General features: G+C 47.0%; 1 protein-coding gene across 2 annotated transcripts; it reads left to right on the top strand.

The window, feature by feature from the left end:
- The first annotated feature begins 29,864 nt into the window (after positions 1–29,864).
- Positions 29,865–40,317, top strand: TINAGL1 (tubulointerstitial nephritis antigen like 1). 2 transcript variants are annotated; one of them, XM_010353746.2, is made up of 12 exons: positions 29,865–29,971; positions 30,510–30,834; positions 31,969–32,032; positions 35,822–35,914; positions 36,133–36,247; positions 37,338–37,461; positions 37,546–37,696; positions 37,811–38,000; positions 38,100–38,145; positions 38,369–38,492; positions 39,332–39,377; positions 39,461–40,317. In XM_010353746.2, exons 2-12 carry the CDS (start codon positions 30,525–30,527, stop codon positions 39,599–39,601), a joined length of 1,404 nt encoding a protein of 467 aa, XP_010352048.1. In that variant the 5' UTR covers positions 29,865–29,971; positions 30,510–30,524; the 3' UTR covers positions 39,602–40,317. The 2 variants fall into 2 exon arrangements, with proteins under 2 accessions (XP_010352048.1, XP_010352066.1); XM_010353764.2 differs by lacking the exon at positions 30,510–30,834 and having other exon boundaries at positions 29,891–29,971.
- The last annotated feature ends 31,206 nt before the right edge of the window (positions 40,318–71,523 follow it).

The raw sequence follows: 71,523 nt of genomic DNA on the forward strand, positions 1-71,523 counted from the left end.
AAGTTAAGTTTGAGCAGCCTATTAGACCTCCAACTGGGGCCAGATAGAAGAATCTGGTTTCCAGAGAGAGGTCAGGATGACAGATACACACGTGGGAGTGATTGGCATTGGGTGGACTTTATATTCCCTAGGCCAGTGAGACAGCTGGAAAGTGACTAGGAATAGAGAAGAGGCAAAGTCACAGAAACTAAGAGAAGAAATGTTGCAAGAAGGAGGGAACACTCAACTCTCAAATGATACTGAGAAGTGAGCTGAGGGCTGAGAATGGAATTGGGAAGAACCGAGGTCACTGGTGATCTTAACCTGAGGGTTTCAGTGGCAAGGGCAGGTGGACTGCAGTGGGGCCCAGTGGGGATCGGGGGAGCACGGGCCCCTCTCTCAGAGAGTTGTGCTGTAAAAGAGGGCAGACACACGGGAGTGCAGCTAAAGGGAGGGAACATAGGGTCAAGGGAGAGTTTATTCTGAATGAGAGAGATCACCGTTTGTTTTTAGGCTGATGGGAATGATCCACAGAGGGGAAAGTAATTAAGATGCAGAAGAGAGGCCGGGTGTGGTGGCGCAAGCCTGTAATCCCAGCACTTTGGGAGGCTGAGGTGGGTGGATTATTTGAGGACAGGAGTTCGAGACCAGCCTGGCCAACATGGTGAAACCACGACTCTACTAAAAATAAAAATAAAAAAATCAGCCGGGTGTGGTGGCGGGCACCTGTAGCCCCAGCTACTCAGGAGGCTGAGGTAACAGAATCGCTTGAACCATGGAGGCGGAGGTTTCAGTAAGCTGAGATTGTGCCACTGCACTCCAGCCTAGACAACAAATTGAGTCTCCATCTAAAAAAAAAAGATGCAGACGAGAGAGGTGAGAATTGCCAGGGCAAAACCCAGGGTGGTGAGAGGGCTTGGCACCCTGTGCATGAGGGAGGGCATGCTCTCGGTGGGTGCCTCTATGGTACCTGAGTGATGCTGGCTGGTGGAAGATTTGGCATGGTGAGAATGCGGCATATTCGTCTGATTCTCTTTTCTCAGTGAGATAAGAACCAATCACAGCCAATAGCCACGGGGCAGGAGGGGGTCTTGGTGATGACTGGAGGAGAAGAGGGATGGGGGTGGGAGAGTTAACGGGCCGGTGAAGCCTGGTTGGGTTGCTGGAAGCACAGGGGCCCATTCCAGGTTTGCGGGGTCACCTTGGAGTGAGGCCAGTCATCTGATGTACATTGTCCTCAGCCACATGCAGCTGCGTGGGTGCAGGAGCAGAATGGGTGGAGGGCTTTGGGGAAGAGCCAACGGGGGCGCAGGGCGTGGCTTGGAGTATGAGGTGGCCGTGGGCTCCCTGCGGGCCCAGGCTCCACCTACGGCCAGCTGCCTGCTGTCCTCGGAGCGTCGCCTGCCCCGGCATGCTGAGCCTCGCCTGCCCCCGCATGCTGTCCTTCCATCTCCGTTACCCACTGCGCGCTCATAATGATCCCACTTTATAGAGGCCGTGTACCCTGGCCACCTAGCAGTCGGTGGCAGAGCTGCGATTTGAATCCAAATGGAGGTTCATTGTTCTCCATTCAGGGCAGCAGGGGCACGCGTGCTGTGTTTAAGAAAAAAGACTTGCATCCCTAGTGGTGGAAATAAACTTTGGTGGATTAAACTTTAGGTATTTTGCGTTCTGTTTGGGCCAGGCTTTGTCCCGGTTCGACCACAGTGACTTACTGCCACCTACTGGCCATTCCCAGTGTTGCACCCACGTTCTATTTGCTCACGGTCTGGGTCTAACCATGCCTGGTTCAAAGAGGAGGACGGGAGACAAATCAGACAAACCAGGAAATAGAGGTCCAGAGAGGCGACTTTAAGCTTTCATCTTTACTTGCTTACCCCATCTCTTCAGTTGTTCATTCATTCAACAAATATATCTTAGAAACTTACTATGTGCTAGGCGCTGGGGCTCTGCAGGGAATGAGGCAGCAGAGAGCATGGCTCTGTATAGCTGACATGCCCTGTGGGGGAGCCGGAGGGAGGGACACACCATTAACAAGTAAATCAGTGAGAGGATGAACGATGGCGATGGGTGCCGGGAAGGAACAAGGAGAGAGCGACTGGAGAGGGTGGTCAGGAGTTGCCAGTGGAGGGGAGACCTGAAGGGTGAGAGCGACGGGGAAAGACGCCCTAGGAAGAGGGAGCAGCGTCACAAAGGCCCTGAGAGGCTGAAAGGTTTGGGCGGGTTCCAGGAACACAGGCGGCCGGGGAGGCGGAGCCCACACCTCAACACACAACTACCCGTGAAGAACGTGGAGCGATCCCTGTAGATCCGTGTAGAACGTTCTCTCAGAGGGCCTTGCCACTGACCTGTCAGTCAGCCCACAGCCTCCTGCCAGTCCCCCGACAGCTGACCACTCCCTCCTTGAAATTCTCTCCTCTCTCAGCTTGGGCAACACCAATCTCCGGTGGCAGGAAAAACTATTATTATTATTATTATTATTATTTTTTTTTTTTTTTTTTTTTTTTTTTTTTTTGAGACGGAGTCTCGCTCTGCCGCCCAGGCTGGAGTGCAGTGGCCCGATCTCAGCTCACTGCAAGCTCCGCCTCCCAGGTTCACGCCATTCTCCTGCCTCAGCCTCCCAAGTAGCTGGGACTACAGGCGCCCGCCACGTCGCCCGGCTAGTTTCTTTTTTTTGTATTATTAGTAGACACGGGGTTTCACCATGTTAGCCAGGATGGTCTCGATCTCCTGACCTCGTGATCCGCCCGTCTCGGCCTCCCAAAGTGCTGGGATTACAGGCTTGAGCCACCGCGCCCGGCCGAAAAACTATTATTATTCTCTTCTGAAAATTAAAAACCATCAACATACAGCTGTTACTGATTTGACGGAAGCCATTGACACTGTGTCAAAGGCTAGAGCAGAAAACAGTGGCCTGTAGTGTTAAAGGTCAAAGTCAACATTTCTCAGACTGGGACAGGGAAGGTACGTCAGGACAGAGTCAGTCTTGCTTGCAGCTGTCGCCATGTTATAAACGTGTTGATGGCCCTGTCTGCTGCTAGTGGTGAGTCATTCTTGCACATAAAGTGACTATTTTTAAGTTTATAGATACGGTGTATATATATAGATATATAGATATGGTAGGAGTATGCTTTGTTCAAATCCTATGAGTAGTGTTCAAGAAATAAGTTGTGGAAGTAAAATAAGTCTATGATTCAGTAAGTCCATTGGCAATTCCCACATGTTACTCAAATGCTATGCAATTAGCTGGTATTTTCCAGTGTGTAAATATTTGCTATAGGCTATGGTTCTTTGTAATGCAAAATATTTTTATCTTTAAAAAGGAGAGAGTTAAGCCTCGACAACATAGTGAGACCCCATTTGTACAAAAAATAAGAAAAAATTAGCCCAGCATAGTCACACATGCCTGTAACCCCAGCTACTCAGGAGGCTGAGGCAGGAACATTGTGATCTTGAGAGTTCAGAGGTTGGGGGGAGCCATGATTGCTCCACTGCACTCCAGCCTGGGTAACAGAGCATGACCCTGTCTAAAAAAAAAAAAAAAAAAAAAAAAAAAAAAAAAAAAAAAAAAAGATAGAGAGAGAAAGTTATATGAAGCAACATGTACCCTCATACCCTGTCTGAAGTTGTAATTAGACAGTCTTACGAATTCAACTAACATCAATGCAAAATGAAATAAAATTTCCTATGTTTGAATTATTTGTTGTAAAAACAAAGATCAAGACTATTGGATGGGGCAGTTAATACTTTGAGTGTTTTAAATTTTCATTGTAAGAATAATACTTTTTTCTGATAGGTGTTCACAAAAGAGTAACTTAAAAAAAAAAAAAAAAAGTGCCAGGTGCGGTGGCTCACGCCTGTAATCCCAGCACTTTGGGAGGCCAGGGCGGGTGGATCACCTGAGGTCAGGAGTTTGAGACCAGCCTGGATAACATGGTGAAATCCTGTCCCTACTAAAAATAGAAATATTAGCCGGGCGTGGCAGCAGGTGCCTGTAATCCCAGGTACTCGGGAGGCTGAGGCAGGAGAATCACTTGAACCCAGGAGGCAGAAGTTGCAGTGAGCCAAGATCGCGCCATTGCACTCCAGCCTGGGTGACAACAGCGAGACTCCGTCTCAAAAACAACAACAACAAAACTAAACATTTGTGATACTATTGTTCCATTTTTTAAAATAATTTTTATTTGGCATTTACTTCGAGTTAATGTCTCCTTCTTTTAATGTTTTCTATTATTAAATGTCTGCATAAAGTAGAGATCATTTCTACATGTTCTTGAAATACATCATGGAGTCATAGTATATTAAAACAAAATAATAAAATAAATGAAAACCATGCACCTTAGTACATAATAAAAACCATGCACTAAACAGAAAACTTCTGACAGTTTTAGTGTATCCCTGTCACAGAAAAATGTTCACTATTTGTTTTTATGGTCAGTCATTATCTTTTCAAAACAAATAAGCTGTTGGGAAAAATACAGAATAGTGTGTAATTTTTAGGAATTCTTGGAATTTCCTGGGATTCTGATTTCTTATACTCAATCCCAAAGATTGGTGTCTTTTAGGCTTTTTTTTTTTTTTTTTTCCTGTTCAGAAAGGATTTCACTCTGTTGTCCAGGCTGGAGTGCAGTGGCTCAATCACAGGTCACGGCAGCCTCGACCTCCTGGGGTACAGGTGATCCTCCCATCTCAGCCTCCCAAGTAGCTGGGACTACAGGTGCATGCCACCCCACCTGACTAATTTTTGTGGGTTTTGTAGAGACAGGATTTCACCAGGCTGGTCTGAAACTCCTGGGCTCAAGCAATCCTCCTGCCTCAGCCTCCCAAAGTGTTGGGATTACAGTCATGAGCCACTGGGCTTGGCTGTATTATTATTATTGTTATTTTTTGTATGGTTTTGTTTACATATGGCTTTGCTTTACCTGTTTTTTGTTTGTCTTGATGTGTCTTTAAATATTGTTTTATCTTTGGTTCCCTTTCCATCTTTTTCACTCTTATAATTCACTCATTAGTGAAACCAGATCAAAAATCAGCTCAGATTTCTTGGGGAAATACCTAGGAGTAGAATTGCTAGTTCCTAAGGCAGGTAAATGTTTAACTTACTAAGAATCTGTTAAACAGTTTTCTGAGTGGTGTACTTACTTACACTCCCACCAGCAATGCAGAAAAGTTCCAATTGCTCCAAGTCTTCACCAACATTTAGTATTGTCAATCTTTTTTTTTAGAAAAATTTTAGCCATTCTAGTGGCATGAAATGCTATTTCATTGTGCTTTTAATTTGAATTTAATTTGAAATTTCCTAATAACTAATGATGTTGAACACCTTTTCATGTGCTTATTGGCCGTTTGCATATCTTCTTTTGTGAAATGTTTTCCATATCTTATTTAAATTCTCTATTACTGTGTAACACACCACCACAAAAATTAGTGACGTAAGACAAAACCATTTATTTGCTCATTCTTCTATGATCTGGCTGGGCCATATCTGGGCAGGTCTTTTGCTCCACGTGATATTGACTGTGATCATCTGGAGGGTCCGTGGCTCCAGTGACTTAGCATCCAGGATGGCCTAACACACACGTCTGGTGCCTCTGCTGGGATGGCTGAAGCAGCTGGAGGCTGGCCAGGTATCTCTCTCCTTATGGTCTCCCATCAAGGTAGCCTGGTCACTTTACACGGTGGTGCAGGGTTCCAAAATAGAGCCTTCAAAGAGGACAATACCCAATGTGCAACGGTTTCTCTTCTTGCATCATGCAGGCTAATGCTCCACAGGCCAAGATAAACCACATGTCTGAGTCCAAAGGCAAGGTGGGAAGGGACCATACAGAAGCATGAATACTAGGAGGCATAGCTCATTGCGGACCACCCACATAAGCTAACCACAATCTTTTGTCCATTTCCAATTGCACTGTCTTTTCCAAATTGCTTTAGCTCTTCCTGTTTTTTTGTTTTTGTTTTTTTTTTTTTTTGAGACAAAAAGCCCAGTCTAGAGTGTAATGGCACGGTCTCGGCTCACTGCAACCTCCGCCTCCCAGGTTCAAGCAGTTTTCTTGGCTTGGCCTCCTGAGTAACTGGGATTACAGAAGCCCGCCTCCATGCCTGGCTAATTTTTGTATTTTTTAGTAGAGACAGTGTTTCACCACATTGGCCAGGATGGTCTTAAACTCCTGACCTCGGTTGATCCGCCCACCTCAGTCTCCCAAAATGTTGGGATTCCAGGCGTGAGCTACTGCACCCGGCCTTCCTTAGCTCTTTATGCTCTGAATACAAGTCTTTTGTTAGACACAAGTGTTGTGGAAATATTTTTTCCAAATCCATGTCTTGCCTATTTGTTTTCAAGTGTCTCTTGAGAGAAGAAATGCTTAATTTTGATGAAGTCCAGTATGTGTATTTTCTTCTTCTGTGGATAGTGCTTTTTGTGTTCTAAGGAACTTTTGCCAATCCCAAGGTTATAAAGATATTCTGTCATAAAGATATTCTATTTTCTCCTAGACTTCATGGTTCTAGTTTTCTTCATTTGGGTTTATCATCCATGACAAATTAATTTCTATTTATGGAAAAGGACAGGGATTGAGGTTCGTTTTTTTCCATATGGATACCCAGTGGTTTCAGCACCATGTATTAAAAGTCTTTTCTTCCTCCACTGAATTAACTTCGCATCTTAGAAAAAAAAATCGACTCTATATTTACTATTGTAAATAGTATTTTTATTTCATTTTCCAATTGATTGTGACTAATATACCAAAAATGAACTTTCACCTGTTAATTTTATAGCCTGCAACCTTGATAACTTCACTTTTAATTTTAGTAGGATTTTGGAGGGGATGGTGAAGTGGAGAAGGTAGATCCCATAGGGTTCACCATGTACACAATCATGTGGTATGGAACAATGACAATTTTACTCCCTCCACCCCCTCCACTCTTTGTGCCTTTTCTCGCTTTATGGAACTGGCTGGAACTTTCTAGTACAATGTTGGATAGAAGCGGTAAGAGCAAAATATTTGCTGTAGGGAATCTTAACAAAAACCTATTAAATGTTTCTCCATTAAGTATGATGTGAGCTGTAGGTTTTTTTTATAAATGCTTTTTATGAAGAAGTTATCTTCTGTTCTTAGATGACTAAGGTTGTATATGTGTGTGTGTGTGTGTGTGTGTGTGTGTGTGTGTTGTTTGGTTTTTGTTTTGAAATAAAGAATGGGTGTTAATTTTTGTAAAATTTTTTTTCTGGATTTGCTTGAGGTTGTTTTGTGATTTTTATAGTTCTCTTTGTTAACATAGTGAATCACAATAATTGATTTTGGAATGTTAAATCAGTCTTATATTTCTGGGATAAACCTCATTTTGTCATTAGGTTTTTATCTTTTTTATATGTTGCTACATCCATTTGCTAATATTTTGTTAAGAATTTCTGTGACTGTGTTAATTGGTCTGTGGTTTTTTGGTCTTTATCTGATCTTTATCTGATTTCAGTATTAAGTTTATGCTCGCCTTACAAAATATGTTGGGAAGTTTTTTTTCTTTCACTTCCTGAAACAGTTTGTGTAAGACTGTTGTTATTTTTTTCCTTAAATGTTAGTTAGTATTTACCAGTAAAGCCATTTGAGTTGAACTGGAATAATCTTTGTTTTAGAACTTTTTTTTTTTTACTTCATATTCTGGATTTGTTGTTGTTGTTGATACAGGGCTATTTAGATTTCCTATTTCTTTCTGCATTAGTTTTGCTAAATTGTTTATTTCAAGGAATTCGGTCATTTTATCTAGGTTGTTGAAACTGTTAACATAAAGTAGTTCATAATATTTCTTCTCTTTTCTTTTATCTTTTTTTTTTTTTTTTTTTTTTAGACAGAGTCTTGCTCTGTTGCCCAAGCTGGAGTGCAGTAGCACGATCTCAGCTCACTGCAACCTCTGCCTCCTGGGTTCAAGCGAGTCTCCTGCCTCAGTTTCCCAAGTAGCTGGGATTACAGGCATGTGCTACCACACCCGGCTAATTGTTGTGTTTTTAGTAGCAACAGGGTTTCACCATGTTGGCCAGACTGGTCTCAAACTCCTGGCCTCAAGTGATCCACCCACCTCAGCCTCCCAAAGTGATGGGATTACAGGCATGAGCTACCATGCCCGGCCCATAATATTTCTTTATTATCCTTTTTATGTGCAGAATCTGAAGTGATGTTCTCTTGTACCTCCGGATATTGATGATAGTTTTCTCTCTCTTCATTCTTGTTAGAGACGTATTTATTTTCTTAATCTTTTTAAAGAACCACCTTTAGACTTTTTATTAATCTCTACTGTTTGTTTTCTATTTTTATTACTTCCTTTTTACTACCTACGCTGGGTTTAATTTGTTCTTTGCTTTAGCCTTTTCATTAATTTTTAAAATATTTATTGTTTCCTAATATAATGTAAACCTAAACAATTCTCTACAAGTTCTGTTTTAGCTGTATTCATACATTTTAATACATTTTGTCTTATTCAATTCAATACATTTTCTAATTTCTCTTCTGACTTCATTGACTTGTGGATTATTTGGCAGCATGTTCCTTAATTTCCAAGCATTTAGTGATTTTTTAGTATCTCTGTTTTATTGTTTTCTGGTTTAATTGTGATCAGTAACATAGTCTGTATGATTTCAATCCTTTGGAATTTGTTGAAACTTGCTTTATGGCCCAGCATAGGGTCAATTTTTGTAAATCATTCATATGAACTTGAAAATTATGTGTATTCTCCATATATATTCTATATGTGTCAATTGAGTTAAATTGGCTAACCACTTTATTCAAATAATACATTTCCTCACTGATTTTTTGTTTGAGTTTCTTTAAAAAAGTGTGTTAAACCAGCCTGGCCAACATGATGAAACCCCGTCTCTACTAAAAATACAACAATTAGCTGGGCGTGGTGGCAGGCACCTGTAATCCCAGCTACTCAGGAGGCTGAGGCAGGAGAATCATTTGAACCCAGGAAACGGAGGTTGCAGTGAGCCAAGATCACACCACTGCCACTGCACTCCAGCCTGGGCGACAGGGCAAGACTCTGTCTCAAAAAAAAAAAAAAAAAAAAAGTGTGTTAAAATCTCCAGCGGTGGCTGCACATTTGTCTATTTTTTCCTTTCAGTCTCAATAATTCTTACTTTGGATGTTTTTAAGCTGTGTTATTTGGTGCACACAAGTTTAGAATTGTTATATTTTCCTGTTGGAAAGATCTGTTATCATTATTTAATGTCCGTCTTACCTCTAGTAATACTGTTTGTCTTACGCCTATTTTATTTGATATTAATGTAGTCATACCAACTTATTAAAAATTAGTATTTGAATGGCATATACTTTTTCATCTTTTTGTTTCACCTTTCTGTGTTTTTACATTAAAATTGTGTTGCTTAAAAATAAAATATAATTGGGGTTTAAAAAATCCATTCTAACAATATGTGTCGTTTAGTTTGTTTACATCATGTACATTTAATGCAATTACTGATATAGTTGGATTTAGAGCTACCATCTTGCTGTTTGTTTTTCTGTCTCATTTGTTCTTTGTTCATTTATTCCTTCATTATTTTCTTCTTTTCGATAATCAAGTTGTTTTCACTATTTCTATTCATACACTTTTACAAAAAGTTTTAACTCTAGATATTTAAATATGCATCTTTGACCTATTACAGATATATTGTCATATTAAATTAATGTTTCCCATGGTTTTAACAATGCAAGAACTGGCCGGGTGTGGTGCCTCACACCTGTAATCCCAGCACTTTGGACTTTGGGAGGCTGAGGTGGACATATCACTTGAGGTCAGGAGTTTGAGACCAGTCTGGCTGACAGTGAGACTTTGTCTAGGAAAGGAAGAAGAGGAAAGAAAGAGAGAAAGAGAGAAAGAGAGAGAGAGGAAGGAAGGAAGGAAGGAAGGAAGGAAGGAAGGAAGGAAGGAAGGAAGGAAGGAAGGAAGGAAGGAAGGAAGGAAGGAAAAGAAAGAAAGAACAATGCAAGAACTTTACAGCTGTTCAACTCCATTTACCTGCCTTCCACCCTATGTGCTATTATTGTGTATTTTACTTCTATACCTGTTATAAGCCCTACAAGGCACTCCTATTATTGTTTTATTGGTTAATTATTTCCTTTTTGTCTGTATGTTTGTCTTTTTTGGTGTCCTGTATTACTTCCAGAAGATTTGTGCTTTTAAAAAATAATTATTCCCCTCTTTTCTGACTTTTTTTTTTTTTTAAGCGACCGGGCTCTTGCTATGTTGCTTAGACTGGTCTTGAGTTCCTGGCCTCAAGCGATCCTCTGGCCTGAGCCCTACAAGTAGCTGGGATCACAGGCGTGAGCCACCACCCTGGCCAGGCTTTGTAAAGTTTGTGCTTTCATCTGAGATCATTTTACTTCAGCATGAAGAATTTCCTTTAATATTTCTTGTAACAATATTAAGGTTTGTTAGCAATGCACTTTCTCAGTCTTTTCTTTGTATAAAAATGTAAAAATGTCTTTGTTTTACCTTTATTCTTTTTTTTTTTTTTTTTTTTTTTTTTTTTGAGACAGAGTCTAGCTCTGTTGCCCAAGCTGGAGTGCAGTGGCTCAATCTCGGCTCACTGCAACCTCTATCTCCCGGGTTCAAGCGATTCTCTTGCCTCAGTCTCCCGAGTAGCTGGGACTACATGCTCGGCTAACTTTTTTTTTTTTTTTTTCAGCAAAGACAGGTTTTTACCATGTTAGCTGGGGTGGTCTCTATCTCCTGATCTCGTGATCCACCCACCTCCGCAGCCCAAAGTGCTGGGATTACAGGTGTGAGCCTCCGCACCCGGCCTGTTTTACCTTAATTCTTACGCTTTTTTTTTTTTTTTTTTTTTTTTTTTCCAGTATAGAATTCTAGGTTAGCAGGGTTTTTGGTTTTTTTCTTCTTTCTGAACTTAAAATACTACCTTTTGGATTCTAAAGTGTCCGTTGAAATATAGGCATCACGTAGCTTATCTAGCTACTTTTAAGGTTTTCTCTTTGTCTTTTTTTTTTTTTTTTTTTTGAGACGGAGTCTCGCTCTGTCGCCCAGGCTGGAGTGCAGTGGCCGGGTCTCAGCTCACTGCAAGCTCCGCCTCCCGGGTTTACGCCATTCTCCTGCCTCAGCCTCCCGAGTGGCTGGGACTACAGGCGCCTGCTACCTCGCCCGGCTAGTTTTTTGTATTTTTTAGTAGAGACGGGGTTTCACCATGTTAGCCAGGGTGGTCTCGATCTCCTGACCTTGTGATCCACCCGTCTCAGCCTCCCAAAGTGCTAGGATTACAGGCTTGAGCCACCGCGCCCGGCCTTCTCTTTGTCTTAGTTTTCAGCTGTTAACAATGATATGTTTGTGTGCTTTTCTTCGTTTTTATCCTGCCTGGATTTACTAAACTTCTTAAATTTAAGGGTTGATATATTTCAACAGTTTTGGGAAATTATCAGCCATATTACTTCAAATATTGCTTCTTCCCGAGTTTTTTCTTGCCTTCTGGAATTACAGTTACACAAATGTTAGATCTTCTGTGTCCCACATATCTTACGCTCTGTTCCTTCTTCGATTTTTTTTTCTGTGTTTCTGGCTTGGATATTTTTTGTTGACTTGTCTTCATTTGCTAACCCTGTCCTTTGTCCTTCTGCTAAACACATACAATAAATTCTTAATTTCAGATGTTGTATTTCTCAGTTCTAGAACATTTTATTTTTGAAATATGTGCCACTTCCTCTGCTGACAATTTTTGTCTACTCTGCCAGTCTTTTCATCTATTTTATTTAACATATTAATTGGTTATCTTAAATTTGTTGTCTGCTAACTCCAGTATGTGGGTCATTGTAGTTCTGATACTACTACCTATTTTTTCTCTTAACAGTCACATTTTTCTGTAGGTCTAGAAATTTCCAATGATACGGTTAAAACTAAATTATCCCAATATGGTAAGTGTGTAGTGATATCTTATTGTGGTCTTAAATTGTACTGTGATTACTAGTGAGGTTGAGCGCCTTTTCATATGTTTATTCATAATTTGGTTTTCCTTTTTGTTAAATGCCTGTTCAAGTATTTGTCCACCATTTGATGTGGTTATCTTTTTCTCATTGATTTTCAGGTGTATATAAATTGATATATCTTCCTGATGACTTGATCCATTTTGGAAACAGGGTCTCACTCTGTTGTCTTGGCTGGAGTGTAGTAATGCGATCCATGGTTCACTGCAGCCTCCACCTCCAGGGCTCCAGAGATCCTCCCACACTTCAGCCTCCCGAGTAGCTGGGGCTACAGGCATGCACCACCACACCCAGCTAATTTTTGTATTTTTTGTAGAGATGAGATTTAGCCATGTTGCCCAGGCTGGTCTCAAACTCTTGGGCTCAAGGGATCTGCTCACCTGTACCTCCCAAAGTGCTAGGATTTCAGGCATGAGCCACTGTGCTCAGCCCCATTTATATTATACAGTCATCTTCTCTATTCCTAACAGTACTTCTTGCCTTAAAGTCCATTTTGTCTGATATTAATTTTTGTTGTTGTTGTTGTTTTTAGTAGATCTCACCCAAAAAAGACTTCTGCTTTCTTCAACTAATTTGGAAATTACACTGTCTTATTCATTATCCAGTAACCTAGAAGTTATAATCTGAACATTTAACTTGTTGAAGTCTAGAGTTAATTAATACATTTACTCCAAGACAATGTAAGGAACTTACAACAGTTTAATTTCATTTTAATGACTATTATTAACATTTTATACAGTCAAAATTCATTTAGATTTGCCATTTGAATTTTCTTCATTCTTTCTAGCATTTTTGACCTTCCATTTGAGCTTTTCTTTCTTTCTACTCGAAGTCCATTGGTGACATACACTTACAGCTTTTGTTTGTCTGAAAATGTCTTTACTTCATATTAATTCTTAAAGGATGTTTTCACTGGGTATAGAATTCTTAGCCTGCAATTATTTTCTTTTAGCACATTGAAGATGATCCTTCTGCTATCCTCTGTCTTTTAATGTTGCTTTTGAGAAGTTAGGTCTCAGCTTACCTTATTCCGTTGAAGATAATTTGACATTTTTTCCTGGCAATTTTTAAGATTTTCTCTTTGTCTTTGGTATTCTGCTATTTCACCACATAGGTCTAGGTGCAAATCCTTTTTGAATTAGTAGACTTCATTTTTTATAGCAGTTTTAGGTTCACAGCAAAATCAAGTAGAAAGCAGAGTTGGCCAGACCCAGTGGTCCATGCCTGTAATTCCAGCCAAGGCAGGAGGGTCACTTGATCCCAGAATTTGAGACCAGCCTGGGTAACATGGCAAACCCCATCTCTACAAAAAAATACAAAAATTAGTAGCCAGGCGTGGTGGTGCATGTATGTAGTCCCAGCTACTAGGAAGGCTATTAGAAGGATAGTTTGAGCTTAGGAGGCTGAGGCTGCAGTGAGCTGTGATTGCATCATTACACTCCATCCTGGGTGACAGAGTGAGACCCTGTCTCAAAATTAGAAAAAAAAGAAAAAAGAAAAATTTAAAAAACCAAAGTACAGAGAGTTTCCACACGCACCTCCCTCCGTTTCCACACACAGCACCCCTCAACATCAACATCCTCCATGGGTGTTGTACATTTGTTACAATCAATAAACCAACATTATCATTATCAATCGAAGTCCATAGTTTACATTAGCGTTCACTCTTAGTATCGTAAATTCTGTGGGTTTTGACAAACTTATAATGAAATGTATATACTATTACAGCATCATACAAAATAGTTTCACTGTTCTAAAAATTTTCTGTTCTCACCTATTCATCCTCTCTCACCCCAAACCCCTGGCAGCCACTGATCTTTTTACTGTCTCCATGGCCTTGTCTTTTCCAGAATGTTACATAGTTGGAATCCTACACTATGTAAGCTTTTCTAGGTGTAAATTAATTTTTTTTTCTTTTCTTTTTTTTCTTTTTTTTTCGACAGAGTCTTGCCCTGTTGCCAGGCTGTAGTGCAGTGGCACGATCTCAGCTCACTGCAATCTTCACCTTCTGGGTTCAAGTGATTCTTCTGCCTCAGCCTCCCAAGTAGCTGGGTCTACAGGCATGCACCACCATGCTTGGCTAATTTTTGTATTTTTAGTAGAGACGGGGTTTTGCATGTTGGTCAGGCTGATCTCGATCTCCTGACCCCGTGATCTGTCAACCTTGGTCTCCCAAAGTGCTGGGATTACAGGCGTGAGCCACCGCACCCAGCAAATTAAAAAAATTTTTATCTGGCCAGGCATAGTGGCTCATGCCTGTAATCCCAGCACTTTGGGAGGCCAAGGCGGGCTGATTACCTGAGGTCAGGAGTTCAAGACCAGCCTGGCCAACATGGTGAAATCCCTTCTCTACAAAAATACAAAAATTAGCCGGGCATGATGGCAGGTGCCTATAATCCCAGCTACTCGGGAGGCTGAGGCAGGAGAATCGCTTGAACCCAGGAGGCGGAGGTTGTAGTGAGCTGAGATCATTCCACTGCACTCCAGCCTGCGCAACCGAGGGAGACTCTGTCTCAAAAAAAAAAAAAAAAAAAAAAAAATTATCTCACTTGGGATTTGTTGGGCTTTTTGAATCTGTAGATTAATGGCTTTGATCAGTTCTGGGAAATTTTCAGCCACTGACTTTTCAAATATCACATCTTCATTACTCTCTCTCTTCTCTCCTGAAATTCTAATTACATGAGTATTAGATCCATTTCTCGTGTATTCTTCGTGTCTTTTACTATTTATTGCTATTATTTTTAATCTTTATGTCTCCCCATGCTCATTTTGGATGATTTCTTCTGACCTTTCTTCCAATTCACCAGTTATCTTTTTTGCTATGTCCAAAATGCTTTAAATTTGCTATTGATTTTTAAATTTTAGTTAATAGTATTATTCATTTCTAGAAGTTCAGTTTGTCTCTTTTCAAACCTACTGTCACTCTCCATCCTGTTCCAGGCAAATATTTTCAAGCTACTCTATTGTTTATTTAAGTGTGGTTGTTTTATATTCTATGTAAAATAATTCCAGTGTTTAAATTATTTATGGATATGTTTCTATTGTTTCTTGTTTCTTCTGGTTCTTGCAGTGTAGTCTCATTTCCTTATGTGCCTGATTATCTTTTTTTTTTCTTTTTTTTTTTTTTGAGATGGAGTCTCACTGTCACCCAAGCTGTAGTGCAGTGGCGCGATCTTGGCTCACTGCAACCTCCACCTCCTGGGTTCAAGCAATTCTTCTGCCTCAGCCTCCTGAGTCGGAGTAGCTGGAACTACAGGTGCCTGTCACCACGCCCGGCTAATTTTTTTGGTATTTTTAGTAGAGACGGGGTTTCATCATGTTGGCCAGGCTGGTCTCGAACTCCTGACCTCAAGTGATCCATCCACCTCAGCCTCCCAAAGTGCTGGGATTACAGGTGTGAGCCACTGCACCCAGCCCTGATTATCTTTTACTATGTGCTGGCCATCATACTTAAAAATTTCTTTGTGTGACTAATTTGGAGCTTTGACTGAAGGAACTCCCTCCACAGAAGATTTTCATTTGCTTCTTCCAGAAGCCTTTGGCACAAATAGTGTGGGGTCACCTCAATCTAAGTTCAAGGCTTGAGGTTACCGATTACCCAGGAGATACAAATCAGAGCTGCAAGTCTGAAAGGAGTCCCAATCCAGACCCCAAAAGAGGGTTTTTAGATCTCATGCAAGAAAAAATTTAGGGCGAGTCCAGAGAATAAAGCGAAAGCAAGTTGTTAAGGAAAGTAAAGGAATGGAAGAGCGGCTGCTCCACAGGTAGAGCAGTAGCATGGCCTCTGGTTGTCCGTTTTTATGGTTATTTCTTGATTATACACTAAACAAGGCGTAGATTATTTATGAATTTCCAGGGAAAGGTGTGGACAATCCCAGGAGCTGAGGGTTCCTCCCCTTTTCAGACCCTGTAGGGTAACTTCCAGATGTTGCCATGGCATTTGTAAGCTGTCATGGTGCTGATGGGAGTGTCTTTTAGCCTCCTCCTCACCTTACAACCAGTAAGAAATAGAACCAGGCTAACGTATTATAATTATCATATAGTGAGCAGTGAGGATGACCAGAGGTCACTCTTATTGCCATGTTGGTTTTGGTGGGCTTTGGCCGGCTTTTTTACTGCAACCTGTTTTACCAGCAAGGGCTTTATGACCCATGTGTTGTGCTGGCCTCCTATCTCATACTGTGACCAAGAATGCCTAACCGCCCAGGAATGCAGCCCGGTAGGTCTCAGCCTTATCTTACCCAGCCCTTACTCAAGATGCAGTTGCTCTTCCTCTGATTCAAACTCCTCTGACAAGTCCATACTGGGGCTGGTTTACTTCTGAGAGTATGGCTCTTTGGGATCCCAACTAATTTGGGGGAGGGTTTTCTATTTGATCTTCCACCATGTGCTCTGGACTTTTATTTGTGTTCCTTGCCTAGAGGAGTTATCAAAACAGCAGTTCAAACTGGCCCAAATCAGGAAGTGCCCTCGGAGTAAATGTGAGTTTCCTGCATGGTTTACCTAAGTTTCTGTTTTCCCTTTAGCTTTGTTCTGGTAATGCCTTACCCTATGGTTGTACCAATATGTTAGTGTTTTTAGTCGTTTTCTTTCTCTTTCTTTCCTTCTTTCTTTCTTTTTTTTTCTTTTTTGAGACAAGTCTTACTCTGGCACCCAGGCTGGAGTGCAGTGACCTGATCTCTACTCACTGCAACCTCTGCCTCCCAGGTTCAAGCGATTCTTATGCCTTGGCCTCCTGAGTAGCTGGGATTATAGGCACGCGCCACCATGCCCAGCTAATTTTTGTATTTTTAGTAGAGACGGGCTTTCCCCATGTTGGACAGTCTGGTCTTGAACTCCTGACCTCAGGTGACCTGCCCACCTTGGTCTCACAAAGTGCTGGGATTACTGGCCTGAGTCACCGCGCCTGGCCTTTAGTTGTCTTCAATAGGAGAATTGATCTGAGGAACTTGGCATGGCATTCCCGGAAAAGAGAAGCCGGCCAGATGGCAGACTCCATTTGAAAGAGATGGAAACTATGGCTTAGAGACGTCAGGCCACTTGCCTAGGGCCTTGCAGCCAGTAAGAAATAGAGCCAGGCTGCAAGCCGAGGGCCGTTTTACACTAAATTCAGTGTTCTCTTCCCCACTCCCTGGCAGCACCCTCTTGATTTCTTCATATGTAATGAAAAAGTCAGACGGTCTCTGAGGGCCCTTTGGACTCAGATGTTCTCCGATCAGGATTTCATGGCTTTTCAAATCTGTAAGACTCACTCAGCCTCCTCCTCACCTTCAGTCTGGAATTTAGAGAGAATTCCTAGATCACCCATAAGGGGGCAGTGGTGTGCAGAGAGTGCCCAGATTCTAAAATTATGGGACAGCCAAGGGCTTATTTCTTCATGGAGGTCTTTGCTTCTCACTGTTAGAGTAAAAAGAAAATGATGCAGCCTAGTATTCTAAGTCCCCTGTCCCTTCTGCTTCATTTGTGCAACTCTGGTTGATGCCGCCTCTGGCACAGAGGATGGGGCACGGAGATAAGTCATGTCATGTCTCTACCATCGAGGACCCATGGTCCACTAAACCCTCTCCAGGCCAGGTTTCTGACCTCCTCCCTGGAGCCTCCCGTCTACCCCCATCAGCACCCTCCCTCCCTCCCCTGCACTCCCAGCCCAGGCTCTGAATCTCTCTCATGGCTTGAATTCAGGTCTGGCCATGTGCTTGTATCACCCTCCAGACTGGAAGCTTCTCAGGCAGCTAGGATCCCCATCAATCCTGGACCCCTGTGCCAGCCCAGAAGATCAAGAGTGCTGGAGAAAGGGAAGCTGGAAGAAGATCTGCTAGCTGGGATTCCTGGCAGGGCTGAAGGAGGTCAGAGCCTGCACTGAACAGACTCCATTGCGGCAGCTCCTTTCTCTACTATGGACTACAGTCCTTTTGGGATCCTGCTTTGCACTCACTGATGAGAAAATGACAAGGGAAGCCTCCAGCTCCAAGAAACTATGGATTTTAAAAAATGAAAGTATAAAAGCCCCAGAAGAAAACATAGGAGAATGGCCAGGCGTGGTGGCTCACGCCTATAATCCCAGCACTTTGGGAGGCTGAGGTGGATGGATCACTTGAGATCAGGAGTTTGAGTCCAGCCTGGTCAACATGGTGAAACCCTGTTTCTGCTAGAAATACAAAAACTAGCTGGGTTTGGTGGCGTGCACCTGTAATTCCAACTACTCTGGAGGCTGAGGCAGGAGAATCGCTTGAACCCGGGAGGCAGAAGTTGCAGCGAGCTGAGAAATGCAAATCAAAACCACAATGAGATACCATCTCACACCAGTTAGAATGGCAATCATTAAAAAGTCTGGAAATAACAGATGCTGAAGAGGACGTGGAAAAATAGGAACACTTTTACACTGTTGGTGGGAGTGTAAATTAGTTCAACCATTGTGGAAGACAATGTGACAACTCCTCAAGGATCTAGAACTAGAAATACCATTTGACCCAGCAATCCCATTACTGGGTATATACCCAAATGATTATAAATCATTCTACTATAAAGACACATGCATACATATGTTTACTGCAGCAGTATTTACAATAGCAAAGACCTGGAACCAATCCAAATGCCCATCAATGATAGACTGGATAAAGAAAATGTGGCACATATACACCATGGAATACTATGCAGCCATAAAAAAGAATGAGTTCATGTCCTTTGCAGGGACCCAGATGAAGCTGAAAACCATCATCCACAGCAAACTAACACAGGAGCAGAAAACCAAACACTGCATATTCTCACTCATAAGTGGGAGCTAAACAATGAGAACACATGGACACAGGGAGGGGAACATCACACATCGGGGCCTGTTGGGGGTGTGGGGAAAGAGGAGGGAGAGCATTAGAACAAATAGCTAATGCATGTGAAGCTTAAAACCTAGCTGACAGGTTGATAGGTGCAGCAAACCACCATGGCACATGTATACCTATGTAACAAACCTGCACGTTCGGCACATGTATCCCAGGACTTAAAGTAAAATTTTTAAAAAAAGAAAAGAGGCCAGGCGTGGTGGCTCACGCCTGCAATCCCAGCACATTGGGAAGCCAAGGCGGGTGGATCGCGAGGTCAGGAGATGGAGACCATTCTGGCTAACATGGTGAAACCCCGTCTCTACTAAAAATACAAAAAATTAGCCGGGTGTGGTGACGGGCGCCTGTTGTTCCAGCTACTTCGGAGGCTGGGGCAGGAGAATGGCCTGAAGCCGGGAGGCGGAGCTTGCAGTGAGCCGAGATCACGCCACTGCATTCCAGCCTGGGTGACAGAGCCAGATTCTGTCTCAAAAAAAAAGGAAAGAAAGAAAAAGAAAACATAGTTTCTGATTAACTTTAGAGCTAGAAAGATCTTTCTATGCCTCAAAACCAGAAGAAAGAAAAAAAATAAAGAAAAAATATATAAATGACTTGTATGCTTTTGAGGAAATGCTCGGCCTTATTCATAAGACAATAATTATAACTTTAAAATACAATTGAGATTCCATTTTTCACCTATCAGACTGGCAGAAATCCAAAGGTTTGATAACGTTCTCCAGGCAGCACCATGGAAAAGCAGGCACGTGTACTGTTGCTGGAGGAGGAGCGTTCCCTCTGCGCAATCCCTACCGGGGACAACATGGCAACATCTACCCAAATTACAAAACACCCATATTAAGCAGAATTCTAAGGTGACCCTCACTGGCCTTCACTCTTCTGTAGTCCCCTGCCCTTGTATGAGTGTGAGGCCTGTGAATAAGATGCGCATGTGAATGAAATGATTGTATTCCATTATATGGCAAAAGGGATTTTGCAGATTAACTCAGGTTCCAAGTCAGTTAACCTAATGATAGGGAGATCACTCTTGTTGGACGATCTGATTGGGTGAGCCCTTGGAAAGCAGCAAGCTTTCTCTGGCAAGAGAAATTCATCAGAGATTTGAAGCATGAGAAAGATCCGTTGGGCTATTCCTGGCTTGATGTCAGAGGCAGCTGCATGGTGAGGACTGTGGGTGTCCTCCCGGAGCCCAAGGAGGCCCCTCCTGGAAGCCTGCAAGAAACCAGAGACTCAGTTCTACAACCACAAGGAACCAAATTCTGCCAACAACAAGAATGGCCTTGGAAGTAGATTTCCCCCTCAGAGCTTCCAAAAAAGAACCAAGCCTGGCCGCCACCTTGGTTTCACCCTGAACTGAGCACCCAGTTCAGGTGAGACTGTGAGCTAATCAATGGCTGTTGTTTTAAACTGCTGAGTTTGTGATAATCTGCTATGCAGCAGTAGATAACTCATACGGTACTTTCAACCATTAAGGCACGGTGGCACAAGCCTGTGATCCCAGCACTTATGGGATACTGAGGTGGGAGGATTGCTTGAGCCCAGGAGTTCAAGACCAGCTTGGGCAACATGATGAAACTCTGTTATGTTGAAATATTAACCAGCCGTGGTGGCACATGCCTGTAGTCCCAGCTACTTGGAAGGCTGAGGTGGGAAGATCGCTTGAGCCCAGGAGGCTGAGGGTGCAGTGCGTCATGATCATGCCACTGCACTCTAGCCTGGGCAACATAGCAAGACCCTGTCTCAGAAAAAAAAAAAAGATACTCTTAAATCAGCAATTCATTTTTAGGAATTTATCCTGCAGGTATACCTGCACACATATGAAACAGTGCATATGCACAATTACTTATTTCAGCACTGTTTGTGATAAGAAAAAAATAGAAAAAACAAACAAACCAGAAACAAATGTCCACCAACAGGGAACTGGGAAATTGAATTATTCTAATCTATATAATAGAATATTATGCAGTGATATAAAAGATCCAGGAAGCTCTCTAATTACCAATGAAGATCTCTAAGATGTGTGATTAGTTAAAAAAAACAAACAAGGTCCAGGCGCAGTAGGTCACGCCTATAATCCCAGCACTTTGGGAGGCCGAGGTGGACGGATCACTTGAGGTCAGGAGTTCGAGACCAGCCTGGCCAACATGGTGAAACCCCATCTTTACTAAAAACACAAAAATTAGCCGGGCATGGTGTTGGGCGCCTGTAATTCCAGCTACTCGGGATGCTGAGGCAGGATAATCGCTTGAACCCGGGAGGCAGAGGTTGCAGTGAGCTGAGATTGCACCACTGCACTCCAGCCTGGCTGACAGAGCAAGACTCTGTCAAAAAAGCAAACAAACAAACAAAAACAAAACAAAACCAACCAAACAAAAAAACAAACAAGGTACAGCAAGGTATGGGTAGATTATTACCTTTTATGTGAAAATGGGCATTAAGAATACGTCACCACCTTTGGCCGGGCACAGTGGCTCACGCCTGTAATCCTGGCACTTTGGGAGACCGAGGCGGGTGGATCACTTGAGACTAGGAGTTGGAGACCAGTCTGGTCAACATAGCAAAACCCTGACTCTACTAAAAATACAAAAATTAGCCAAGCATCATGGTGCATGCCTGTAATTCCAACTACTCAGGAGGCGGAGGCAAAGAATCGCTTAAACCCGGGAGGCGGAGGTTGCAGTGAGCTGAGATCGCACCATTGTACTACAGCCTGGGCGACAGAGCGAGACCCTGTCTTAAAGAAGAAAAAGAAAGAAAGAAAGAAAACATCATTATTTTTATACCTGCAGAAAGAAACTATGAAAGAATACATGAGATACTAATAAAAAGTGGTGACTAATGAACTAAAAGTCGAGTAAAAATGGATGTTTTGAATAAGTCAACAGGACACTGTCCTCCCCACTTCTTCCCTGGCCTGAGCCCATTCCCTTGCCCTCTCTCCACAGGTTGGTTCTAGGGTACATTCCCCATGGAATCCTTGACCACTGGCTTCCCCGCACCTTGCTTCCTCTGCTGCCCTAGGGGAACTGAAACAAGCGTTCAGATAGCTGTGTCTGAGTGAGTCTTCTCTCTGGGATTCAGTTTTCCCACCTGTGAAATGGGGCTGATAATACCTCATGGGGTTGTTAGGGGGTTAAATGAGATAACCTATGTCAAGTGCTCAGCCCCGAGAAGGTGCCTGGCCTGTAGTAGATGCTCACAGCATTTGTGCTGCTGGATGTGGGAAAGCGCATTCCACCAAGAGGGAGTTTATCAAGCACAAGTAGCTGGATAATCCATGGTAGTGATAGCTCCTTTTGCTTCCCACTCGTCACTGTGGCCGATTCCTCCCCCTCGGTGTCTCCATTCCTTCAGTTGCAGAGAGTTGGACCAAATGAGCTCTCTCTCACTACATGATTTTAAACCTCCAGTGACCAGGGAGGATACCTTCTCATTCCGTATATGGGTTAGCGAAGGCCAGACGGGGTGGCGACTTGCTCAAGGTCACATGGCGTGTCAGAGGCAGAGCCAGGATTGGCACTGAGGGCGCCTGACTCCCTGCCAGGCCCTTGACCTGCATGCCTCTCTCTGCCTCCATGCAATTGTGTCAAAGGAGCCATGTGGTGACAGGGGAAGCTCTGTCTCTCCCCTGGGACTCTACTTATCTTCCCAGGTTCTGATTGTTACTACGGAGGGGCTGCTGCCCACCCAGCCAGGTGTCTTCTGGCCTCTCTGCAGGTCTGCTCCTGCCGGGAAGCATAGGCGGACACAAATGCATTACTGGTGTTCTGTGAAGCGGGCACCCCAGGGGACGGGGTGGAGCCTGGGAACAGCCTAGGACTTCCAAGTGCCCACAAGTTGGGGCTCTTGTGTCCACTGTTACAAGCTGCCCCACAGTAGTCTCTGACTTCCAGCCGGTCACCTGCAGCTCCCACCTCTCTACCAGCCTCCTGCTCACTGAGCTCCTGACCTTGAGAGAGTTAATTTCCCTCCCTGGGCCAGAGAGACGGGCCTTGAGCTCTGATAGCCTTCCAGACACTCACTGGCTCCAGCTGCACTTCCTACCCATGAGTTTCACGAGTGCCTCAGGATCCTGAACCACAGATCCCGTCTCTTGTTTAATTAGTGTGAGTGAAACTGGTTTCTGATATTTGAACTTTGACCTGTCGTAAAGAATTTGAGCGCGTTTCCCACAGGGAGATGTCTGTATGTCTTAGGTGTGGGCATCGGCGGCCCTCTGCCTGTCCATTATGCTCGTTCTTGGGAGATGTGGGACTGTTTGTTACTATTCCATCTGATGTACAGAGGGGGTGGAGAGAGACCCCTCAAATGTGCAGGCGTGCGTGTAGAGATTCCAGACTGACTATTCTAATCCTGTTTTGACTGATTTAATCTGGTTTTAGTACAGCTTGGCCCAAAAGGCTTGAGCCAGTTCACACTAGTCTCAGCTAGTTTTAACTGGTGGGCTCCATTTGAACATATTTGAGTCTACTTGACTATTCTGAATTCATCTGTGTCTGTTTTGATTTGGGTTAGCTTAATAATGGCAGACACTTATTTTGTACTTGTGATATGTCAGTATTGTCAATTCCAAGTGCCTTACATATATGGATTCATATCACCTTCACAACCACCTTGCAGGTAGGGACTGTTATTAGCGCCCTTATTTTACACATGGAGAAACTGAGGCACGGAGCGTTTAAGAAGCTTACCCCCATTTCCCCGGTTGCTGAGTGGCGGAGCCAGGTCTGGAACCTACTTTACCTGGCTACTGAGTGATAAACCTCCTTGAACCTGGCTCTTAACCCCAATCAATACCACTCACTGTCGTGCGTGAACCACTTCAAGATGATCTGCTATTGCCTGAGCCAGTTTGGTCTGCTTTTGCCAGCATGAGCTGCTTGTGCTGGCTTTACATGCACACAGCCTTGGTTTCGGTGATTCCAGTCCACAGATGGAGCTCAGGCCTCGTGGATCCTCCTTGAACTGGAAGCCCACTGTATTTCTTTCCCAGGGCTGCTATGATGAACTGCTACAAACTTGGCTGCTTAACAAAACAGAAGTTAATTTTCTCAATTCTGGAGGCCAGAAGATGCAGTTCCTGCTATTGTGGAGTTTGCAATCTAATGCCAAGAGAGGCCGGGCGTGGCGGCTCATGCCTGTAATCCCAGCAGTTTGGGAGGCTGAGGCGGGTGGATTGCTTCAGCTCAGGGGTTTGAGATCAGCCTGGGCAACATGATGTAACCCTGTCTCTACCAAAAATTCAAAAAATTACCTGGGCATGGTGGCATGCGCCTGTGGCCGCAGCTACTCAGGAGGCTGAGGTGGGAGGATCAAGGTGTCGGCTAGGCTGTTTTCCCTCTGGCATACCCAGAGGATCAGGGAGAATCTATTCCCTGCCTCCTCTAGCTTCTGGTGGCTCCAGGTGTTCCTTGAATCGTGGCCAGAGAGCTCTGATCTCAGCCTCTGGGGCCACATTGCCTCTTCCTCTTCTGTCTGTGTCCTCTGGGGTCTCTCATAAAGACATTGTCAACAGATTTAGGGTCCACCCAGATAACCCAGGACGATCTCCTTATCTCAAAATCCTTAACTTAATTACATCCGAAAGGACTCTTTTTCCAAATAAGGTCACATTCAGAAGTTCTGGGGATTAGAACATGGATATATCCTTTTTGAGGCCTCCATTCAACTCATTACAACCAAAAGGCCACACCACAGTATTTGACCCCAAGAACCCAGCTCTTAAAAGTGATTCTTCCTGTTGGATTCGTATTCGCCCAGCTATTGAGGTTTTAGCACTGTCTGCTTGGGGATCAAAAAAGGAAGAGTGTGAAATGTGCTCGGAGCCATGGAAGAGCTTCTTGCACTTTTCAAGACCTATATATTAATATTCCTGGCTGGAAGGATCAAGATTTGCTGGAAATGTCAAGTGAGATGTAAAAATGTTTCTGTAAACAGGCACTCAAGGATAGCATTAGTTTTCTAAGATGTTTGCGGGTGATAACACCAAGCTCTTCTCCTGGGAGAGCATTCTTTAACGAATGTGCAGCTGAAGTGAAGGAGGGCAGATAATTAAGAGATGAGGGGAAGCTGTTAACCCCCAAATATCACAAGGAAACAGCACTCAGGGACCTTTTGTGCTCAACTGGCTCCAAACACCAATGATACAGAAATATGACAGAAAAGGGGAAGCTGTGTTTCTGTTTTCTGCATTTCTCCACTTCCATCCATGGTGAATGACCACAGACACTACCAGGTGTGAGAGTCAACTTAGCTTTTGGACAGTTGTGGCCATTACAGAGGCAGTGTGTTGGGGCCTTCAGGGCTTGGGCACCAGGACACTGCTCTGCTCCTAACAGCTGTGTGAGCTTGGACAAGCCAGAGAGTCTTTCTGCATCTTGACTTGCTCATCTGTGAAATGGAGATAATAGGGCTACCTGTGAGTCTATTTGGTAGCATGCTATCTACCACACACGGCACGTACCCAGCCTCCATTAATCCACTTTTACCCTGCAATCATCTGGTCTCTCTAGAACAGCCAGAGTGGGCCTTTGCACATGTAAATCAGATGATTTCACCCTCATGTGTATATCCCCTCAGTGGTCAGAAGACAATTCAAGCCCCTTCATCCAGCCTGTCCTGCATAATCTGGCCCCAGCCTTCTCCCAGCGCCTTCCTGCTCCTCTGCGCACCTCGCTTGCTGCACTCCAGCTGCTCAGGGCTCTCTCCTGCTTTTCAAGCAGACCAACTTGTTCCAGGCCTCAGGGCTTCTGCTCATGCTGATCCAGCTTCCTAGGATACCTCCCTTGGGCCCTGGGAATGGCTGCCTTCTTCTCATCCCTCAGGTGTCAGCTCAAACGTCATCTCCTCTCTGAGACCACCTTGACCACCACATTACACCAGGTTCTTACGCTACGTGCATATCTTCAGAACGCTTCACATTTTGGAATGACTTCTTGATCTGTGGGTCGGGGGGGTGGTTTGCTTATGTATTTGTCTATCTTCCCATTATTGGTATTATTATTATTTGAGATGGAGTCTCACTTTGTCACCCAGGCTGGAGTGCAGTGGTGGCACAATCTCAGCTCACTGCCACCTCTGCCTCCTGGGCTCAAGCAGTCCTCCCACCTCAGCCTCCTGAGTAGCTGGGGCCACAGGCGCATGCCACCATGCCCAGATAATTTTTTGAATTTTTGGTAGAGACAGGGTTACATCATGTTGCCCAGGCTGATCTCAAACCCCTGAGCTGAAGCAATCCACCCGCCTCAGCCTCCCAAACTGCTGGGATTACAGGCATGAGCCGCCACGCCCGGCCTCTCTTCGCATTAGATTGCAAACTCCACAATAGCAGGAACTGCATCTGTTTGGTTCAACAAAGTACACTCGGCACCTAGCACAGAACCTGGCACATCGTAAATGCTTAATAAATATGTGTTGAATGAATGAGAAAATCAAACAGTAAAGCATGCCATTGTGTGGTACAACACACTTCCACATGGCCTGGAATTTTATCTGCTGCAAGTTCCAGCGTGCTATGACAGCACCACACTCTGACTGTCATGCGGCCCTCGATGCGGCACTTTCTACAAAACAGTCCAGCAGCCCTGGGAAGCCCCAACATATCACAACATGGCCCAATAGGCTACAGTATTAGGCCCAGACTGGATCTCAGACACAGTCCCAGGGAGCACTGACCTGAGCTCTGGACATGTCCCACTGACCACAAGGAGCCACAAGGAGCCCCAGCCTTGGCTGGGGTGCTGTTTGGGCTCCAAGCATCTGAACTTCTAGGCCTCAAGTATTGGGTCCTCAGGTAGGGACCTGAGGTGAGCAGACAACAGGTCTTTGTCTTCCCAGAAGGCCCTGCTCAGCTCGCAGAGGAGAATGGCTGATTCTGAGCACTTGGAGCAGTTGTGAAGGTTGTGGGGTGTGGGGAGCTCTGGAACTCCAGGGAAAGGAGAGGCCTGGGCCTCTGCTCTGCTGTGTGTCCTTAGGCATGTCACTGTCCCTTTCTTGCTTCACCTCCCTCTGTAAAAGTAAGAGAGCACAAGAGGGCCTCCAGGAGGCATCTAGGTACAGGCTGGTACCAACGCCCAGAGAGGGGCTGCGCTGCGGGGGTCCAGAGTAAGGGAGAACAGAACCACCACAGGGACCCAGGCTACCTACCTCTTGAAAAGCCAGAAGGGCTCAGAAGGGGAAGTCTTGCCGGTGTCTCCTTGCCTGTTGCTCTGTCCCAGGCCCTTGGATAAGGCCCCACTTTGCTCAAGAATAAGTCAATGAGTCGGCCAGGTGTGGTGGCTCACACCTGTAATCCCAGCACTTTGGGAGGCGGAGGCAGGTGGATCACAAGGTCAGGAGATCGAGACCATCCTGGCTAACACGGTGAAACCCCATCTCTACTAAAAAATATAAAAAATTAGCCGGGTGTGGTGGTGGATGCCTGTAGTCCCACCTACTCAGGAGGCTGAGGCAGGAGAATGGCTTGAACCCGGGAGGCAGAGCTTGCAGTGAGCTGAGATCACACCACTGCACTCCAGCCTGGGCAACAGAGCAAGATTCCGTCAAAAAAAAAAAAAAAAGGAATAAGTCAGTGAGTCACTAAGAGTCACTAGGAGGCAAAGGGTCAAAGGGTCATGGAAAAGGAAAGTGGGGGTGTCCATCAACCCTGGCCCTGCCCTTTTCCTCCTCGGCCAAGGAACCCAGTGAGTCACAAAATTCCACTCGGGCGGGCTCTGTGCCAAGCTGAGTGATGGTGGGAGGCTCTGGCTCTGCTCCCATCCCCTGCTCTGAGTCCTTGCCTCTTATGCACAGACAGACAGGCAGACAAGGGCAGGCAGATGGCCACAACCCCCACACAGATACACAGACACCTCACAGACAGGGAGGCACAGGCAGGACACACACACACAGACATACAAGCCAACAAGTGCACAAATGCAGGCAAACAACACACACTGGCAGACAGACAGATCCATAATGGACAAAGAGACAACATCCAGACAGATACACACACACAGATGCACAGGTATGTAGCAGATGGACAGGTAAATGGATAGACAAGCAGACAGTCAATCAGACAAGGACAGGCAGATAGCCAAAATATCCAGACTCACAGATACACAGGCACATAGCAGATAGACAGGTAAACATACTTCGGGAGGCCAAGGCAGGCGGATCGCTTGAGCTCAGGAGTTGGAGACGAGCGTGGGCAACATGGTGAAACCCCAACTCTACTACAAATACAAAAAAAATTTAGGCAGGCATGGCAGCGTGCACCTGTAGTCACAGCTACTCAGGAAGCTGACGGGGGAGGATTGCTTGAGCCCAGGAGGTCAAGGCGCAATGAGTTGAGATCATACCACTGTATTCCAGCCTGGGTGACCAACGTGAGACCTTGTCTAAAAAAAAAAAAAAAAAAAAACTCAGACGATCAGATGTGGACTGACAGACTCAAGCAGAAGCAGAAACACCCCACAAACACCACAACTCAGATAGACACATGCATACATGCACATAGAGATAGCACAGCCAGACTCACAAGGGTAGCCTACGGGGTGTGATTTTGGGCAAAAGATAGGCCAGATGTCTCTGAACCAGCCTCCAGCCCCAGAACCATGAAAAAGTAGGTACCACAAAAGTAGGAACCCTGGGCATGAGCTCTTTTGAAAGAAAGCAGCCTTCATCTCTTAACCTGAGGATATGACATTTACCAATACCGAGGGGCCCGTCTTGCAGTAAGACCAATGGAGGTTAGATAAGAAAAGGGACTTCCCAACCGGGAGCACGTTGAGACCTGTAGTGGGTGACTAAGGGTGACAAGGGGTAAAGGAGCAGGCTGGTGGCAAGCAGGGAGCCCGTGTTCTGGCTGCATGACCTCAGGCAGGTGAGTTCTTCTGAGCCTCAGTCTCCCACCTAGGCTTTGTCCTCCCAGGTCCCTGCAGGGAGCAGATGGGCAGCTCCTGGGTGTGCTAGTGCCAGTGATGGGGCCCCGGACATTATCCCTCCCCCACTCCCACCAGGGCAGGACCCCCTTGGTGACTCACCACCCAGTGGTCCATGGCAGGGGTAACCCAGTCACAGGTGCCAGTGATCCTCGGCTCTCTCCCTTCCCCCAGGGGCTGGCCAGCTGAGGATGCCCCTTGGTTTGGGGGAGGTTTGCAGGGAGGTCAGTGGGAGGGCAAAGGGAGTCCCTGATGCCTCCCCAGGGGCCAGCATGTGAGGCTCAGGCCTGGGCCTGGGAGGGTTTGTCCAGGTGCTGGTAGAGACCTCTGGCCTGGGCCTAACCTGTTGAAGAGAGGGCGTTGCTCAATAGGGAAGTAAAAGGTGACGGCAGACCTGGCGGGACAGAAGCCCCATTGTTTGGGTCCCAGGCCAGCCTGGGCAAAGAAAGGTTTATGCCTGGGGCAGGAAGGAGGGCCTCTGCAGGGGGTGCCAGCTGGTAGGGCCCTCGCCTTTGGGCCCTTGGAGGGGGACAGGTGCCAAGCAGGATGCCCTTGGGTTTGCTAGAGCGGGCAGTGCTCGGTGAGGGGCCCAAGAAGGCAAGGGAGGGCAGACTCAACAAGGAGTCAAAGGGTGCAGAGGCCTCCCCCACACCCTGCCACCTCCCAGGGATGAGCCACCAGGGCACCGAAGGATCATACTCCTGGAATTCCAATCACTCCTAGGAGCTGGGACGGCTAGGGAGGCGGCACCCAAGCCTAGGAGGCACAGAGGGGTGTGCATGGCTATTTGCATAACTAAGGGGTCAGGGGAGGCTTAGAGAATTTTGCCTCACATGCTCTCCCCATCATTTCCCAAACTTGTGTGCATAACCCAGAGCTCGGCTGCCCGTATCTCCCCTTCTCCACCAGAGCCCCTCAGCTCCACAGGCATGTCCACTGGGAAGTCCTTCCCAGTGTGAGACCACAATCCTTCCTGCTTGCGGTTCCCCTAAGGGAACAGCTTCCACCACCAGAGACCCAGCCAGGACAATCGTGTGCTTGTCGTTTCTCCACTCTGCAAGCCCTTGAGTTGTGGGGTAGTTACTCCAGGTACAAGCCAGGCGCCCCTCCCTTCCACCCCCGCTGGGGCGGTGCAGAGGGCGGGCGGTACAAAAAGCGCCCCGCCCCGCGCTCCTCTCTTGACTTTGAGCGTCCGGCGGTCGCAGAGCCAGGAGGCGGAGGCGCGCGGGGCAGCCTGGGCCCCAGCCCACTCCCTTACCAGGTAGGGACGCTCCCCTGATCGGAGGGTGGAAGGTGTAGAATGAGAAGAAACAGGAAGAGGGGGCAGGTAGAGGAACCAAGACAGATGGCAGACAGAGGGGCAGTGGAGGGGGACAGAGGGACACAGGAACAGAAGAGAGGGGGACCCAAAAGACGGGGGAGACAAGAAAGCACAAAGTCAATGACCCAGGTCAGGGATGGAGGCTGCTGGAGGGCAGAGGGGCCCAGGACAGGAGAGAAGAACTTGGGTCCACAGGATGAGTGCTGGGTGGGAGCACCAAGAATGCCACCACCCTCACTTCCTTATCCTTGAAGGTCTCTGCCTCGGTCAGGGAGGGGCTCCGTTTCTGCCCAGTCCCCATCCCCCTATAGCCAGGACCCACACACTGGGGCTCCTCTGCCCGTGTCCTTCCTGTGGACTCAGGAATCGGGATCTCCCTCCCTGCTGGGCCCTCTTGAACTCACAGCTCCAGGAAGCTGGGAGACCCATCCCTGGTGTGCCAGGGAGTCTCTGCTGCCCGCCATCTCTGCCCCCCCAGGGCCCAGGAGCCACCATGTGGCGATGTCCACTGGGGCTACTGCTGTTGCTGTCGCTGGCTGGCCACGTGGCTCTGGGTGCCAAGCAGGGTCGTGTGCGCCGGGAGCTAGCACCGGGTTTGCACCTGCGGGGCATCCGGGACGCGGGAGGCCGGTACTGCCAGGAGCAGGACCTGTGCTGCCGCGGCCGTGCCGACGACTGTGCCCTGCCCTACCTGGGCGCCATCTGTTACTGTGACCTCTTCTGCAACCGCACGGTCTCCGACTGCTGCCCTGACTTCTGGGACTTCTGCCTCGGCGTGCCACCCCCTTTTCCCCCGATCCAAGGTGGGCACTAAGATGGCCAGGAGGGCGGGTCACTTTGTCCACCCTAGATTCAGCAAGGCTCAGGAGCAAAGCTGATGGATGCACTGACATTTCCAGGGGAGGCTCTGTAGAATCTGGGGCTGTTCCCTGCCACTCTGGGAACTTTACTCTCTCCAGCAAGACTGGAAGAAGCTCCTTGGTTAAAATTCTAAGTTGGCCCAGGGAAAGGGCAGCCTTCCACATTTTCTCCCAATCCTGTCTCTATTCCAGACACGGAAGGTGCTGGCCGCACCTGCTGACTCACTCTTGGGCTGATAAGGCACATATGGGTTGGTGAGGGTCATCTTAGCCATTTTTCTGCCCTTGCTGAGGATTCTACGATCTTGTGTCCCGAGATGGCTGCTCATACCTGGGAGATGGGTCACATCTGTTCCTGCTTTCAGCCTTATCATCATCCTTTTCCATGCACTTGCCCCTGTCCAATAGGAGAATCACTTGCGTTCCCTCCCACAGTTCCATGGGGCTTGGGCCAGCAGACTGCACACCTGAGCTGTCATCTCAGAGTGCTGTGTTATCTTAGGGCAGTCGCTTACCTTCTCTGGACTTTGGCTTCCCCATGCTCCTCCCACTCCACATCTCCAAGCCCTAACTTATTTAAACGGAAAAGGATCCCAGGAATGTTGTGGCTGGCATCCAAGTAAAGTAAGAGGAATCCAGGTTGGAATCAATGAAGAACTTCCCAAAGAGCAGTTCGTGTGTGACCCTGCAGGAGATGTCTTCAGTTATAGTTTAATTTCAGTGAGAACTGGTGTGAGTGTGTGAGTGTGTGTGTGTGTGTGTGATGTCTTCAGTTGTAATTTTGGCTTTAATTTCAGTGAGAGCTGTTGTGTGTGTGTGTATGTGTTATCTTCATAGTTTGGCTTTAATTTCAGTGAGAGCTGGTGTGTGTGTGTGTGTGTGTGTGTGTGTGTGTTGTCTTCAGTTATAGTTTGGCTTTAATTTCAGTGAGAGCTGGTGTGTGTGTGTGTGTGTGAGAGAGAGAGAGAGAGAGATATGAGCTTGGAAAGGTTCAAGGTACCTGACCTCTGAGGACCTGGCCAATCAGCCCATCCTCTCTGGCTCTGGTTCCACTTCTCTTCTCTTTCCTTCCAACAGGATGTATGCATGGAGGTCGTATCTATCCAGTCTTGGGAACCTACTGGGACAACTGTAACCGTTGGTGAGTGTTTGGAACCTAGAGAGGTCTTGCTTTGTGAGCCTGTGGCTGACAGACTTGGTTCAAATCCTATCCCTGTCCCCCTTTTGCAAGGGAAAAGTCTTTTCCCTTCTCTGAACCTCAGTTTCCTCATCTGCAACAGAGGAATTTTAACACTGACCAAATCAACTTATCTCACATCATTCCAAAAACATTCCTCAAGCATGGCCAGCCATGGGTGCCTGGCCCAGGAGTCACCCTTGAACTGAAAGTCCTTCCCCACCCCTCCTGGTTTGGGCTGGGCCACTCCTCCCAGCTATTCCTGCTGTCACCACAGAGTCACAGGGAGAAGGGGGCGCCAGGAAGGAAAGCTCTGACTGCAGCATCCGCTGCCCTGAGCGGATGAGTGTCAGGGATGGCTGAGCGGGCGGCCAGCCAGCCTCTAGCAGGGCCTTCCCTGAAATGTGGCCCCTCTTTCCTTCCCCGCCCCTCCCCACCATTCCCAGCAGGAGGAGGAAGGGATCATGGGTACCCCCCTATTCAGTCTGAGATGGGCAGTGGAGAAGGGCCAGGTAGGAAACCCTGAACACCTTAATAGAAATAATGGGGAGCCTGCGACTTGGAGGAGGAGGCCCTGCACCCACTCCACCCCCACTCCCTCTTTGCCTGGGACTACGAGGCCCCAGAGAGAAGGAAACTTTTTGGAATGCATTGCGCATAAGCTATTTCCATTGCCTTACTAGGGTGAGGGGTGCCCCGGTCACAGCGAGGGAGGGACGTTTCAGCACATGTCTGGGTGTGCAGCGTGACTGTGTGTGCACTGTGTGTGTGTGTGTTCAAAAGGATAAAACATGCCTGCCCGTCTGCAGGTTCTGATAGGATGGCTCTGGACATTGAGGGGTTAATGCTGTCTCTCACTGCTGTCCCTGGCCCCTTAGGCCCCCTTTGGAATGCTGGGACCTGCTACCACTGGCCCTGCCTAGACCTGTGTGGGCAGCCCTGGGGGCAAAGGAGGAGATGGCAGGAAAGGACGGAACACCCTGCTGCCCTTGAAGGCTCTAGGGGCGAGGGTGGGGGAGCGTCCAGGGTGTCGGAGCCCACAGAGGATGCTTCCAGAGTCTAGTCGGGTGCTGCTGCCTAGGTGTGCAGAGGAGGAACAGCCTGGTGTGCAGAGGGGAAAGGAAGAATGAGGAGAGCCTCCCCAGCCCCGCAGACTCCTCTGGCCCTCCCCAGAAATGCCCCCACCGCTCCTGGGGCTGGAAAGCCCAGCCATACTGGGTCTTGGCTCCCCTTGAGGCTCCTTAAAAGGCAACATTGGAGGTGGGAGCCTGGGGCAGCTTGGAAGGAAGCAGTTCAGCTTCTTGTAATAACAGAGTTATGAGCTTGTAAAAGCATTATAGAATTCATAGAATGCAACCCTTCAGTCGGCACCTATTATTAAAGACCTACTGCATGACAGGCACTATGCTGAGCTCAGGAGAAGGAGCGGGAATGCAACAGACACAGTCCTTGACCCACTTCTACTTAAGGTGAGGGGCGTGGAAAGACAGCAAATGAATATATCCTGACAAGCTGCCCTGTGTTGTAGGGAAAAGAGAGGATAACGGGGGTCCCAGTTTAGAGTAGGGAGTGAGTGGGAAAGCCACTCTGAGGAAGGGACATTTATGCTGAGACCAGGGAGAAGGATAGAAGAGGCCTGGCCTAGGCGGAAGGAGTGGCTCGTGGGAAGGCCGGGAGGTGACTGAGCTCATTTTAGCTGGAGCTGGGGTAGGGGAGATACACCCCAAGGAGCTACAGGTCACGTTCCATGGGTCACATCAGCTGTGCTGAGGATTCTGCATTTTGTTCGGAGTCACAGGAAGCCACGTAGAGAGTACACGGTCTGATTTATGCTCTTCAAAGATCTCTCTGGCTTTGGGGTGTGTAGGGAGGGGATGGCCGGGAATCCTAAAGAGGTAGCGGACTTGGTGAATAAGGCAGTGCCGTGGTCCAGGTGAGAGGTGATGAGGGACGGGAGTAGGGTGGCCACAGTAGGGGGGCGAGAGGTAGGTGGATTCCTCATGTGCCATCTCCAAGCCCTGCTGATAGGGGACATGTGGGCGGACACCACAGACCACATGGAGCTCTGATGTGAACAATTGGGTGCCATTTTCAGACTTGAAGATGTTAGGGAAGAGCAGGCCTGTGGGAGGCAGACGGGCTATTTTGAGTTCGAGATGCATTTTGTACATCCAGAGATGTCAGAAGGTCAGTGGGATATGAGTCTGAAGCTCCAGAGAAGTGGGGTCTGGGGTTCCTGTAGCGAGAATGGTGATAGTAGATATTAATTCTGAACACTTCACGATGGGCCAGGCCCAGTGCTAAATGCTTTACAAGCCTGTCATTGAATCCCCGGAAAGTGGTACCACTGTATTATCCTTATTTTATGGGCAACGGCATTGAGAGAGACAGAGCTTGAATGATTCTCCTAGGATGATACAGCTAGTGGGCTAGGACTGGAACCCGGAATTTGAATTCCAGAACCCATGCTCTTAGTCAGTTCAGCATATGGCCTCAGTCATTGACTCAGTTAACAAATATTCATTGGGTGCTTACTATGTGCTAGGTTTTGTTTTCCCAGGCACTGAAAATACCAAATAATACCTGCCCTTAAGGAATTTACAGCCTGTGAGGAAACAGGTATAAGCAATATAAACAGGCCGGGCCTGTGGCTCACACCTGTAATCTCAGCACTTTGGAAGGCCAAGGCGGGTGGATCACTTGAGGCCAGGAATTTGAGACCAACCTGGGCAACATAGCAAAACCCCATCTCTACAAAAATTGCAAAAGTTAGCTGGGTGTGGTGGTACGCACCAGTAGTCTCAGCTATTTAGGAGGCTGAGGTGGGAGGGCCGCTTGAGCCTGGGAGGCAGAGACTGCAGTGAGCCGAGATCACACCACTGCATTCCAGCCTGGGCAACAGAGCAAGACCCTGTCTCAAAAAAAAAAAAAAAAAAAGTGGAGGGGAGGGTGGGGAGGAGGCAGATCGCTGTGAACCATTAGGGGCCAGCCTAGTTGGAGCCTTGGAAGCAGAACTAGGAGGAGGAGGGGGTCAGGGGACAGGAGGACAGATCGTGCAGGGCCTTGTTATCACCAAACTTTGGCTCTTATTCTGTGCTGTGAAGCCAGTGGAGGGTTTTGGGCAGAAGAACAACATGACATGACTTAGGTTTAGCAGGGTCACTCTGGCAGCTGTGTTAAAAATACCCTGGGAAGGGGGGCAAGGAGCAGATGCAGGGAGTACCCACAGTGAGGAGGCCACAGCAGGAATCCAGGTGAGAGGTGATCGGACTTGTGGGGCGGGTGCAGGAGAGAATGAGAGTGGTTCGGATTCTGGACATGTTTTTAAGGTAGACCCACAGGATACGCGGATGAACTGGATCAGCATGTGAGAGGAAGTCAGCGGAGACTGCCAGGTTTGGGGCCCAAACTCCAGGAAGGATGGAGTTGCCATTTTCTGAGAACTGTAGGGGGAATAGGTGTGGCAGATCAGGAATTTGGTTCAGGGTATGTTTCGGTTCAGGGTAGTGATGTTGAGTAGCCACGAGATCCTTGACTCTGGAGTTCAGGCAGAGATCTGGGCCACAGATACAATCTTGAGAATCATGAACTAGATGTTGACATTTAAAGCCACCAGGCTGGATGGGATCACCTAGAGATTCTCCCATAGTCACTGCTACAGACTCCCTGGCCCATGTTAACCTCCGAGGCCATATTACTTCAGAGGGTCCCCAGTCCCCCACTTACCCTCTCCTTCTCTCCTTCTCTCACCAGCACCTGCCAGGAGAACAGGCAGTGGCAATGTGACCAAGAACCATGCCTGGTGGATCCAGACATGATCAAAGCCATCAACCAGGGCAACTATGGGTAAGAGGCCCTAGAAGCACCGTCAGTGGGCACGCATGCACACACATGCATGTATACACACATGCTTTGCTGTGGGGCACATCCAGCAGGCCACTCCTACACCCAGATTTGATTGTGTGTGCACTTAGCCACTGTGCATCTCTCCCACCTACATGCACCTACCCCAGGACCCCGAGCCTTGGCAGATCTGTGACTTCCTTCCATCCCCTCTCCTTTAGCTGGCAGGCTGGGAACCACAGCGCCTTCTGGGGCATGACCCTGGATGAGGGCATTCGCTACCGCCTGGGAACCATCCGCCCATCTTCCTTGGTCATGAACATGCATGAAATTTATGTAAGTTCATCCTTTCCCACAATCCTGCCATCTCCCCATGGCTCAGAACCTCAGGGATGCTGGTTCTGTGCCCTGCTCCTCCAAGGGCCTGGACTATCCCCTACTACAAGGCTGTGTGTCCCTGGACAAGTTACTCCCCTTCTCTGGGCCTCTGTTTCCTGCTTCCAAAGGATGTGCTGCACTGGAAGAACTGATGCTCAGATTGAGTTTTGTGGTCCTGGCATCAGCTCCCCCCTGATCTCTCCAGCCTGGGAAAAATGCTGTTGGTCTCAGTACAGCTGGGTCAGGGCCCAAGGGGACAGGGGGTCACCTTGGTATTTTGGGAAGGGAAGGACAGACACTCCTCCAGCTCTGGCCAGAGGGTAGCAGTTCTCGGAAATAAATGCCGATTTAGCCAAACCCCAAGGGAGGAGAGGGCTTCTCCCTTCCCACCAATGGGACCCTCTGGGAGAGGAATGGGAACCAGGTCCAAAGTGAAAGGGTGACGAAGGGGAGCTTCAGCAGACCTGGACTGAGACACGTGCTGGAGCATTTGTCCATCCGTGGCAGGCAGTGGGGAGGCAGGGGCTGGCAGGAGTGGCCCTCCCTGCCGAGACTTCGTCCTGGGGTGACCAAACCCTGGCCCTGCCCTTATTCCCCTGGGCCTCTGGCTATTTTCTGCCTCCTGCTGTTTGTGTTGGCAGCCTGCCTGGTCACGGGACCCTACTGCCTCTTCCCTCCCCTGCCCTTTGGGGCCTGAAGCTAAGGCCTGAAGAAAGCTGAGGCTGATCAGAAGGTGCAGAGGAAAGAAGCAGGGGTTGAGAATGGAAAGCTGAGGGGCCTGGCCTGGCCACTTCCCTGTGCCTGGCCTCAGCTGCCTCATCTGGGAAGCAGGACTAGTCACCTCCACCTGATACCTGGGAGGCACTAAGTGGTGCTTGGTTCTTCAACACAAGTCAAAGTTGGAGGCAGCTGGAATCCTGCAGCAGCAGGAGGGCTCAAGATTAAACTGCAGAAGGCCCTGGACTTGGTGGCCCTCCAGTGCCAATGGGCACCTGAGGGGCAGGCCAGGGCAGAGCAGGAGGCAGACAGGGCAATCTTTATCTTGCAGACAGTGCTGAACCCAGGGGAGGTGCTTCCCACGGCCTTTGAGGCCTCTGAGAAGTGGCCCAACCTGATTCATGAGCCTCTTGACCAGGGCAACTGTGCAGGCTCCTGGGCCTTCTCCACAGCAGGTAAGCCAAGGGCAAGGGCTGGCGCCTGGGAGAGGAGGGCCAAATCCTGAGACTCCTGACAGCTCCTCTGCCTCACCCTAACAGCTGTGGCATCCGATCGTGTCTCAATCCATTCTCTGGGACACATGACGCCTGTCCTGTCACCCCAGAACCTGCTGTCTTGTGACACCCACCAGCAGCAGGGCTGCCGCGGTGGGCATCTCGATGGTGCCTGGTGGTTCCTGCGTCGCCGAGGGTATGCAGCAACAGGGGATGTGGGCAGAGAAGAGGGCGAGGGGCTCCGTGGGCATGGCCTAGGCCATGATGCACTGAGTCTTTCTGCCTTTGCTCCCTCTTGCTGCCTCTGCAGGGTGGTGTCTGACCACTGCTACCCCTTCTCAGGCCGCGAGCGAGACGAGGCTGGCCCCGCGCCGCCCTGTATGATGCACAGCCGAGCTATGGGTCGGGGCAAGCGCCAGGCCACTGCCCGCTGCCCCAACAGCCATGTTAATAACAATGACATCTACCAGGTCACTCCTGTCTACCGTCTCGGCTCCAACGTAAGTCAGCACTTGGGTGAGGGCACCAAGGCAGGAGGGTTGTGAAACGCTGTAGTCTCACCCCTGACAGATGCTGTCTGTCCATCCCCTGCCCTCCAGGACAAGGAGATCATGAAGGAGCTGATGGAGAATGGCCCTGTCCAAGGTAAACACCCCTCATCCAGCACCCTGGTTCCAGAAGCTTGTGTCTGCTTGAGACTGGGCACAGTGGCACAGAAGGGACCTCCCCTCCCACAGGCAGCGCCTGGAGGGAGCACTTAGAGCTTTGGTATGGAGGGACCCTGGTGCCTGGGCACACCTCAATAGACTCAGGCACCAGTGCCTGTGCCAATGAGCTGAGCGGACCCAACTTTGACATCTGCCCACAGCCCTCATGGAGGTGCATGAAGACTTCTTCCTATACAAGGGAGGCATCTACAGCCACACGCCAATGAGCCTTGGGAAGCCAGAGAGATACCGCCGGCATGGGACCCATTCAGTCAAGATCACAGGGTGAGGGGTGTGTGGACAGAGAGGGTTGGGGACAGCAAGGTTTGTGCTAGGGGCTCTGGAGCCTGCGTTGGGTTCTTACAACCTCTCTAAAGAGCCAGGACTACTCTCATCATTTCAATAGGGAGAAAACTGAGACTCAGAAAGAGAAAGGACTTGCCCTGGATCGAACTGGAGGTTGGGAGCCTCTGAAGGCTTTTTGGGAACTGTTCCTTCCTGACATTGGGATAAAATAACCCCAATGAAATATGAAAAGAGCCTCAAGAGTTTCTCAACCGCTCCCCACCTCAACACCTGTCCCAGCTCTGCCTGACCCACCGAGTGACCTGTGAGGTCGCTCCCCTGGCCTCAGTTTCCCTATCCAATTTAGAGAATATAGATGTTAGGGTCACTGACTTCAATGAACTCAGTGAAATGTGCTTTACGGTGGGAGTTGGGGTTCTCGAAGATACTCATATATTCTCAGAGTGTCTTCCTTCTGGTCCTTGGCACCTACACCTCCCTGGATCCCCAAGTGAGGGAGGGCAGGTGGATATGTGGTCCCACAGAACTGGCCCCCAGGAGGTGGGTCTCTGGAGGACCCAGGTTCCCTCCTCTTCCGCTCACCTCGCCTCCACTTGTACCCTTGGTGCCCCACCCCCTCCCATGCTGGGCCTGGGTGCACCGACCTACAGATGTGAGAGTGAGGGAGATGCAGAGAGGTACAGAGACCTGCCTGAGCCCTAAGGGTGTACCCAACCCTCCAAAGGCAACTGGGGGCTGGATGGGGCAGGTTTCCGAGATTGGAGCTCCTGAGAGCAGGTAGACCCAGCGCCCTTCCCCTTCCCCTACTCTGCCCACAGATGGGGAGAGGAGACGTTGCCAGATGGAAGGACACTCAAATACTGGGTGAGGCCGCTGACCCTTTCCCCGCCCCCTTTTCCCCTCGCCCCACTCCCATTCCCCTTCTCACCACCCCTCCTTATTCCCAGACTGCGGCCAACTCCTGGGGCCCAGCCTGGGGCGAGAGAGGCCACTTCCGCATCCTGCGTGGCGTGAATGAGTGCGACATCGAGAGCTTCGTGCTGGGCGTCTGGGGCCGCGTGGGCATGGAGGACATGGGTCATCACTGAGGCTGTGGGCACCACGCGGGGTCTGGCCTGGGATCCAGGCTGAGGGCCAGCGGAAAAGGCCCCTATGGGGCGGTGACCCCAGCCTCCCCCAACAGAGCCGGGGCGCAGGCCGGCGCCAGGACGCTAATCCCGGCGCGGGTTCCGCTGACGCAGCGCCCCGCCTGGGAGCCGCGGGCAGGCCAGGCTGGCGGAGCCCCCAGACCTCTCCCAGTGGGGACCGGGAAGGGCCTGGCCTGGGAAGATCACAGCCGCAGATCCCAGGCCCCTGGCACCCCCACTCAAGACTACCAAAGCCAGGACACCTCAAGTCTCCAAGTCTCCAGCCCCACTACCTACCCCACCCCACTCCTGTATTCTTTTGTTTTTTTAGACAGGGTCTTGCTCCCTAGCCCAGGCTGGAGTGCAGTGGTCCATCAGGGCTTACTGTAACCCCTCACTCCTGGGCTCAAGTAACCCTCCCACTTCAGCCTCCTGAGTAGCTGGGACTACAGGTGCACCAACACACCTGGCTAATTTTTGTATTTTTCATAAAGAGAGGGATCTCACTATGTTGCCCAGGCTGGTCTTGAACTCCTGGGCTCAAATGATCCACCTGCCTCTGCCTCCCAAAGTGCTGGGATTGCAGGCATGAGCCACCGCACCCAGCCCTGTATTCTTATTCTTCAGATATTTATTTTTCTTTTCACTGTTTTGAAATAAAACCAAAGTATTGATAACTACAGTGTCATGGAACCTCTGGGAGTGGAAAGTCAAGCCAAAGTTGGGGTGGCAGTGGTTAGACAGCAGAAAGGACTGCCTGAGGCGTTGCTGGTTGACAGGGGTGGGGGGACTGGAAATCCTAACTGCCATTCAGCCCTAATTGTCAATGCCCTGGGCACTGACCCACTTAGGGGAGGGGCATGGATGGCATGGCCTTTGGCCCTAGAGAGAAACCTGAACCGTGGGAACCACCTTTCAGACGCTGAGTCAGCTGCTGCCTGAAGGGGGAGCCCTGCCCTCCTATCAGCTGAACCTGTGCCAGTACCCAGCAGGCAAGGGGGGCACAGCCCACAGAAGCTGGAGCCTCTGTCTCTGTAGATCAGTCTCTCCAAGCCACCCAGACAAGGGGGGGCCTCTCTTCCCCTTGCTCTTGGGCCAAGCTGAGCCTGCTTCCCATCCTACCTCCCCAGGTTCCCAGTGCCAGCACAATAAGCCAGGCCTCAGCCTGGCTCCAAGGCCATCAGAACCCACCCGCCTAACCTCATCACCAGCTCCTTGCTGCCTCTCAAATGCCCGGTACACATGCAGACTGCCAGGCATTTGCTCATGCTGCTCCCCGGGCCAGATGCCCTTCCATGCCATCCATCCCTTGTCCCGCTCCAGGGTTCCTTCTCCCAGACAGTGCCTGTGAAGGGCCGCTGACATGCCAGAGGCTGTGCAAGGAGCCCAGGCCACCCCACCCCCATCTGGCGTGGGTTAGACCCTCCCTCAAATCATCTGCACTCTGCCCTTCACCCAATATTTCAGGTATCTGGGATCTATTGACCTTCCCCATTGTGCTGGAAATTCCTAGAGGGCAGGGATGGTCTGTTTCATTCCTGGTACCCACACCAAAACCCTGGTATAGGGTGACCCTCCAGTATATGGAATGACTGAGTGGATAAGGCCCATTCTTTCACCTCCACGCCCCTCCCGAGTCTCCGCTGCGTCCCTCTGGGCACAGATGCCAGGCTGGTTCTCCTTCCTTTCTGGGAGCCCAAGAGCCTGTGCCTGGGAGGGGGATCCCCGAGCGCAAGGAATCCTCCCTGCCGCCACCTCCAGCCAGCGGGGAGTCAGGGGCACCCTGAGTCGCCGAGGGACTGCGGCGGGGAGGTCTCCCGGGGCCCCTGGCAGCCCCTCAGGACCGCCGCGTTCCCCGGGCCTCACGGGCATCACCTGAAAGGAATGCGGGCGCCCGATAAGCGGCCGCCTTTGTCTCGCTTCCTGTTTGCCAGGCCGTCCAGAGCCCGGCTCCCGCGGCCCGCCCGCCCGTCCCCAGGGAGCCAAGGCCGGCGGGGAGCCCGAAGGGGCGGCGGCCCCTTCGCACCCCCTCCGTGGCCCCCGGACCCGCCCCGTCGGAAAAACCCCGTTCGGAGGCAGTTCGGTGGCCCCGCGAGGCTGGAATTTTCTACGGGGACCTTCCGAGAAAGCTCTGGCGCGCGGACGGGTGGGTGCGGCCCGCCGGGTCTCAAGGCTGAGGCTAAGGCTCCCGCTCCAGCTCCATCCGCCCTGGCGCTGCTGATCTGTGTTGTTACCAGAAAGGGGTCCAGATCCAGACCCCCAAGAGGAGAGTTCTTGGATCTCATGCAAGAAAGAATTAGAGGTGAATCCCTGCAGTAAAGTGAACACAAGTTTATTAGGAAAGTAAAGGCGTAAAAGAATAGCTACTCCGGCAGGGCGCGGTGGTTCACGCCCGTAATCCAAGCACTTTGGGAGGCTGCACTCCAGCCTGGGCAACATAGCGAGACTCCATCTCAAAAAAATAAAGAAAGGAAGGAAGGAAGGAGGAAGGAAGGAAGGAAGGAAGGAAGGAAGGAAGGAAGGAAGGAAGGAAGGAAGGAAGGAAGGAAGGAAGGAAGGAAGGAAGGAAAGAAAGAAAGAAAGGCTACTCCATAGAGCAGCCCCTAGGGCTGCTGGTGTCCCATATTTATGATTATTTCTTGATTATCTGCTAAACAAGGGGTGGATTATTCATGCTTCCCCTTTTTAGAGCACATAGGGTCACTTACTGACATTGCCATGACGTTTGTAAACTGTCATGGCACTAGTGGGAGTGCAGCAGTGAGGACGACCAGAGGTCACTCTCGTGCTGCCATCTTGGTTTTGGTGGGTTTTGGCCGACTTCTTTTTTTTTTTTTGAGACGGAGTCTTGCTATGTTGCCCAGGCTGGAGTGCAGTGGCACGATTTCAGCTCACTGCAAGCTCCGCCTCCCGGGTTCACGCCATTCTCCTGCCTCAGCCTCCCTAGTAGCTGGGACTACAGGCGCCCGCCACCACGCCCGGCTAATTTTTTTGTATTTTTAGTAGAGACGGGGTTTCACCATGTTAGCCGGGGTGGTCTCGATCTCCTCACCTCGTGATCCACCCCCCTCGGCCTCCCAAAGTGAGGCGTGAGCCACCGCGCCTGTTGGCCGGCTTCTTTCCACATCCTGTTTTAACAGCAAGATCTTTATGACTTGTATCTTTTGCTGACCTCCTGTCTCATCCTGTGACTTAGAATGCCTAGCTGTCTGAGAATGCAGCCCAGTGGGTCTCAGCCTTATTTTATCCAGCCCCTATTCAAGATGGAATTGCTGTGGTTCAGACGTCTCTGACGGTGGGGGGTCAGCCTGGCCCCTACTTAGCCTTGTTCCTGGGGCCAGCGAGCCCAGGCCCACCTGGGCCAATCCTGCAGTGGACAAGGGTACAGATGGGACTGGAGATGCCCTAGCCAGGGCCTCAGCAACCTCCACCAGCCACCCCTGCTCCTCCGATGTTGGGCATGGGTGTGCTGTTATAAAGAGCGAGGCTTGCCTCATGCGCCCCAAACCTGATTACTGCCCCTGAATCTGCCCCTAAAGAAACCCTGGCCCTGCAGCCCCTTGCTGTGTGTCCTGGGGCCAGTCCTTCCCTTTCCCAGGGCCAAGGGTGTGGGATGTTAAGACAGAGCTGGGTTTGAACCTCTACTCTGTTCAGCTGTGTGTGTTATTGGACAAGTCTTTCCAACTTAAACGGGGAACAGTAGTACTCACCTACCTCCTGGAGTTGGTGGGAGGATTAAATGAGACAAACATGCTAAGCATTCAGCTCAGTGCTTGGAATTCATTAAGGGCTTAATAAATGGTAACAGCAATCGCGATGATCATTTTAAGAGATTAGACCTGATAATGTAAAGGTTTTTTATAATGAGCTAAACATTCATTGAGTGCTTAACCATAGGTTTCTGCCAGCGTGTTGTTCTGAATGCTTTACCTACATTGTCTCATTTAAGCCCCCAACCCAAAAAACAAAACAAAACAAAAAACTATTTCCAGAAGCATAGAGAATAGCAAGTAAGTTGCTGAATGTCGCACAATTAATAATTGCGGCAGGATTCAAACCCAGGTCACCTAAATCCTCATACTCATCAGGTCTGTATTAAGATTAATAGTGATATTCCAGTGTCCTTCCCCAAGCCCTTTCCCTGTCTGGCAAGCTCTTATTCATCCTTCAAAACCCGGCTCAAATGTCCCCCTTCCGGAAAGCCTTTCCTGGCACCCATCCTCTGGATCTCCAGGGACCCCTCCATACAGACCTGGCACAGAGGAAGCACCTGTCAACAACTTCTCCTCCTACAGAGGGATGGGGCAGCGATTTTTTTTCTTTTTCAGCTCCATCCTTTCCTGGCCACCAAATATTTCACTTGGGCATTCATTCTGGTCCCCCGTGGGACTCTGCGGGGGTCCCTAGGCACCTGACTGTAATCTCTCAGGGGCTGCTAAGTTACATCATTTCATAAGTGCTGATGCCTCACATCTTCTTGGGATCTTGCCAAACCCCCAAGCCTGCCTGGTGCCCATTAAGGGAAAGGAATTCATACCTACCGAGCCTGCAGTGAGCCACGCTCTGGACTATGTGCTTCACTCACTTTAGCTCCTTCGATCCTACCCACGTCCCTAGGAGGAAGTGTATCCCTAGACACCCAATGTCAACCAGTGAGACAACTCTCAGACTCCATGAGAGGGGTAAACCTCCAAATTGTGAAGAGGGCAAGTGGGTCCAGGCATAGCTGGAACCAGGGATCCAAAAACGGCCAGGACACACCCTCTCTGTCTCACTCTGCCTCTCTTTTCTCTGCCTTTCTCTCTAACTCTGCCATGAGGAAGGATTTGTGGCCAATGACAACTCCTGAGCCTCCCAACCCACAGCCATGTTCTCAGTTCTGATTCAAAATAGAGAAGTCTTTTGATTGACCAGGCTCCAGTCAGGTGTCCACCTGTGGGACAGTCACCTGTGGCCGAGGGACAAGGTCATGGAAATCATGACAGCCCTTGCCGAACCAGTGTTTAGGGGAGGAGAGCCTCAAAGAAGGAGGATCCAAGGGAAAGGAGGAATGCCAAACAGATTGAGGTAGGAGGGGAGACTTAATTCCAGGGATGGGGCCTCAATGATTACTACCCCTTCCCTAGAAATTTCTGCATAAACTGCCCCTTAATCTTCATGCAATTAAAGGTGGGTATAAATGTGACTGCAAAACTGCCCTGAACTGCTACTCTTTGCCTATGGGCTAGCCCTACTCTGCAGGAGCAGTCACAGAGCTGTGACACTGCCTCTTCAATAAAGCTGTTTTCTTCTACCTTTGGCTTGCCCTTGAATTCTTTCCTGGGCAAAGCCAAGAACTCAGTGGGCTAAGCCCCACTTTGGGGCTCCCTTGCATCTGCCTCCCCTGCATCAAAATGACAGAAATGGGTCCACAACAGCTAGGGACTATTCTCACCTCCATTTGACAGAGATGGAAGCTCAGGGAGGGGACGTGACTTGTCAAGTCACATTGCTGGTAAGCGCTGGAGCTAGATGCAGACCTCACTGCATGAAAATCCGGGGCTCTGACACCAACACCCGAGCCAGTATCTTTCCAAAGTAAAACAAGCCTGAGTCTGAAGAGGACTTCTAGGGAAGCGTCCTGCTTCCTGCTCCAGGGGGCTACAGGCTGGTTCCCACCATGGGATGGGATGAGATGGTAAACCGAACATGCCAGTGGGCACACCAGAGAGATGGGTGCCAGGGGAGCCATACTGAAGATACTCACTGTAGGTAAGGGTTGCTATTACCTCCTTTTTACAGGGAGGAGACTGAGGCTGGGGTGGGGATGGGGGTGGGGGAAGGTGAAGTGACGTGCCAGAGGACACATTGCTAGGAAGTCGTGGGGAACCTCATTTGTCAGACTCCAAAGACCTTTTTCTAAGCTGTGTCTGGGTGTATACACAGTCACTCTTCATCTTGTACCCAAGCAGGCTCTTTGGCTTCCAGTTCTGTACACAAATGGCCTGGATCTGAAGTTTGGAACTTGCAGAAGTTGGTGATCAAGGTGCAACCCAGGGGAGGGGCAGTGGTGGGGGTTATGTAACACTCAGGTGGGCTTGGTCTGGGGCTGCAGGGAGGTGCTAAGGTCTGCAGAGTGCAAGCCGAATCACTGCTCCTCATCTTGTCAAGTTCAAAAGCCTCCTCTTCTGAGAAGCTGGGATTTTTGGGTTTGTTGTTGTTGTTGTTGTTGTTGTTGTTGTTGTTTTGAGACGAAGTCTCGCTCTGTCACCCAGGCTGGAGTGCAGTGGCCGGATCTCAGCTCACTGAAAGCTCCACCTCCCGGGTTCACGCCATTCTCCTGCCTCAGCCTCCCAAGTAGCTGGGACTACAGGCGCCCGCCACCTCGCCCGGCTAGCTTTTTTTGTATTTTTTAGTAGAGACAGGGTTTCACCGTGTTAGCCAGGATGGTCTCGAACTCCTGACCTCGTGATCCGCCCATCTCGGCCTCCCAAAGTGCTGGGATTACAGGCTTGAGCCACCGCGCCCGGCCTTGTTGTTGTTGTTGTTGTTGTTTAGAGAGAGAGTCTCGCTGTTGCCCAGGCTGGAATACAGTGGCAGGATCATGGCTCACTGCAGCCTCGACTTCCTAGGCTCAAGCAATCCTCCCACCTCAGCCTCCCAAGTGGCTGGGACTACAGGCATACCACCACACCTGGCTAATTTAAAAAATAAAAAAAAAATTTTTTTTTAGAGATGGGGTCTCACTATGTTGCCCAGGCTGGTCTAGAGCTCCTGGCTCAAGTGATCCTCCTGCTTCCACCTCCCAAAGTGCTGGGATTGAGAAGCCTTTTTGACTCCCCAGGACAGCCCTCATCCATCATCGAGACTCCACTCTCACACCACTTTCTCCATCATAGTCCAGCATGGGAGCTGTCCACACCCTTCCTGACATGGGCCTCTGAGAGCAGGGCTGTGCCTCACTCTCTCTGCTCTCAGTGTTGCCTAAAACTATACTGGGCATGGAAGAAACACCAGACCCGTTTGCCGGAGGATGGAGGAGGCGCGTGAATGTGGATGCCCACTTGGCAGCGCCTATCTCGGCAGTGTCAACCTCCGCAGCAACACTGCCCCCTGGTGGCTGAGTCCACACCTCCCCCTTGCTGCAGCCTAGAGAAGTAGTGGAGAGAAGCCACCTGTGCAGAATTTCAGACCTGAGCCCCTGCTATGGGTTCGTGTCTTACTCTTTGGAGCCAAAACTGTTCTGTGAGACTTGGAGACTGGCACAGGGGGACAAAGAAGGACGGGACAGAGCTGGGAATGGATCTCAGTCAGCCCGACTCCAGAGGCCAACTCATTACTGTGGCCCCACGTGTCACCTCTCACCCAGATGTTGTGCTCCAGACTGTCCGGGAGAGAGTCTGAGTCTGGCTCTTTTTTTAAAAAAAGGATAGGGCCTCGCTTTGTTGCCCAGGCTGGAGTGCTGGAATGCAGTAGCGTGATCATGGCTTGCTGCAACCTTGACCTTCCAGGCTCAAGCAGTGCTCCTGCCTCAGCCTCTCAAAGTGTTGAGATTACAGGCTATGTCACCATGCCCAGCCCCAGGTTAGACTTTGAGACACCCTAACCTTGTGGCGGTGTCCTCCACTCAGGCCTCCTTTCAGGTTCCTCATCTCCCCCAGCACACATACCTTCCTCGGCCTCTCACTCAGAACCAGGCAGACCCAGATTCAAGTTCCACTGGATTCCCTGGAGTTCATTTTCCACTCTAAACCTTTGAATCTCTGTTCCCCAGTCTGTCTTTATTTACGTATTTATTTATTTTTGAGACAGGGTCTTATTCTATTGCCTAGGCTGGAGTGCAGTGGTGCAATCACAGCTCACTGCAGCCTCAACCTCCCACACTCTGGTGAGTCTCCCACCTTGGCCTTCCAAGTAGCTGGGACCACAGGTGTGAGCCACCACACCTGGTTAATTTTTTGTATTTTTTGTAGAGACGGGTTTCACCATGTTGCCCAGGCTGGTCTCAAACTCCTGAGCTTAAGCAATATGCCCGCTTCGGTCTCCCAAGGTGCTGGGATTACAGTTGTGAGCCACTGCACCCTGCCCTGTTACCCAGTCTTTAAAAGGAGAATAGTGATTTCTGTTATTTCTATGTGGAAGCTGCCCTTGATTGGGAAATTTTAAGAGTAAGGAAATGCGGGCCGGGCGTGGTGGCTCACACCTGTAATCCCAGCACTTTGGGAGGCTGAGGCGGGTGGATCACAAGGTCAGGAGTTCAAGACCAGCCTGATCAATATGGTGAAATCCTGTCTCTACTGAAAATACAAAAAAATTAGCCGGATGTGGTGGCAGGCACCTGTAATCCTAGCCACTTGAGGAGGCTGAGGCAGGAGAATTGCTTGAACCCGTGAGGTGGAGCTTGCAGTGAGCCAAGACCACCCCACAGCACTCCAGCGTGGACAACAGAGTGAGACTCCGTCTCAAAAATAAAAATAAAATAAAAATTAAAAAAAATAAGGAAATAGGAGAAACAAGCTTGCCCACTGAGAGCTGGACTGAAGAAATCAGTATCTAGGCCGGGCACAGCAGCTCACGCCTGTAATCCCAGCACTTTGGGAGGCCAAGGCAGGCGGATCACAAGGTCAGGAGTTTAAGACGAGCCTGGCCAATATGGCAAAACCCTGTCTCTACTGAAAATACAAAAATTAGCCGGGCATGGTGGTGGTCACCTGAAACCTCAGCTAGTTGGGAGGCTGAGGCAGGAGAATTGCTTGAACCCAGGAGGTGGACGTTGCAGTGAGCTGAGATCACACCACTGCACTCCAGCCTGGGCAACAGGGCAACACTTTGTCTCACACACACACACAAAAAGAAAGAAATCAATATCTAATGAATGACAACAGGGATGTGCAGAGTCACCTTAAAAGGCCAGGCTAACTCTAGCTCCTGAGAAAGATTCTTTGCTTGGCCAAACTTTAGTCAGGCTCTTGAATCTTCTCCTAAACTCATCTGAGCATTTCCTTGTAAAATTAGGTTTTAGCTAAAGAACCCCACTTAATCCATTTAGGCAGAACACCTCATCCTCTACACCTGATCATCCTTGATATCTGATCAGGTTCCTCATCTTCTACCCTTCCGCAGGTGATGTCTGGTCACCCCAGCCTGTCTTCAGCAAGAATCCTGTTAGGTCAATTTAGTCAGAATCCCCCTTAGTCTTGCTGTTTCTTCTTAGTAATTTTTCCATCCACTGGCCCCCACCATCCTCCATGACTAAACGCCCACTTGCCCATTCTGTATTCAGAATCGAACCCAGTCTCTCTCCCCCACTGCAAGACCCCTGTTGCAGTGGTCCCTAATACCTCTCAAAATGGTCCTGAATAAAATCTTCCTTATCATGTTTTCACAGGTATCATTGAATAATTTTTCCTTTAATGGTCCTACAGAAGTTGGCAGGCACCATGGTGGAAATATTGACTCAACTAAAATAGGTGAGTCTCTGTGATCCCAAGATGCTGAGTGTTGTTCAGGGAGGGTCGGCTTGGCCATCGCACCAGTGACCAAGCTGAGCCTTGTGTTCAAATGGACGGGGGGTGTTACTGATGGACTCTGAGGATGGTCCTTTCCCCATGGCAGGCTGGTGCTCTGGAGACCTAGGTGTGGTGGGTTTTCTTAGCCTGGGGCCATAAACTCAGGGTTTCAGCCTCTAATGCCGTTGGGACTTGGCAGATGCATGAGGAAGCCAGGAGTGTCAGAGAATAGGGAGTAACCGGGTCTGTGTCCAGCATGTATTGGAGAGTGTGCCTAAATGCATTCAGAATCAAGGACTTTTAAAAACATGATGCCATCCTGACTCACACAGGGTCTCCACAGGAAACAGATGGTGAACTCTAATTAGGAGAATTGGGGTAGAGTTTATTTTCAAAAGGATGAATGACAAAGAAGGGTCTAGGGAGGTCATCAGAGAGAGTGCAGAACTCTGGGTCTAGCGGTGACCTGGCTGTCACTTCCCCTAGGCCTACAGGGCCAAGGGGTAAGAGAGGTCACCAGAACTCTGAAGGAGTCATTTAAAGTAGAGGTGGCCTGCCAGTGAGGAAGCTGGGGAATAAACCCCTCAGCCTGGCTCTCCCCTCCCTCTCATCTGCTAGGCTCTGCACTTACCAAATCCCATGAGAAGCTAGAAGGCAAGGAATCATGGCTGTGGACTTTTACATGAACAAGAAATAAACTTCTGCCTTATTTAGACCTCTCTTTTCCAGGGTCTTTTGTAACAGCAGCTGAACCCGTAACCTAACCAATACACTCATAACAGGAAACATCTGCCAAAAAGATATGATAATCATGAACTTACACATATCTCGCAGAACATGTTTATTTTGGTGAAACATATAAAGCAAATCTGGCAGAACTGCAAGAAGTTTATAGACAAAGTGGAATTTATAGACAAATTTATAGATAAAGTGGAAAATTTTAATTGAACTTTCTTAAAACCAATGGATCAAGTAGCAAAACATTCGTAAGGCTACAGAAGTTTGTACAATATAATTAAAGATCTCGAGCTACTAGATAAACAAGTTTTACACCCCAACCCACAGAATATCCATTGTTTTCAAGCTCATGTGGAACATTTTTCTAAAAACGCTGCCTACTTGGCAACAAAGAAAGTCTAAAATTTGTTCAAGGAATCAGTATCATCAGTCACATTTTCTCATCCCAATATAATAAAATTAGAAGTCAATAATAAAAAGTTGGCCAAGAAAATCCAATATGTTCAGTAACTTAATAACTCATTTCTAAGTAATTCACAGGCTAGGAAGAAAATTATTAATATAATGGAAATTACAAGATATTTAAAACTGAATAACAATAAGCTAAAGTGAAACTTGGAGGGAAAACATGTTTATTAAAAACAGGAAGAATTGGTAACAAATGAATTAAGCATCCAACTCAAGACCCCAGGAAGAGATATCAGAAAACCCCAAGAGAATAAAATAAAGGAAATAACAAAGATAAAGCAGAAAGGGATGATACAGAAAACAACCTAAACTTGAGATGAGTCTTTTTAAAACCTTAATAAAATAAATAAATCATTAGCACAAAATAGACAATATTAGGAACAAAAAGAAGGCTATGGATAGAGACACAATCAAGGTTTTTAAAAAATCACAAGAAAACACCTTGGGGACCCCCAGTTCTGGTAAGATATCAGACTAAGTTAATATGGAAAATCTAGGAGATAAACTCAGAAGGAAGAAGTGGTTTGTAAGAAGAAATAGAGAATAAAAAAAATCGTTAAGTGTTGACAATTCAAACACGCAGAGACTTCATAAGAAAAAAATTCAAAAGCCTGATTAAAAAGAAAAACAAGGCATGGCCAAAAAAAAAAAAAAAAAAAAAAAAAAAAACTGGGAAAACAATATAGTGACAGACAGGACACTATGATCAGAGTTCAAAAGCATTCTAAAGTTGTGCTAGAGGTGGAAATTTATTAACTTCAGACTTTAAAACTGAAGTATACATGTTAAAAATTTAAGGATGATTGACCGGACATGGTGGCTCATGCCTATAATCCCAACACTTTGAAGGCTGAGTTGGGAGGATTGCTTAAGGCCAGGAGCTTGAGACCCACCTGGACAACATTGCAAGGCCCTGTCTCTACAAAAACTAAGGAAGTTAGCCAGGCATGTGGCGCACGCCTGTATTCTTAGCTACTGGAGAGGCTGAGGCAGGAGGATCACTTGAGCCCAGCATTTTGAGGTTGCAGTGAGCTACGAATGTGCCACTGCACTCCAGTCTTGATAGCAGAGTGAGACCCTGTCTCAAGAAAATAAAAACAAAAACGAATCAACAACAACAAAAATACCTCAGTACCTCAGCTTGTTTCAGCCGCTGTAGTTGGCCTTTGTTTCTTGCAGCTAAATGCATCGGGCAAATGCTAAGCAACAGAAAGCTGGTGTCACTTTATAAATATCAAACAACCTGAATACAAAGGTTTTTTTTTTTTTTTTCTTGAGACAGTCTTTCTCTGTTGCCAGGCTGGAGATCGCAGCTCACTGCAACTTCTGCCTTCCGAGTTCAAGCAACTCTCCTGCCTCAGCCTCCCAAGTAGCTAGGACTACAGGCTCACATCACCCCGGCCCAGTTAATTTTTGTATTTTTAGTAGAGATGGGGGTTTCACCATGTTGGCCAGGATAGTCTCGATCTCTGGACCTTGTGATCTGCCTGCCTCAGCCTCCCAAAGTGCTGGATAAAGGTTTGAATATAGCTAAAGCAATCCTTGAGGGACTATGTATGTTTACTCTTGAATACATACATTTGATAAGAATAAAGATGACACATTAATGATTCAGCATCCAATTTAGGAAATCAGAAAAAGACAACATAATAACAGTACCCCATCCCCCGCCAAATAGCAGGAAATAATAAAGAGAGAAATCAATAAAACAGAAAACAAAGAAACAATAGAGATGGTCAAAACAAGTGACTAATAAAACAGATCTATTTCTAGCAAGTCTGAGAAAGAAAAAAAGAAGGTCCAAATAATATTGGAAATGAAAAGGGGAGGACATGTGCAGTAATGTCTGTAATCCCAGAACTCTGGGAACTGAGGTGGACTGATCAATTGAGGCCAGGAGTTCAAGACCATCCTGGCCAACATGGTGAAACCCCATCTCTACTAAAAATACAGAAATTAGCCAGGCGTGGTGGTGCATGCCTGTAAGTCCAGTTACTAGAGAGGCTGAGGCAGGAGAATCTCTTCAACCCAGGAGGCAGAGGCTGCAGTGAGCTGAGATTGTGCCATTGCACTCTAGCCTGGGCAACAGAGAGAGACTCTGTCTCAAAAAAAAAAAAAAAAAGAAAGAAAGAAAGAAAGAAAGAAAGAAAGAAAGAAAGAAAGAAAAAAAAAGAAAAGAAAAGAAAGAAAGAAAAAAGAAATGAAAAGGGGAATTGAAGTGCAGATAATTTTAATCATAAGAAACAATATCACAGCCAGGCTCGGTGGCTCATACCTGTAATCCCAGCCCTTCGGGAGGCCGAGGTGTGTGGATCACAAGGTCAGGAGATCCAGACCACCCTGGCTAACACAGTGAAACCTCGTCTCTACTGAAAATACAAAAAATTAGCCAGGCGTGGTAGCGGGCGCCTGTAGTCCCAGCTACTCGGGAGGCTGAGGCAGGAGAATGGCGTGAACCTGGGAGGCGGAGTTTGCAGTGAGCCTAGATCGCGCCACTGCACTCCAGCCTGGGCAACAGAGTAAGACTCTATTTCAAAAAAGAAGAAGAAGAAGGAGAAGGAGAAGGAGAAGGAGAAAAAAAGAAACAATATTACACAAATAAATTTGAAAATGCAATGTAATGGGTGTCTGTAAAATGTAACGTCAAACCTGACTTAAGAAATGGAAAAGCGGCCGGGCGTGGTGGCTCACACCTGTAATCCCAACACTTTGGGAGGCCAAGGTGGGCCGATCACTTGAGGTCAGGAGTTTGAGACCAGCCTGGCCGACATGATGAAACTCTGTCTCTACTAAAAATACAAAAAGTAGCCAGGCGTGGTGGCATGATCTTGTAGTCCCAGCTACTCCAGAGGCTGAGGCAGGAGAATTGCTTGAACCCAGGAGGCAGAGGTTGCAGTGAGCCAAGACTGTGCCACTGCACTCCTGTCTGGGGAAAAAGCAAGACTCTGTCTCAAAAAATAAGAATAAAAAAGAAATGGAGGCCGGGCACGGTGACTCATGCCTGTAATCCCAGCACTTTGGGAGGCCGAGGTGCATGGATCAAGACCAGCCTGACCAACATGGTGAAACCCTGTCTCTACTAAAAATTCAAAAATTAGCCAGGCATGGTGGCACACACCTATAATCCCAGCTACTCAGGAGGCTGAGGCAGGAGAATCACTTGAACCCGGGAGGCAGAGGTTGCAGTGAGTCAATATACCACTGCACTCTAGCCTGGGTGACAGAGCGAGACTCCATGTCAAAAAAAAAAAAAAAAAAAAAGAAATGGAAATAAGAAATAAATAATAACATTAAAGAAATAGTTGTTCAGATAATTCTGTTTTTATCTTTTCAATCTCTCCTGGACCTGTAGTTATCATATCATTTGCATTCTTAGTATTTATTAATTTGTGCCTTTCCTTTTAAAAGAAATCAGCCTTGGAGGTTTGATTATTTTTTAAAATCTCAAAGAACCAACTTTTGGCTCATTAATCCTCTTTGTTTTCTGTTTTATTAATTTTTGCTCTGATCATTTCCTTTGTTCTGCTTTCACTAGGTTTATTCTATTGTTCTTTTTTATTTCCTAAGTTAGAGCAAGATATAGAATATTTTCAGAATTCCGGTCATAACCTCCCCCATATCCCCAGAGGTAACCACTACTCCAACTTCTATCTCCATAGATTAGTTCTGGTCCCTTTTGAATTTCATACAAATGGAATTAGAGGGTATCTACTCTGTCTGGCTTCTTTCACTCAAAATTAGGTCTGTGAGGTTCATCCCTATTGTTACCCGTTTCAGTGGTTGTGTGTGTGTGCTTGTGTGTGATGTGTTTTGGTGTATAGCATTGCATTGTACAAATATATTACAGTTTATTTTTTATTTTTTGAAACGGAGTCTCGCTCTGTCCCCCAGGCCGGAGTGCCGGGGCACAATCTCGGCTCACTGCAAGCTCCGACTCCTGGGTTCACGACATTCTCCTGCCTCAGCCTCCCGAGTAGCTGGAACTACAGGCGCCCGCCACCACGCCCAGCTAATTTTTTGTATTTTTAGTAGAGACGGGGTTTCACCGTGTGAGCTAGGATGGTCTCAATCTTCTGACCTCGTGGTCCGCCTGCCTCGGCCTCCCAAAGTGCTGGGATTACAGGCGTGAGCCACCAAGCCCAGTCTTTCAGTTTATTGATCTATTCAACTGTTGATATACATTTGGGTTGTTTCCAGAAGTGTGTTTTTAAATTTCCAAACATGTGGGTATTATTTCTCTCTTTGTCACCAACTCTTAATGGTATTTTGACCAGAGAATGTGATGTGTATTACTGTGACTCTTGAAATTAAGACTTGCTTTATGGCCTGGCATGTAGTCAACGTCTGTAAATGCCCCATGTGTACTTGAGAAGAATAAGCATTGGGTGTTGGATTCTCTTTGTGTCAGTAAATCGAGCTTGTTAATTGTGTTGTTCAAATCTTCCATACCTTTACTAATTTTTTTTACTGATTAGTCAATCAATAATGAAAAGAGCTGTTTTGAAGCATCTCACTTTTAAGAGTGTATTGTCAATGTGTTATTTTTGGCTTGTCTCTACCACGTTGCTTTTTTGTTTTCAATTTGTCCCACTTTGCGGTTGCCTTCTTGCCTTTTTGAAAAGTAGACTGAGCTTTTGTTTGTTTTCTTACTTCACTTTTCTGTCTACTGGTTTGGAAATTATTGACTCTATTCCTATTCCTAGAGTGGTTCCCCTTAAATTTTGGCACTGCACACTTAACAAAGCCAAAATTTAATATTTCAACCCTACTTCCAAATAATACAAGAACCTTGGAAAACTCCAACTCCAATGGCCACCCCCTTCCTCCTTATATTCAAATTTCGTTTTAGTCCTGGCCCTTTTGTTTTCAGCCCCCAGAATTGCCATCATGATTATCATTATACTATACAATGTTTGTTTAGATTTATCTTCATGTTTATCATTTTTATTTCATCAAAACTTGTTCTTGTATCTCAGGCATATTTTTCGATCATTTTTTTCCTTTCTGAAGTATACATTTACACATTCTTTTACTGTAAGTCTGTTGGTAGATTTTTTTTTTTTTTTTTTTTTTTGAGATGGAATTTCGCTCTGTCGCCCAGGCTAGAGTGCAGTGGCTCCATCTCAGCTCACTGCAAGCTCCGCCTCCTGGGTTCCCGCCATTCTCCTACCTCAGCCTCCCGGGTAGCGGGGACTACAGGCGCCTGCCACCACGCCCGGCTAATTTTTTGTATTTTTAGTAGAGACGGGGTTTCACCGTGTTAGCCAGGATGGTCTTGATCTCCTGACCTCGTGATCCGCCTGCCTCGGCCTCCCAAAGGGCTGGGATTCCAGGCGTGAGCCACCGCACCAGGCCATCTGTTGGTAGATTTTTTTAAAACTTCATTTTGAGATCATTGTAGATTGACATGCTGTTGTAAGAAATAATACAAAGATTCCTTATACCTCACATCCCCTTTCCCTCAATGGTAACATTTTGCATAAATATAGTGCAATAGCACAGCCAAGAAAATGACATTGATGCAATCTACTGATCTTATTTAGGTTTTACCGGTTTTATATGCACGTGTGTGTATGTGTGTGTGTGTAGTTTCATGTAATTTTAGCACATGTAAACTTGTGTCACTATCATCACAGTCAAAATACAAACTGTTCCATCATCGGAACTGGTTACCCTTTTATAGCCACTACTACTTCCCTCCCTCCAACATCCCAACCCCTGGCAACCAGTAATCTATTCTCTATCTCTACAATTTTTTTATAACAAGAATGTTATATTACTGGAATCACAGTACATATAACCTTTTGGGACTATCTTTTGGCTTTTTCTCACCCCCACATAATTCCCTTGAGATCCATCCAGATTGTTATGTGTATCGACAGCTCTTTCTTTTTCATTGCTGAGTAGTATTCCATGGTATGAATGTACCATAGTTTGTTTAACCATTCATATACTGAAACACTGGGTTGTTCCCAGTTTTTGGCTATTACAAAGAAGGCTGCTATGAACATTCATGTGCAAGTGTTGTGTGAACAAAATGTTTCATTTCTCTGGAAGAAGCACCCCAGACTGCACTCACTGGATCATAACCCTGTGCTTTTTAAATTTGCAAATGACTTTAATCCTCATTCTTGAATCATAGTCTTTACTGGGTTCATGTTTCTGAATCAACAGTTTTTTCCTCTAGGAATTTTGAATAAATCATTCTTCTGACTTCTATCTTTAATGGCTATTGTTGCAAAATCTGCTGTCTGCCTAATTGCAGTTCCTTTGCACATAATCTATTTTTCCTCTCTGGCTGTCAATAGTTTTTATTCAGCTTTGGCATTTTCCAGTTTCAATTCAACATATCCAGGTAAAAATGTCTATTATTCTTGTCTTTCAGCAGTCCTCCATCCTTTCTATTCCCTCTTTCTGGAAATTTGCTTATAACATGTTAGATCCTATTATTTTTTTCCCCATATCACTTTCTTTTCTATTTTCCATCACCTTGTCTCTCTCTATTGAATTCTGGTTAATTTCTTCATGTCTGTCTTTCAGCTTTCTCTTCAGCTATATCTAACCTACTGTGCTTTTCAAAATATATGTATATATATATTTTTAAGGCGGACTCCCTTTTTCACCCAGGCTGGAGTGCAGTGGCACGATCTCAGCACACCACAACCTCTGCCTCCCTGGTTCAAGTGATTATCTGCCTCAGCCTTCCGAGTAGCTGGGATTACAGATGCCTGCTACCACGCACGGCTAGTTTTTGTACTTTTAGTAGAGACCGAGTTTCACCATGTTGGCCAGGCTGATCTCAAACTCCCGACCTCAAGTGATCCACCCATCTCGGCCTCCCAAAGTGCTGGGATTACAGGCACAAGCCACCGTGCCCAGCCTCAAATTTTTTAAATTGTGAAATATAACACAATATGGAAAGGCATATCAAATACAATTGCACAGCTTAAACAATAATTATAAAACAAACATCTACGTAATCCTCATGAAGTAGAAGATGATAGGCACTCCTAAAAGCTCCCTGTGTACATCCCATCACAATCCCTTACTTTCTCTCTTAAAGGAAACCATTACCCTCACCTTATGGTAATTATTGGCTTGCTTACTTTTTATAGCTTTGTCCTCTGTGCATGCCTAAAGATGTGTTTTAACCTGTTTTTGGATTTTATATAAATGGAATCTTACAGTGTGTATTATTTTTGTCATTTTTTTAATTCTACGTTGCGTTTTTAAAGATTTATTCTTTTTGTTGTGAATAGCTATCATATGTTTATTTTCACCACTGTATACTATTCCATTATATGAATATACCACAACTTACTCATACATACTTTTGTTGATAAATACCTGATTGTTTCCATCTTGTGGCTACTATAATGTTGTTTCTCACCTGATACCTAGCCCAGATATCAGGTTTTCTTTCTTTTTTTTTAATTTCAGCATCTCATTTTCCTTTGTAGTGTCTCTATTTAGTTGTTTTCTCCACATCTGCCTCATCACTTTTTTTTTTTTTTTTTTTTTTTTTTTTTTTTGAGACAGTGTCTCCCTCTGTTGCCCAGGCTAGAGTGCAGTGGCATGATCATGTCTCACTGCAACCTCTACCGCCTGGGCTCAAGCAATTCTCCCACCTCAGCCTCCTGAGTGGCTGGGACCACAGATGTGTGCCACCATGCCCAACTAATTTTTTTTTATTATTATTATTTCTAGAGACTAGGTCTCGCTATGTTGCTCAGGCTGATCTCAAACTCCTGGGCTCAAGCAATCCTCTGGCCTTGGCCTCCCAAAGTGCTGAGATTACAGGTGTGAGCCACCATGCCCGGCCTGCATGATCATTTCTTAGAGTATCTTTTTGCTTCTTCATTTTTGTAATTTGATGTTATATTTACTAAAATATTTTATTCACAATTATGGTGTTTTATGTTCCATGTTTGATAAATCCAATATCAGAAGTCTTTGGGGTCTAAGTTTATTATTTATGGTTTCCAGCTGGCTTTCAGTCATGGTGACTTGATTCCTTGGGAGTTTTGTTAACAGTGTGTTATAGGTATATATTTATCTTTCTTCCACATGGAAAACTAGTTTTCCCACCACCATGAATTGGAGGGAATTTATTTAAATGCCACCTCTGACATAGGTTGAGCTTCCAGTTTGCATAGCTCTGTTTCTGAGCTTTCAACTCTATCCCAACCATTTATTTGTACATCCCTCTACCAATATACCTTCCTACCTTAATGACTTTCGTTGTATACATCTTGATATGTGGAGGGTGATTCTCCTTATTTTGTTAATTTTCTTCAAAATTACCTTGGCTACTCTTAGCTATTTGTTCTTTCATATGACCTTAGGATAAGCTTGACATGTTTCCCAAGATATTAATTTTTAAAAACTCTTCTTTGAACTTCTTATTGAAAGTAAAATAAATTTATAGGTTAATTTTAAAATAACTTCTTTACTTTTTACAATTAAGTCTTTTCTTCTATGAGCAAGTTATACTTCTCCATTTATCTGGGTCTCTTGAATGACCACCAAGAAAGTTTTAGGCCAGGCATGGTGGCTCACGCCTGTAATCTCAGCACTTTAGGAGGCCAAGGTGGACAGATTGCTTGAAGTCAGGAGTTCGAGACCAGCCAGGCCAACATGGTGAAACCCTGTCTCTACTAAAAATACAAAAATTAGCTGGGTGTGGTGGCAGGCTCCTGTAGTCCCAGCTACTTGGGAGGCTGAGGCACAGGAATCTCTTGAACCCAGGAGGCGGAGGATGCAGTGAGCCAAGATCGCATCACTGTACTCCAGCCAGGGTGACAGAGCAAGACTCTCTCTCAAAAAGGAAAAGAAAAAGAAAGTATAATTTTCTCCATAAAAATTTTGCATATCTCTTAGGTTTATTCCTAGGCATCCCATAGTCCCATCTTGTTTTTGAAACATCAAGCTCGGGAGGCAGAGGTTGCAGTGAGCTGTGATGAAGCCACTGCACTCCAGCTTGGGCAACAGAGGGATACCCTGCCTAAACAACAACAACAACAACAAACACTATCCCAAAAGACTGCAACAACCATCACAATCTTACACACAAAAGTCCCATCATATTTATGAAAATGCTTTCATAAATAGCATTTTATATTTATTGCTTAATGACTGGGATGTGTTCCGAGAGAGGATTTTATTTGCTGTGTGAACATCACAGAGTGTACTTAACCACACTTAGATGAGATAGCCTACTACATATACACCTAGACTATGTGGTACAGCCTGTTGCTCCTAGGATACAAACCTGTACAGCATGTTGTTATGCTGGTTACTACAGGCAATGCAATGGTGAGTATCTGTGTATCTAAATATATTTAAACATAGAGAAGTTACAATAAAAATATATTATGAAAGATTTTTAAATGGTACACCTGTATAGGGCACTTGCTATGAGTGAAGGTTGCAGAACTAGAAGTTGCTTGAATGTCAGTGAGTGGTGAGTGAATGTGAAGACCTTGCACATTACTATACACTACTATAGACTTTATAAACTGTACACTTAGGCTACACTAAATATATTTTTAAATTTTTCTTTAAAAATAAATTAACCTTCATTTCAGTAACTTTTTTAATTTATTAAAACTTTTTAATTGCTAAAAACTTTTTGCCAAGCACAGTGGCTCATGCCTGTAATCCCAACACTTTGGGAGGCCGAGGTGGGAGGAGGCCAGCCCAGACCCTTAGCTATCACAGTATTGTGGATGCTGGCAGAAGACTTGAGAGTCTTGGGTCAGAGACAAAGGACTTTATTACTCATGGCCCAGGAAGTAGCATCAGCTTCATGTCTGAGTCAATAGTTTCACTTGCCCCCAAGTCCCACAGTGATGTTGAGGGCAGTGGGGGTGGTATAGACAGATGACGCACATGCAATGAGTTTGCATAATAGCAGAGGAACCCTGAGTTTAGGGAACGGAAATCCCTGATCTTTGCTACTGTAAAAGTTATCAGAATCAAAATGGAGTCACTAATATGTTAAAAGTGACAAATAGAGCTGGAGAAGGTCATGAAGAGACAGCTCTCATGTACAAGTTGCCTGATCACAAGAACTATCCCAATTAGCCAGCCGTGATGGTGCATGCCTGTAGTTCCAGATACCTGGGAGGCTGAGGTGAAAGGATCACTTGAGCTCGGGAGGCAGAGGTTGCAGTGAGCTGTGATGAAGCCACTGCACTCCAGCTTGGGCAACAGAGGGATACCCTGCCTAAACAACAACAACAACAACAAACACTATCCCAAAAGACTGCAACAACCATCACAATCTTACACACAAAATACTGCAAGGCTATCTGCCCAGAAATTGCCTGTCCATCCTCAGACTAGTGCTATCCTTATTATTGATCCTTGTAACCAAGGATAATTATCTTGAACAATGATGGACTCCTCCTCATTTTTCCCTCAAAATCTTTTGCCTTTACCTCCATGAATATGCATATAGTTTACTATGGCACATATATTCCCATTGCAATGCCTATTCCCGAATAGATATCATTTTCTTTTAGACAGCCTTTTTCTCTGTTTTTTAGGTTGACATCACAAAGGAAGACATTATTAGGCCAGACAGTAATCAGTCTCCTGTTCAAGAAAGAGACACTAACTATATGTTCCAAAGATGGTTAATATACCAACATCCTTGAAAAGACAGTCCAGAACAAAAGAGCAGTTAGTGCCTCTGTGTGCAGGGCATCCAGAAATGAATCAGATCCATGGACAATTCTCTCTCAACATGAACCTTCTCAACAGTTTTAATAGTTTGCCTGTAGAATCTCTTAGATTTTCTATGTAGATGATCACATGATCTATAAATACAGAATGACCATTTTCTTTCTTTCTCTCTGGTGGTTTATACCACTTATTCCTTTTTTTTTTTTTTTTTTTTTTTTAAGACGGAAGCTTGCTGTGTCACCCAGGCTGGAATGCAACGGCGTGATCTCAGCTCACTGCAATCTCCATCTTCTAGGTTCAAGCAATTCTCCTGCCTCAGCCTCCCTAGTAGCTGGGATTACAGATGCACGCCACCACATCCGGTTAATGTTGTATTTTTAGTAGAGATGGGGTTTCACCATGTTGGTCAGGCTGGTCTCAAACTCTGACCTCAGGTGATCCACCCACCTCAGCCTCCCAAAGTTCTGAGATTACAGGTGCGAGGCACTGCGCCCTTCTGATGACCAAGGTTTTCTGGGCCAAGCTCTCAGGTTCCTGCTCCTTGGTCCATAAGAAAAATTCTCTCTTCCAGTAGTCTCTTCAGCTCCTGCAAAAACTCAGGCCACTCTGCCAATGAGGTCAGACATACCGGGACTCTAAGAGTGGTCAGGAGAGGCATGACCGAGGCTGCGAGCCCATGACATGGGGCATGGAGTCAAGTCATGCTTGTTAGTAGGTAGTGAGGCTGTGATGAAGTTCAACTGGGAGGACTCTAGCTCTTGCTTGCCCTCCACTAAGGACCCCACTTTATACCATCAACAATAAAAGGGATATTGTTCTTCCATAATCAGTCTTTTGCTTTCTTTCCCAGCATGTCGGAATCTGGGTGAGGAGGAAAAGGACTATTTAAAGGAGACCCACTTGAAAACTGGATATCCATATGCAGAAGAATGAAACTAGACCCCTATCTCTCACCATATACAAAAATCCAATCAAATGGGTTAGAAACTTAAATCTAACACCTCAAATTATGAAACTGCTACAAGAAAATTCCCCAGGACATTGGACTAGGAAAAGATTTCTTGAATTAAATCCCACAAGCACTCGCAATCAAAGCAAAACTGGGCAAATGGGAATACATCAACTTAAAACGATTCTGCACAGCAAAGGAAACAATCAACAAAGTGAAGACACAACCCACAGAACAGGGGAAAATATCTGCAAACTCTCCATCCAACAAGGGATTAATAAGAAGAATATATAAGGAGCTCAGCCTGGCGCGGTGGCTCACATCTATAGTCCTAGCACTTTAGGAGGCCGAGGTGGGTGGATCGCCTGAGCTCAGGAGTTCGAGACCAGCCTGGGCAACAAGGTGAAACCCCGTCTCTACTAAAATACAAAAGAAATTAGCTGAGTATGTCATCGTGTACCTGTAGTCCCAGCTACTCAGGAGGCTGAGGCAGGAGAATAGTGTGAATCCAGGAGGCAGAGGTTGCGGTGAGCCAAGATCAGCCACTGCACTCAGCCTGGGTGACAGAGCGAGACTCCTTCTCTATTTAAAAAAAAAAAAAAGGAATATATAAGAAGCTCAAGCAACTCTATAAATCTAATAATCTGATTAAAAATGGGCAAAATACCTGAATAGACATTTCTCAAAAGAAGACATACAAATGGCAAACAGGCATATGAAGTTTCTCAACATCAGCAAACAAAGTTATCCCATCTTCATTCCACCTGCCTTGTTCTAGCTGCTCGCAGCCGACAGGATGGCGTTCACCCACACTGAGGGTGGGTCTTCCTCTCCAGTCCACTGATTCAAATATCAGTCTCCTCTGCCCACACCCTCACAAACACACCCAGAAACAACACCAGCCATCTAGGCATTCCTTTATCCAATCAAGTTGACACCTAATATTAACCATCATACCATACATAACTACATAACAATAAAGTAGCAAAAAGATGCTATAAAAATTGAGATGTGGTATAAGATAACAAAAGTTTAGAAAATACTCAAGTAAAAGCCTATTTAGTGAGTAACAAACCAGTATTCACCATCAACACCCCACCCCCTAACAAATGCAGACATCTGGAACATACAAGGAGGGGAGAGATTTTTTTAATTTATTTATTTATTTATTTATTTTTTTTTTTGAGGCGGAGTCTTGCTCTGTTGCCCAGGCTAGAGTGCAGTGGCGCAATCTCGGCTCACTGCAAGTTCCGCCTCCTGGGTTTACACCATTCTCCTGCCTCAGCCTCCTGAGTAGCTGGGACTACAGGCGCCTGCCACCACGCCTGGCTAATTTTTTTTTTTTTTTTTTTTTTTAGTAGAGATGGAGTTTCACCGTGTTAGCCAGGATGCTCTCGATCTCCTGACCTCGTGATCCACCCACCTCGGCCTCCCAAAGTGCTGGGATTACAGGCGTGAGCCACCGCGCCCGGCCTAGGAGGGGAGAGATTTTTAAAGAGAGGGAACTGCTTTCTAAAAAAAATTAAGTGATCTTGGACAGTCACGATGGTTCACACTTGTAATCCCAGCACTTTGGGAGGCTGAGACAGGCAGATCACCTGAGGTCAGGAGCTCAAGATCAGCCTGGCCAACATGACAAAACCTCGTCTCTACTAAAAATACAAAAATTAACCAGGCATGGTGGCACATGCCTGTAATCTCAGGTACTCAGGAGGCTGAGGCAGGAGAATCGCTTGAACCTGGGAGGTGGAGGTTGCAGTGAGCTGAGATCGCACCACTGCACTCCAGCCTGGGTGACAGAGTGAGACTCCGTCTCAAAAAAAGAAAAAAAAGTGAGTGATATTTTTCTTAAGGACTAGAGTGCCTACAGGGAGTGTTGATGTCTAGAGTAAATCCCTCCTTATGTGGCCCAGGGTGGAGGCTGGAGTGTCTGTTTGTGTATCTGCCCCCCTGCCACGTACCCTAAGCCTGCTGGTTCATCATCCCCCACTCAAGTCAGTGAAAGGACAACTTAGCGACATTTTCAGACATGCAAAGATTCAGAAAGCTTTCCTTCCATGCACCCCTTTTTAAAATGCTATTTGAAAATATACTTCAGATAAAGGGACATAATTCGAGAAAGAGAGACATAACGGATTCACAAAACAGTGGAATTAACCCAGTAGCACAGTGAATAGAAATACCAGAGGTCCATAAAGCCATCCGTCAAAATTAGAACAGGAAGTCAGAGGGTTTGGAGAAGAACATCTTTAGGAAGAAAATGGGCTCCATTCAACAAATAATGTAATTAAGAAGCTGGAAGATTTTAATGACTTGACTTAAAAGGCATATGTTTCTTCTCTCAAGGAGAAAAGAGGAAAGCAATTACAAACTCCACGAGAACAAGAAATTGTGTAAGAAAGTCATGGTCCAAATATGAAGTGAATTAAAATGTCATGTGACTCTGAATAGCTGAGGGAGTGGAGGAGAATAACTTCAGCTTGAAGCCTGGGGCATTTCCCTTTGAGTAGCATTTAAACCGTAAGATTATAGTTCCTTCTCTATGTGTCCCAGGATTCTATTTGGCTCTGTAGAGAATAATGTTTATAGAATCATAATATTATTTAAGAACACGTTATTGATTTTCAATATTTGAAATTTAGAGATAGACAATACACAAAACTAGAACATTTTAGTTATGGATATAGAACTAGATGCAAATGTAGTGGTTTAGCAAAAGGAATTAGGAGAGAAAGCAAGAGTGATGTCTCATCTTACACAGTGGGGAGTTAACAGATAGCGCATGAAATTAATGGCACAAGAAAAAAGAGCTGGAAATATTTGTATGTAAGCAAACTCTGGAGGGAAGTTACCTTTGCTAAATTCATCTCATCTTTCTTTTCTTTCTTTTTCTTTTTCCTTTCTTTCTTTTTTTTTTTTTTTTTTTTTCAGGCAGGGTCTTGCTCTGATGCCCAGGCTGGAGTGCAGTGGTGCCATCACAGCTCACTGCAGCCTCAATCTCCTGTGCTCAGATGATCCTCCCACCTCAGCCTCCCAAGTAGCTGGGACTACAGGCACCTGCCACCAAGTCCAGCTAATTTTTGCAGAGATGGGGTTTTCCCATGTTGCCCAGGCTGGTCTTGAACTTCCAGGCTCAAGTGATCTGCCAGTCTTGGCCTCCCAAAGTGCTGGGATTACAGGCATGGGCATTACCGGTGTGAGCCACAACACCTGACCATAAACTCATCCTTCATAGTAGGAATTGTTTCAGACGCTCTTAGTTCTTCAATAACCACCCCTTCCTCTACCTTTAGTCACAGAACACTTACATTTCAGCTGGACACCACCTGACATGGCTACCCAGACAAAAATTATATTTCCCAGCCTCCATTGCAGCTACATGTGACCAGCTGACCAAATTCGGGTCAAGTTGATGTTAGCAGAAGTGATGCGCCTTTCTGCTTAGTTGGATTATGGACATGACCAGCCATCTCTGACCTAGGTCGAGAGTTTTTTAATTTTTGTGACAGAGTCATGCTGTGTCACCTAGGCTGGAGTGCAGTGGCATGATCTCGGCTCACTGCAACCTCTGCCTCCCAAGATTCAAGTGATTCTTATGCCTCAGCCTCCTGAATAGCTGGTCTTACAGGTGTGTACCACCACACCCGGCTAATCTTTGCATTTTTAATAGAGACAGGGTTTCACTACGTTGGCCAGGCTGGTCTCGAACTCCTGACTTCAAGTGATCCACCCACCTTGGCCTCCCAAAGTGCTGGGATTACAGGTGTCAGCCATTCCACCCAGCCTAAGCCAAGAGTTTTGTCATAAATATTATAGTAGCTAACAGTTATATACATGCTAAGTACCCATGGGGCACCTTTCAAAGTGTTTTGCATGTATTAACTCATTTAACTCAATGGGGATGTGTAGTCACTTCCTATTGCTGCTGTAACAAATTAACCACAAACTTAGTAGCTTAAAGCAACACAAAGTTATTCTACAGTTCTGGAGGTCAGACATCTAAAATCAGTATTTCTTTCCTTCTGGAGACAAAGGAAAATCCATTTCCTTGCCTTCTTCAGCTTCTACAGGTCACCTGCGTTCCTTGGCTTGTGGGCCTTTCCTCTTACTACCACGACCGCTTGCTTCCATCCTCACATCTCCTATCACTACTCTGACCTCTTGCCTCCCTCTTATAAGGACCCTTGGATTTCATGGAGCCCACCCAGATAATCCAGGTTAACACCCCCAACTCAAAATATTTAGCTTAATCTCTTCTGCAAAGTCCTTTTTGCCGCATAAGGTAACATTCAAAGATTCTAGAGATTAGGACTCGGACATCTTTGGGGAAACACTATTCTCCCTACCACAGATGGGTACTATATCATCCGCTTTTATAGATCATGAAACTCAATGTTTCATGCCCAGGATCACACAGCTAGTAAGTGGCAGATCCATGGTTTAAACCCATACAATATGGTCCTAGAATCTGTTCATGTAACCACCATACTCTTCTATCCTGGCAGAATTCTGGCTTTCTGATGATCGTGGAGTTGCCTGAGCAGCCCTGGATATCCTGCAGAGAGAAAGACACTTTTTTTTTTTTAAGACCAAGTCTCATTCTGTTGCCCAGCTGAAGTGCAGTGGCACGATCTCAGCTCACTGCAACCTCTGTCCCCCAGGTTCAAGCGATTCTCCTGCCTCAGCCTCCCGAGTAGCTGGGCTTACAGGCACACACCACCACACCTAGTTAATTTTTGTATTTTTAGTAGAAATTTTTTTAGTAGAAAAAATTAGTAGAATTTTTTTATTTTTGTACTTTTAGTTTCACCATGTCGAGACCAGGCTGGTCTCAAACTCCTGACACCAAGTGATCCACCTGCCTTGGCCTCCCAGAGTGCTGGGATTACAGGTATGAGACACCTCGCCCAGCCAATAAAAACACTTTCAACTTTCGAAGCCACTGTCATTTGGTGGGGCTCTTTGTTCCAGTCACTATATTCAAATACAGGAGTTAATAGGTAATCCACAGAAATAAAAATAATGCTTTTCATTTTTTCTGAATGGTTTGAATATTTTACAAGGAAAATGTGTTATTAATTTCAAATAACACAAATTTTAAAATCAAATCTGCTTAAGTTGCAGGACAAAATTGCCAATCTGTCTATGTCGCACCTGGGTTAAACCCTCCCACTATCTTTGGGATAGATTGAGTTCAAGCACCTCAGCCTGCCCTGGAGGCCAGCGTTTCACCCATCTTTTTGTTTCTCATTGCTCCTCTTCATGGGAAGACTCTCAGGCCAAACTAGTATTTGTTGCTTACTAGTTTGCAACAGGCCTTCCCCCATGCCCACTCCTTGCCTGTGCTCATGCTGTCCCCTCTACCCGGAACACTGCCCCGTCTTCCTCTCCCACTCCTGCCTAGCATGTCTCATTCAAAGCCTAGCTGTGAGCTCCTATTCATCCCTCAATACCTAGCCCAAATTGCCTCTGGAAATTTTTTCTGTTTATCTTGGTCTTTCTCTGCCCTGCTAAATATTTTCCTCAAATGTCTGGTGATCCAGGTTATAGTTTGAAACCCCAGCTCCACACCTTTCCCACCATACACACACACACACACACACACCTCCCAGGAAGAACTGGCCCCTCCTTCTTTTCCTTCCCCCACTTGTGTGTCCCTGTGTCAAAACAATCACACCAGCACACACTTACTATGACCATTGTTTATTATTAATATTATTTATTATTTTAGGATTTAGATCTTTAGCGGCTCCCAGGACCAATACATGGCTCAAAACAATACCAAATGCCCACTTATGTCATGATGTCTGACAAATGATGACCACTTTGACTTCTTAAAATGTTAAATTATTTTTAAATATGTGCATGTGGGCCGGGCGCGGTGGCTCAAGCCTGTAATCCCAGCATTTTGGGAGGCCGAGCCAGGCGGATCACGAGGTCAGGAAATCGAGACCATCCTGGCTAACACAGTGAAACCCCGTCTCTACTAAAAAATACAAAAAACTAGCCGGGCGAGGTGGCGGACGCCTGTAGTCCCAGCTACTCGGGAGGCTGAGGCAGGAGAATGGCGTGAACCCGGGAGGCGGAGCTTGCAGTGAGCTGAGATCCGGCCACTGCACTCCAGCCCCGGGGACAGAGTGAGACTCCGTCTCAAAATAAATAAATAAATAAATAAATAAATAAATAAATAAGTGCATGTGTATGATTATGTCTGTCTCTGCCCTGGTGGTGCCCCAGCTCCTGATGCCCTACACACCTATCTGGTCTCAGGGAATCCTTACAAATTCTGTATGGCAAAGGTCCTTGTTAGTTTCCTCTTATAACCAGCAAAGTGAGGTACAGAGAACCTGTTAGTTTTCTATTGCTGCTGTAACAGATTACCACAAATGTAGCAGCTTCAAACAACACAAAGCCGGGCACAGTAGCTCACGCCTGTAATCTCAACACTTTGGAAGGTCGAGGAAGGTGGATGGTTTGAGCTCAGGAGTTCAAGACCAGCCTGGGCAACATAGCAAAACCCTAGCTCTACAAAGAATACAGAAATTAGCCAGGTGTGGTGGTGTGTGCCTGTGGTCCTGGCTACTTGGGAGGCTGAAGTGGGAGGATTGCTTGAGCTGGGGAAGTTGAGGCTGCAGTAAGCCGTGATTGCTCCACTGCTCTCCAGCCTGGGTGACAGAGTGAGGCTCTGTCTCAAAAAAAAAAAAAAAAAAAAAATATATATATATATATATATATATATACACACACACACACACACACATGTGTATATACTATATGTATATATATAATATGTACATATATATAATATGTGTATATATACACAAATAAAAACAACACAAGTTTATTCTCTTATGGCACTAGAAGTCAGAAGTCCAAAATGAGTCTTGTGGGGCTAAAATCAAGGGGTTGGCAGGGCTGCATTTCCTCTTCATCATCCTGTCTTCTCTTTCTGACCCTCCCGGCTCCCTCTTATACGGACCATGTGATCACACTGGGCCCACCTGCATAATCCAGGATAAACTCCTCATCTCAAGACCCTTAATTTAGCCACATCTGCAAAGCCCCTTTGGCCATGGAACATAGCCACAGGTTCTGGGGGTTAGGACATGGGCATCTTTGGGGGCCATTATTCAGCCTATCACAGAGATGAAGGAAGTGACCAGCCCAAGATACCCCAGTAGTAAGCAGCAGAGTGGCGGTCTAATCCCAGTCTTCCTGACCCCAAATTCTGGCTCCTGACCTCCCCTCAACACAAGGGGCGGGGTGGGGGCGGGTGGGTAGAGATGTATTTTCTGTGGTTTCTGTGCACTGTTGTTTGTGCTGTCCCATTCCGCCCCCACCCTGCCTCCACAGGCTCCATCCTGATGCATTTCACACCACCCCTGTCCACTTGTCTCCATGAAGGTATCCCTAGCCTAACCAGGAGAGTCTCCGTCTCTGCAGCCTACCCAGTCTCTGAGTTTGTTGAGTGAGTATGTGGGTAAGTAGACAGACAGAAGGCTGCCGGCTCCAGTCCCTTCTCCCTGGCTCCTGCCACTGACTTGAAGATGTTCTCTAGGCCGGGAGTGGTGGCTCACACCTGTAATCCCAGCACTTTGGGAGGCCAAAGCAGGAGAATCACTTGAGCCCAGGAGGTGGAGGTTGCAGTGAGTCATGATCATGCCATTGCACTCCAGCTTGGGCGACAGAGCAAGACTCTGTCTCAAAAAACAAAACAAAACAAAAAGGGAAAATGATCTCTAGCTTTGGCAGTCACAGAGAAAGCCTGACTCTGGGTCCCGGGCTCCTCCTCTCCTAGTGGCTGCTTGTCTCCTTCAAGTCACCCAGACTCTGAAGGAGGGGGCCCATCCAGAGGAGAAGAGCACAAAGGCTGAGGACCTGGATATGGGGAACAGGAGGTCTCTGGGTCCCTCCCTGGGCATGAGCTCCCAGAGGCCACTGCTGTTGGCTCAAAGACCAAAACACTGCAGCTGCTCAGTGGTCTCCCTAGGCTCCGCCCTCAGAATCCCCCCTTCCCACAGCACAGCCCATCTCTGCTGGCCTCCCCTCACCCACCCCACACCTCGGCCTGCTGCCTGATCTCTGCTCTTCTACAAAGCACCTCTGCCTTCTCCAGAGTTTTCCTATCCACGTTCCCAGGTCTGTAGCGGCATTAGCAAGAGGAAACCCAATTACATTCCAATTACTCTAGTCCTAGCCAGACAGAGGTTACTGTAAGTCACAGCAGCATTGCGAAGGAGGAGGAGGTAGCACCTGGGGCCAGTGCCTAGGGTGACACTTGAAGATGGATATGACAGGGACCTGTGGCTCAGAGGCTCAGGATTAGATCAACAAGGCTGGGGCTGGCTGGTTCCAGGAAAGAGGTCGTGTGGGCCCCTGTTGACAGACAGCTCAAGCACAGCAAAGCCTTGAGGCCAGTCCTCCCTGGGCAGAGGAGGCACCAGGGCTGGGAGCCCAGCCTGGACATGGAGGACCTGAGGTCCCTGGGGTCCTCCCTTAGACATGGGCATTTTGCCAGAGTTTCCAGAGCCCAGTGCTGTTGTGCTGAGGACCAAAATCCGGCAGCTTCTTGTAGGTCTTCTAGAGCACTGCTGGTTCCCACTGCCCCGCCCCCAGGATTTTCTCTAAGCATACACCCACTCTCTCTCGTGCCCATCTAGGCCAAATAACTGGCCTCTCCCACCCTTAGGCTGTGGTGAAATAGCCCAGATTCAGGACCAGAGGGGCCGCGAGGCCTAGCGCCTCCAGGCCACAGCCCTGGCTCCTGCTGCTGACTTGAAAATGCCTGGCCAGGGTCTGCTAGGGGAGACAGGAAGATCTGTTGCTTGTGATGGCAGGAATCTCTCAGGATCCCTTGACCTGGGGAGCAGCCATCTTCGGGGTACCAAGGAATAAAGGGTAGGGGAAGGTTAGCAATTGAGATCCCTCTTAAGTGGAGATGGGACTGACTCTGTGAAATTGTATACTGGGGGGAATTCCCAGCTATGATTTCCTTCCTACATAGACATGCACTACCCTGTATCGTGACTTGGGGGAACCTGGTGAGCCCCGTGCGCACTCCAACCCGCGGTATCTGTGAAGCCCTGAAATATGGAGACCTGCACTCTGGGCTAGGTTCTAAGCCTGGGCTGTGCTGGGCTTGGCCAGTGCCCACCGCCCACACAGACAAACATGAATCTGTACCTTCCACACCGCTGGCTGCACCTTGTTTGCCGCAGCTGTCATTGGAGTGTCCCCACACGATCTGCCTCCCATCCCCCCCACATGCTGCAGCCCCCTCTTCAGCCCCTACATAGCAAACAGTCACAGCTCCAGGTGGGGGGGGAGAATGTGGGGGGATAAGATGAGTCATTGCTGTAGGAACAGATGTACCAAGTTCCACATACGCACACTCACAGAGCCTTGCACACAAAGGCATGGCCACACTCACATTCCCACACTCACAGGGAAACACACTGAGGGGCCAGTGCTAGTCAAAGCCACAGTTGAACATTCAGATCCACACTAAGAAACAGACATCTCCTCACACATACACACTCCTCACAGACACA

Source organism: Rhinopithecus roxellana, chromosome 12, assembly GCF_007565055.1.
Source record: "Rhinopithecus roxellana isolate Shanxi Qingling chromosome 12, ASM756505v1, whole genome shotgun sequence".
NCBI lineage: Eukaryota > Metazoa > Chordata > Mammalia > Primates > Cercopithecidae > Rhinopithecus > Rhinopithecus roxellana.

Coding starts and splice junctions, on each gene's coding strand:
- TINAGL1 (XM_010353746.2), top strand. CDS start 30,525: ATGTGGCGATGTCCACTGGGGCTACTGCTGTTGCTGTCGCTGGCTGGC. Junction 35,915..36,132: donor ATCAACCAGGGCAACTATGG/GTAAGAGGCCCT, acceptor CCTCTCCTTTAG/CTGGCAGGCTGGGAACCACA. Junction 37,697..37,810: donor TGGTTCCTGCGTCGCCGAGG/GTATGCAGCAAC, acceptor CTGCCTCTGCAG/GGTGGTGTCTGACCACTGCT.